Source organism: Sphaeramia orbicularis, chromosome 17 (genome assembly GCF_902148855.1).
Source record: "Sphaeramia orbicularis chromosome 17, fSphaOr1.1, whole genome shotgun sequence".
Taxonomy (NCBI): domain Eukaryota; kingdom Metazoa; phylum Chordata; class Actinopteri; order Kurtiformes; family Apogonidae; genus Sphaeramia; species Sphaeramia orbicularis.
Genome location: NC_043973.1, coordinates 16,931,099 through 17,003,187, shown reverse-complemented (window position 1 = coordinate 17,003,187; position 72,089 = coordinate 16,931,099). Strand labels below are relative to the sequence as shown.

General features: G+C 35.3%; 2 protein-coding genes and 1 long non-coding RNA gene across 3 annotated transcripts; 1 reads left to right on the top strand and 2 right to left on the bottom strand.

Moving 5' to 3' along the window:
• Positions 1–16,824: 16,824 nt before the first annotated feature.
• rpl5a (ribosomal protein L5a) lies at positions 16,825–24,693 on the top strand. The gene is made up of 8 exons (XM_030161341.1): positions 16,825–16,921; positions 17,204–17,273; positions 17,997–18,112; positions 18,194–18,328; positions 19,611–19,813; positions 22,158–22,335; positions 23,128–23,216; positions 24,516–24,693. Exons 1-8 carry the CDS (start codon positions 16,919–16,921, stop codon positions 24,616–24,618), a joined length of 897 nt encoding a protein of 298 aa, XP_030017201.1. The 5' UTR covers positions 16,825–16,918; the 3' UTR covers positions 24,619–24,693.
• Positions 24,694–28,642: 3,949 nt separating this feature from the next.
• Positions 28,643–31,711, bottom strand: LOC115438002 (uncharacterized). Its single transcript, XR_003938011.1, has 2 exons — positions 30,615–31,711; positions 28,643–29,685 (listed from the first exon to the last, which is right to left on the bottom strand). It is a non-coding gene; the product is annotated as an uncharacterized LOC115438002 (long non-coding RNA).
• A 4,281-nt stretch (positions 31,712–35,992) lies between these two features.
• dipk1aa (divergent protein kinase domain 1Aa) lies at positions 35,993–69,628 on the bottom strand. The gene is made up of 6 exons (XM_030161458.1): positions 69,258–69,628; positions 52,360–52,494; positions 49,202–49,309; positions 45,364–45,540; positions 40,097–40,228; positions 35,993–37,115 (listed from the first exon to the last, which is right to left on the bottom strand). The coding sequence occupies exons 1-6, from the start codon at positions 69,309–69,311 to the stop codon at positions 36,435–36,437; spliced, it is 1,287 nt and encodes a 428-aa protein (XP_030017318.1). The 5' UTR covers positions 69,312–69,628; the 3' UTR covers positions 35,993–36,434.
• Positions 69,629–72,089: the final 2,461 nt, after the last annotated feature.

The window sequence follows — 72,089 nt, the reverse complement described above, 5'->3', positions numbered from 1 at the left end:
AGGCATTTGAGTAAAAGATTTGAATAGAGATTCACTAATCACACAAAAAAACAAATAAATAGTAAGTTTATGTTTTGTCTTAACCCCTTAATACCTGACTTTATATCGGCTAAAATTTACTTAGGGGGTAAAATGAGTGGCCATTTTTGTCAAAAAAAAAAAAAAAAAAAAAGTTGTACGAAATGCATAGAACTGTGTTGAAATAATGCTAATACATGTGTGCACAGACTACTGATATTATTTGACAGTGGAAGCTATATTTTCAGAAATATTGGATTTTGAATAGCACGTGTATGTGAAAACTTTTGCTGGTGGATGGACGTGACATTACCCATGATGATCTGGTCAGTACCAGTACTTTATTAGTAATAAACTTATATACTTACTATTGTTAATTCTCCTCTTATTCATAAATGTTAGTATTGTGGATCTAAAACAATAACAGTTGACACAAAAACACAAAATGTGGCAGTGGACGGATGTGACATGGTTGTTACAGATCCCATCATACTGATGCTCGGCAGCCATGTCATCGTTTCCACAAATGATCCCTGTGCAAAAACTAGGATCATAATTATTTATCGTATAGTTTATCATCATAATAAAGAGTAAATAACAATATAGAATTGTTATTTCTGTACAAAAATGCTTATAATTAGAAAACTGTTGATTTAAAAAGTGACTTGTGACATTCTTAATGTATGTATTGGCGTAACATAAGCAGGATGGATCAGCACCATACTCCATATTGCAACCTGTAAAAATAAAACATGTGATATGTAGTATATAATCTTGTAAGAAAAATTGGGGAATCTAAAGAATAGAATATTTGTTTTTCAGGTAAATTCAATTAAAATATAACTTGGCCATTTGTGACATGAAAATATAGCATTAATTGTGATGAAATTGGACATTTTTGAGCTGAAAACATAGTTCATATGACCATCAACATGTTGCAACAGAACTGAAATCCTGTAAATTTGCAGAACTTGCATTTACCAACACAAAGTTCCTTTGGGGATTCACTTATATTGATTTATTATGCACAAAGACATAAATAAGACCTCTAAGCAAATTTTAGCCAATATACAAGTCGATTAAAGACTAAATTATTTATATTTTTTTATTCAAGCTGACACTAAACTAAGAGGAGATTATTAATTTGACTATCGTACATAAAATAGATAGAAATTTGGGTATTATGCAAATATATGGTCAATAATTCCTTTCCAAAGGTTTCTGGGTATATATTGATTATGCCCAAACTGGTGTTGGGGGAATACACATGCTATCTGGATACAAATTTGTGAAAGTCAACGTACAAGTATGGCATCGATAGCTGCTAGAAGTGTTCTCCTCATGATCAGGCATTATTGTTCGATTTAGATATGAGGTTTAGTCCAGTCACAGCTGATCAGTGACAGTTCCACTTGCACTGAAGCATTACTGGAGACATAGAGTGATGGAATGAGTGACGTTCAGCCTCTAGATCCAGCTCTGGCGCGCTGACTGACAGCCCTGCTCCATGTCAGTTCTGATACTTTTAAGGAAAGAAACCAGATGTTGCTCAACAAAGGATTCTCAGCTAAAATGACAGCTTCGAGCATCAGATATCAAACTGCATTTTGCATCGATCACAAAACCACTGAAGTGGAATGGACCCAAAAATTTGCCTTTCAAAGATATAGACCTGATCAGATTTGAGTACATATGGTCTAAGATTGTTGGATGGATTTTTACAGAGTATTCGTTACTGACTTTACGGGCCTTTTCATCGACATTCTACTGGAGGTGTTCATGAGGTTGTGAAAGAACAATACTTTTCTTATCCAGGATGTAACCTTATATGTTCACTATCATTAAACAGCTACAGTTGCAAATTCATTTTAACGGATTCTCTGAAATCAGTGGTTTTCACACAAGAAACCGTTTCTTCTTCTGCTTCTGGTGTAAAATACTGATCACATGAAACTTCACCCACACACCATCTCTGATGTTCTTGATATAGTTTTAAAGGTGTTAAAATGAGCAGAAATGTATTTAGTTTAAATGAACTGATTGGGTTTTGTTTCATACACTCAGTTTGTCAAATATGAAGAAATTGAACATGTTATTTCCAGGGAGTTCAAATAAAAAATGCAAACTTTTTAGTGTGATATATGAAGTGGTGCATATGTGATTGTCAACTTGCTCAAAACAAACTCAATGATCAGCAGTGAGAAAAACACCCAGAAAAGGAAAGAGTGCTTGTTAAGAGAGTGCAGTGTTCTTATCTGTGGTGTGGCCATAACACATTTGTTGATGTGTAACATTATGCAAGTCATTTAGAATCCGCTGTAACCTCAAACCCATCTTCTTTCAATTTTGCTTCCTGACTTAATATAATGATATTAACAATAATGCTTTGCAGTGAGCCTAATACATACTGATAAAACAGCAGCTGTGCATGAAAAATACAGATAGGTATCGAGACAAAAGCAGAGTAAACCTTAAAACAACACAATGAATAAATAAATGGTGCAACAGCAAGAAAAATACAGCAGTTCCAAGTAAGATAACCTATAACATTAAATGCTGAATTTATTTGGAAAGATGAAAATGTGAGTCTTCAGCAAATAAAGCTGACGAATCTGTTGCATCAGTACTGGAGACAAATGTGAGACATGTCTTGGGCCAGTGTTAGCCCTCTGTCTGCCCACCACACCCAACGCCCACACTTTATTTTATTCAGCGTTGACCACTGCTGCTGAGCGATGACTGGACTGTTGCTTCTCTTCATTGTGAAATCAGTTCTGCAGAAACAGAGCTTGAACGACTGTGAAAAGCTGTCCACAAGAGTGACTTTGACTTTTCTTATCTAACACTGCGAACATCTGCGCTGAGAGTGACAGCGAGGGATATTATCTATGTAGCTCGAACAGAAAAGCAGAACACCCTGGTTCCTTTTTTTCAGTAGTTGCTGATAGATTTAACAGATAGATTCTTTGTGAATGCTTGTTTGACTTAAGATAAAATAAGTCAAATTGTCCTTCAAAAAAATGAGCCTTAAAACACCGAACTCTAACAAATGTATCAATGAAATGTGCTGCTTAAACATTTAGTAAATCCTTTATGTGATGTTATCTGATATCAGTTTAACATTTATTTTAACATTCAACAACATCCCCATCCTCTGCGAAATGTTTACACTGTATTAGCTTTTAAATCACAAAGTGTTACTCCCCTCAGGCCTTTTTAATGGCATTAAATGTAGTTAAAATCATAAATCTGAGGAAAAGAGTGGGGAAACATAAAGAATTCAGATCCAACAATAGTGTACAGTGCAGCTGAGGAGTTAACGTCCCATCAGTCACCAGACATGTAAAAAAAGAAGTGATTAACACGTCTAGTTCATTCTGATTTTAGATCGCAATGACAAGCTGAATATATACAAATGGCTTAGAAAGAATGTTTATTGCTGGTGCATGATAAGATAGAGGTGTATTTTTGTCTGGCAAGAAAAAAAAAGGATCAATATTATATTTTAACATAAAAAGTTTATTGTTATGATGATGAAGATATTGATGTTAAAACAAGATACTTTCATGTTATAACAAGATATTTTCATTCATTCATTCATTCATTCATTCATTTTCTGAACCCGCTTTATCCTCACTAGGGTCACGGGGGTCGCTTGGAGCCTATCCCAGCTACATAGGGGCGAAGGCAGGGTACACCCTGGACAAGTCGCCAGTTCATCACAGGGCTAAGATATTTTCAGTTCATATCAATTTTCATTTGCAACCAAGATATATCTGAGTTTGAAAAAAAGATATTTGGATGTTATAAGATATTTTCACATTGTAACAACATACAAATGTAACTGTTCTTCTAATAATACACTATTAATTTCAATATAACATTAAACATTTCCCTTTATAAGTCTTTTAGTTGTTTTAACATAAAGCCTTTCATATTGTAATGGAATTTATGTTGTATAGTTGAATGTTTTATATTACAACAAACATGATCAATATATTGTTTTGTTATTACTTCAAAATATTTCTACAACATCTAGTGACAATAAACATGACTACATTTTGTTCAGAACATTATCAAATTCAGCATGAATCTTTTTTTTTTTTAATCCATATACGTAAAAAGACACAAATCTGTTTTCCTTGAATAGTGATTTGTGGTTACTTTTGGCGTCAGGTGTTGATTTCCTGGATTTTTCTGACTCTTATCAGTCTGGATACGTGCCTGTGACTGTCCATGAACTCTGGCTCTAATACTGAGTTCTTTAAAGACACTCAGTGTTCGGATTAATCACAAAGACTTTGACGGGTGGGTCGGCAGCAGCAACACCAGTAAAGTGTTCATGGGAATAGGTGGATCTACATTGTAAGAGGATTACTTTCACTGCTCTTGTAACTTAAAAACTGCTTCTCAATTTCAGCTCACTGAGGGTGTGCTGTTGGTGTGTTAGTCATCGTAGTATATCATGGCAGTTCTGCATATCGATACTATGACTGTACGATAAATAGAGAAGTTTGGACAAATGTGCAAATCATGGCTCCTGTTAGACTGAAATAGGTTTACTGTACATCCAAATGTATTACAAATTTAAATGCAAATTAATGTGTCTTCCATCCAAGCATGTTTTAAATGTTTGGTAGCTGTACTATTTTATAGAAATAGTACAGCAGTGCCCCCTCACCCCCTACCCCTCAAGGAGCCATTGCTCTTTGATCAGGCTGCATTTGTAAATAAGAATCTGTTCTTAATTGCTTGCCTGGGTAAATAAAGGTTAAATAAAAAAATAAAATAAAATAAAAATAACATGCTACCAGAACTGCTGATTGATGCTTGTTAGTCTTTGTCGAACATTTGTTTTCTTCACACACCTGTCTACCACCTGGAATCAGCTGACCCAGCCAGCATGTCCATGTAGGCCCCAGAAGGGTTACAACTGGGCTGCAAATAAGTGTCCCATGCATGGTTATTATCGTTAACGAAAACTAACGAAATGACGAAAACTAGAATTGAAAAAACATTTTCGTTAACTGAAATAAATAAAAACTATAATTAAAAGAAAAAAATGATAACTAACTGAAACTGTATTGTGTGTTTACAAAACTAACTAAAACTTATTAAAATTATGGATAAAATTCCCTTAGTTTTCGTCTTTGTCAGTGTCAGATTGATATGAAATCGATTTATTTCCCTCAAGCAATTTTAGCTGCTGGCACCATATGATATTTAACGGTCCGTCACTTCTCGTCGCTTGTGGTTTCCAGTCGTCTTCTGGTCTCCACTCTACCTGGAAACATGGAGACTAAAGTTGGGAGAAAGCAGCAGAGTCCTGTCTGGGATTCATGTGAATATGACGGCGAAGAAGATAAAAGATACAAAAAAAACTAAAACTAAACTAAAACTAAGCATTTACAAAATAACAAAAACTAATAAAAACTAGCAAACTTGGTCTAAAAACTAATTAAAACTAACTGAATTAGAGAAAAAAAAGTCAAAACTAAACTATAATGAAAAATCCAAAACTATTATAACCTTGGTCCCATGTAGGTTTGTCTGCAGTTTCCATGGTGGCCCCACAAGTGTTTGTCCATATCAGAATCAAAATCAGAATCAGAATCAGCATCTCTTTATTGTCATTGTACCAAGTACAACGAAACTGAGGTAAAGCTCTCTGGTTCAGTGCAAGGATTTACAGACAGACAACAAATATCAGTAAAACAACCGCAAATATCAGTAAAAGGCACAATTATTTACATTAAAAAATAAAATGTATTGCAAACTAAGATATTTGTAAAACATAGAATTTAAGTAGTGCAAATGACATGAAAGATAAATATGGTGGGAAAAAATAGTGTGAAGAATAAATAATATGAGATATTCAGATCTCTGATTCTGATTCTGATATGGGCAAACACATGTGGGGCCACCATGGAAACTGCAGACAAACCCACATGGGACCCTTACATGCTGCCCAATTGTAACCCTTCTGGGGCCCACATGGACATACTGGCTGGGGACTGGCTAAGACTAGCTAGTGAACCAGCTGTTAAATGTCAAAGTAACAGCAGATACAGTAGATAGTGAGCTAACAGCAGCCCACTATTCACTAGAGCACAATTTTCATATTGAAGTATTTTCAGTTACTACAAAGGTATTACTGTGTTAAATCAGTGTACTCTCATGTTATAATAAAATATTTTCATGTTATATCAATAAATGTAAATAACAAGAAACTTTTTCTAAATTTTGATATGACATGACACATTTCGCTATATAATTTGATAAGTTGCTCAGATGCCCTTGACCACAGTATAGTACCACATGCTAATGCTAATGTGCTAATTGCTAATAGGAAGGTGCTGTGTACATGTATCAGGATGAGTAAAATGCAGAAACCGAATTTCCCTACAGGATAATACAAGTGAGCTGACCTTTAACCCTTTCAACATTTCATTGGCTACCAAGCCAACAGCAGCAGGCTAATGTCTGCTAACAAAGAAACAATTGCTAACTTTACTTAGCTGACACTAACTAGTTGGCTAATACAAGCTAGTGATGCTGTAACATCCAATACAGGGTATGCACATACGTCACTTCCCCTCCTGGGCCACTGAGTGGCAAAAACCAACCTGCTCAACATGACGGAGTATAGCAGTAAACACAGCCAGACTGGGAAAAATGTGAAATATGAAATTAAATTAAGGACAACTGGACTGGACATGGATCTGTACGAGCTACCAAAGAACAAGTGATTCATGAACATCGACATGTGGCCCGAAATCTCATATCTGGACATCCAGGGTGTAGGGGATCATCGCTATTTTTACCTGAAACAAATATACATGGTTTCATCATCACTGACAACCAGGGGCTAAAACTAGGGCCCAGAACCAGATGATCCAAAGTGCATTTCCAGTAGACTGTGGACTGACCCCAGTGAATACCGGTATATGCATGATCTACTGGTACTGAGGAGATTTATGTTTAGTTAATATCAAGTACTTTGTACAACACAGATACTACTGCTGTGGACCAGCAGGGGACCACTGGATTCTGGGAAATTAGGAGATTTTTACCACCTGTTTTTAAATTATGACATTATTCTTGTAATATGGCTTTGTTGTCAGAATATGACGACTTTAATCTCAAAAACAAATGACATTTTTGTTAAATTATGAGTTTTTTTTTATAACTACGAGTTTATTCTCATAACATTATGATTCTTTTGTATTTGACTTTATTATCATAAAATGATGGGTTTTATATCGATATTTTATGACTTTATGCTCGCAGTGACAAGTGTTTTTATTTTCTTATGTGGCCCTAATACGCTGTCGTAGCTTTATTCTCCAGTTCCCCCGTATTTGAAAAACTAGGTTAGGCTCAGTTTAAGTTAGTTCACTAATCATGTAGGATCACAAGGTTTATAATCACAAAATGAAGACAAAAACCATGAAAGATCTGATCATGAAACCAAGAGCTTTACTAAGAAGTAACGTTACCCAAAACAATACGTAATTCAAGGTATGATTTTACCCAAAAATACAGCATAAATTAATGTTAGCTGACACCAAACAGGATCCACAAATCTAGGTTTGGTTTCCTGGATTTGTGGATCCATCTACTTCTCTTTTCTTTGTCTTTCGGCGTCTGTAAAATGATAGCTCCAACTGCTTTTCAAACCTGTTCATACAATCAATCACACAACAGCTCTTCCCCATTTTTTTTTTAAATTAAATATTGTTCTAAAGTTTAGACGGTATTGAAGCCAACACTGCCACTCATCTCCCTCTTTCTGCCACTCAGTGGGCGTAACCATGGTGACTTCCGCTAGCGGTGACATCAAGTGCATACCCTCTATTATGAGCCAGCAAAGTAACAGACCAGTTTGAGGGCTAACAGGAGCTAGCATTAACAAGCAAGCCAACAGCAACTAGTTTATGTACATTAGCTATTACCTTCCTAGCAGACATTAGCTAACTAAAGTTAGCTTCACCTTGCAGCTAAAAAAATATATTCTGCCCTGCATTAAATATCCTTGTCACTTCCTGCTCCCCTTCAGTACCACTACCCCCTCACCTCACTTGTGCTTCTCACATCTGCCCCCATGACCATGCACTGACCCTGAAAGACCTAAAAAATATAGGTCACCATTGCCATCCAAATTTGATGCATCAACCCCAATTTGACCTTAAAAATGCAGGTCAAGGCCAATACCCAAAGTCCAAGAGTGTCCCAGGTTAAACCTAAATACCAAACACAACGGAGAGTGGATGATTTGGTTAAGAGTAATCGCACTGACACTGATGGACAGACACACAGACAAATAGTAAAAACCTAAAAGACGCCATTAATTCATAAATAAATAAAATGAAATAATATTTTATGTTCTTCTGATATAACTGACGCTAAACAAAAGAGAAGCATGTATTTATTTCATGAGAAATAATTTAAATGTAGTATTTCATCATCTCACTGAAATCTAAAACACATTTTATTTCAAAATACAGTTAACAAGAATTTGGACATGGATATAACAAACCAAGCGAAAAGCACTGGGCTGTTCATTATTCAACATACAACACACTATTCCTCTGTAAAGATGATCTGTAAATGATGGCCCTGTTCATGTCACTGCCACTGGAGGTCAAAGGTCAGTACTGTGAGAATGTCTGTATATCAGGATAGACATGGACACAAACTGACACTTGACCAGTTTACTGAGGTAAACAACATTCTGGAGGATGTAAATTAAGTTAAATCCTGTATCGTACATATAGACATGGATTACATTGTTAAAAGAGGATATGGTTGTACAAAAACCAGATTCTCACATTGTAATGTTAATAAGCTGCTAAACTTTTGCCTCAGATTCTGATTAAAGGCTTAAATATTGTGACCTGTTTTTGGATTACAAATCCACCCTTCAGATTTAATCATTTTTCCTTCTCCAGAGCAAATCCTCATAATTTTGTAGCTCGATACCACAACCAATATGTGCTAAATGATACTCCAAGCCCTGGTGTCTTTATAATTGCACGCTAAGTGTCAGGTTGTTTGAAAACCATCTGTGTAACATGACATGTGTAAAACATCTTCACCACAACACTCATTCTACCTGACGGTTACTTAACTGTCTTATATTGGAAATAAGTAGCAGGTAAATAAAGTATGCAAACCACCTTAATGAAGGACATTAAACCATCATGGGAGGAGCAACTATGGGAGGGGGCTCTCAAATCAGATCTCATTCAATGCAAAGGACTGATTGGACTCAAGCAAGATCATCAGAAATGTACAAGGATGAAGAGGACTTAGAATAATTTAACATGTAATCATGTTCTCGTATTTCATTAGATGTTATCCATAACTTCTTGGTTTCTGAAAAGACATTTTAAACACTGTCAAAAATAAGTTGCACACAGAACACACCAGACATAGTTATTGCCTAATTTGACCTTTCTCCACCCATGTTACATGTTACAACTGATTAAAATGAAAAAGGAAGTAATTTCGCCCGCGCTTTTAGGCGAGATGAGTAACTTTGGTTATATGGAAATCCTCCGGCATAGGGTTAACATAGTTTTCCATTGCATAACATCATTAAAACTTAAAGATGCATTTTGTGCAATGTTAAGCAACTAAATGTCTCTGCTGTTCTGGAGCGATGCATGTTTTATTGTACATATAATTTACACATGACAAAGAGTGCTGACACGTAAAGAATTACATCTATAATACTGTGTGTCCAATTTTTAAAAAAATTTGTTATATTCCTATCTCACACCTTGTTGTGTTGTCTTTTTATGCACACAGCAATAATTTGCAGACACTGAAAATCCAAAAAAGTGCAGCCAAAACATTAACAAAGTACATCTCAAATAGAAAAAAAAACTGCTGACAAGACCTGGTTGTTGTCATGTAGATGAAACTACCTTCATTTCATTATGACACTTATCACAAAATAACAGGGTTTAAGAATAGGTAAAAAATGTGCACACAACAACGTCTTGAGTTTTAACCTTTAAGTCTCAAACAAGACCTAGGTTTCTGTTGTGAAAGTAAAGTAAGTCAAGTCGAGTCCCTTCTCAAAGTCACGCAAGGCAAGTCATCGTTCAGGTCAAGCAAGTGATAAGGGAAGTCGTATGAACTTCTGATAATCTATCCTACATGGAAAGTTTAGACATCACATATAAGTGTTCCTTGAACTACAATGGTGAGAAGAGCTCTGAAATTAGAATACAGATCTATATATAGGTGTAAATGACTTCAAAGTGAAAAGAAATCTTACATCAAAGCTGAACAGTTGCCTAAAACACTGATATTACTGACAGTAGTGGAATATAATTAACTAGTTTTACAATAAAATATTATTTCAGCACTAATTTCAAATGTTAATCCTTTATTTGATGTTATTTTTCTTATTGTATACCACTGCTGTCATTACTTACATTACAATATGCTTCCACAATTCATGTTAATATACTGACTGTTTGCATTAATGATAAAAAGCATATCAACAATAGACCAACTCCATTCGTCTTTGCTCCTTATATGTTTTATTTTCAGTTGAAGGTTGCGTTACAGTGATGACACCCCTTGCATTGGAAATCATTACCTTAAGAACATCTAGTGACCTCTCAGTATCTTTATGAGCAGGATGACTTGTCAAGTCGTTGCCACAAGTCAAAGTCATGCACAGCCGTTCATCAGTGTTTGACTTAGACAGACTTTATTTGTCATTCCAGATTTTACATCAAAAATGAAATTTCGATGCAGTCGGCTCAGCAGGCAACGTCAAGAAATACAAACGGGCCCTATATACACAGGATAATATATACAAGATAGAATAAAAATGCATATAAAAACTATAGAATATAGAAAATATAATAAATATGTATATAAAAAGAATGGTTGTCTGATAAAAACAAAACAATTTTCAGGAGTGAATATTGCAGTTACATTGCACATTGGGTCAGTCCTGTGTAGGTGAAGGTGGGTGCGTGAGGGATGGGGGGGGGGGTATTTGTTATTATGTTGAGTTCAGCAGTCTTATGGCATGTGGAATGAAACTGTTTCTGAACCTAACTGTTCTGCTGTGAAGGCTATGGAACCTCCTTAGTTAGTGAAGTAAGTCTCAAGTCCCGTAAATGTGGTCAGTGTGTCCTGTAATCAAAATGAAACAACATGCTTGGGATTTTTTTTTTTGGTCAGGCAGTGTATGTATGGACAAAGTTTATCCATATAGTTATGATAGTGTTTATTATATAGTTCCATAGATAGTAGAGGTTTCTATTATTTGTACTAAGTGTTGTAATAATAGTATATCCACTGTTAGTACTTGTATTTGTAGTAGTAGTATTAACAGTCATGGACTTTTGTTCTGGTTTTCAGTAATTATACTAACACCAGCTGATCTACTTTTGACAGTTCTAGTTCAGTTATCTGTGCATCAACTGCATCCATGTGTCTCCCCCTACTTCTCCCCCTCTCCCCCAGTCTCTCTCTCTTTCTTTTTTTTTTCTCCTCCTTTACCCTCTCTCTTTCACCCCAACTGGTCAAGGCAGACGTCCATCCTCCAGGAGTCAGGGTCTGCTCCAGGTTTCTGTCTATTAAAGGAACTTTTTCCTTCCACTGTCACCAGTCACTAGTGTGGAGGATTCTGGTGGGTTTCTGTAAATTGGCTTAGAGTCTGGTTTTGACCAACTCGATATGTAAAGTGTCATGAGATAACTTTTGTTATGATTTGGCGCTATATAAGTAAAATTTGATTGATTGATTGAAAGGGATAGCCCTCTAAAGCAGGGGTGTCAAACATGCAGCCTACCAAAGGGTCCAATCCGGCCCGTGGGATGAAGTTGAATAGTGTAAAAATTACACTGAAGATATAATCGACCAAGAGTGTTGAACTAGTTTTAGTTCAGGTTCCACATACAGACTATTGTGATCTCAAGTAAAATAATAACATAATAACCTATAAATAATGACTCCAAATTTTCTTCTTGGTTTAATGTGTCATGTTATGCCTATGAATAATGACAATTTCAAAATTTTCTCCTTGTTATAGTGCAAAAAATAACATTAAATTATGAAAATGTTTACATGAAAAAATTATCCTTTAACAATAAAATGAGAATAACCCAAAATGTCACAAGAAAATTATGTGCAATTTTAACCCTTTCATGCACGAATTATGAGAACCTTAATCAAAATTTTTTCCTGAGCGTTTTTATTCCTCTTTAGGCATGAAAAAAAACAATGTGATTGAAAATTTTCTTCTGAAAAATAATAAATAAATAGATAAAAATTATTTAAAATTTAAAAAAAAAAAACATACAAAAAATAATCATGAAAAAAAAATTTCATATGAACCTATTTTTCATGAAGTTGCAAACAAGTCCACTCAGCTGGACACCACACATTTAATTTTTGATGCACAGAAACATGTATTTACTGATAAATTGTGTGAAAACTATGGAGAGGGCTTGTGATTTTGGGGGTTTATGGTCAGGAGAGATCTACATAATGTTACCAATTCATATCAGAAAAGATATGTAGTGTCTTAAAACTTTAATAAAGATATGTGTAAGAAAAAAACAAAACAAAAAAACAATGAAAAGAACAACAAAACCCATGAATATACAAGAGAGCAGCTGTAGAAGAGCTGTCCACTGGAGTGACCACTGTGCATGAAAGGGTTAACAATATTCTGCCTGTTATTAAATGTTTGGTGCCTTTGTAGAACTGATCCATAATGCATATGTATAAATGATAAGTTGAGGCATAATATTGTTAAAATTGCACTTAATATTCTTAAGAAATTTCAGTTTTTCAGGTTATTCACATCTTTTTTGTTTGGAAAGTTTGTAAATGTAAATATTTTCATAATTTAATATGTTTGATTTTTTTGTTTTGTTTTGTTTCTTTTGCACTAAAACAAAGAGAAAAAATAGGAATTGTCATTATTTATATGTTATTATGCTGTTATTTTTTTGGTCTGGCCCACTTGAGGTTAAGTTGGGCTGAATGTAGCCCCTGAACTACAATGAGTTTGACACCCCTGCTCTACAGTGAATCTAAAACATCTCATTCTCCCCCTGGTGGTTGTCTGTGGTAGTTGCAGTTTTCAGTAACATGATCATACAGACCACACTGATCCCACATAACAGGAGCACAACCCCGACAATTTAACATCTGTTTACTTAGATCTCCGCTCAGAATGATGAAAACCAACATATGTGGGTAAGTTATGGACACCTGTGATTCATACACAGCTATAACAACACTATTAAATCACCACAACACCCCAGCCCCTGCAGAGCTCCACTGAAGCGTGATGTAACAGGTTATAAACCACCTGTGGAGGAGAATCCTTTATTTAACACTACTGCAGATGACTCATAGAAAACAGACATATCTGAGTATATATTTTACATCTGGATGGATTACTGCTGCTGCTCTGCGGGACATGAATAACAAGTAATTCTTCATTGTCAAAGGTGAGGCTTGTTATTTATTCCCAGCTGCAGATGTATTGGGTTGAGGCTGACACAGCATTTTATGGCATGAATGTAACCTGAACGTGTTTCCATTGTCAGGTCAGTGGTTTGGACTAAACCTCTATTGACGGTCTGCTGTTGTGGATGAGAGACTGATGTGGTTTGTATTCTCTCGTACGACAATGTGAGGAGGATTATAAACAAATTAGAATGTGTCTGAGTTTTCTTTCACAGGTCAGATTCTATAAAATTATACCCACACTTGTCTCTTCATCACATCAGCTGAACAACAACCATGTGACAATTTAACCTTGTAAAATAACTGTAAAATAAGGTTCAGTGTTTATCAGGGTCTACAAAAATATAATGGTGTTAATTCATTTTTTAAATCAAAATGGGAATCAGAATTGAATATTAGTCTGCCTGAAAGTGAGTGGCATTCTATGTGTAAAATGCAACTAACATCCACCAGCTCTAAAGGTTGGTGAGAATTTGGCTGGAAAAACCTCATTGGCTTTTTTATTACGCCAAATATTAAAAGCAAACAATTGGGAAAACAGCAGCAATGCTGGAGAGGATGTGGTCACATGAATACCAACCACTCGCATATCTTTTGGACACGTGTAAAAATGCAAATGTTTTGGAACCATGTTGTTCAGACAATGGAGAACATTTTAAATTATAAAATTCCAATGAACCCCAGACTATCTACCTTGGTCTGATACCTGATGACGTAATTAAAAGAGAAGACACTTACTTATTAAAAATTTTAATTCTTGCCTGCAAAAAGGTAGTCACAAGGAACTGGTTAAAAAGTGACCCTCTTCAACCACAACAATGGCTGGACATTATAGAGGAAATACATACCATGGAAAAATTAACATTTCAACTGAGGATTAAGATGGTAACTTTTTTTTTTTTTTTAACTCTCTTTATTGAGTTTTTTCACAAAGTAACAAAAACGTGTTCATGTACATTCATTGTGCTCAATGCAAAGAAAATGAGAACACGCAGTAAAACAAAAAGCACACAAACAACAGTAAACAATGAACATCAAAAACCAAACTGAGGACATCATAAATCCTAAGTTGTTTACACATTTGCATTATTAAAATAATCAATGACAGGTTGCCATGTTAAGTGGAATGCATTTAATTTCCCTTTTAATGAAAATTTAATTTTTTCCAGTTGTAAGTGTTTCATTACTTCTCTCATTAAGGCTGAATGGGCAGGGGGAGTTTTTTGTTTCCAATTTAATAGCATTAATCTTCGCGCTAGCAACACCACAAAACATATATTGTTTTGGTTGTTGGAAAGTTCTACAGCAGCCGGCTTCACACCAAACAAGGCAAAAACTGGATCTGGTTTAAGTTGTTTTTTTAAGATTTCGGATAAAGTCTGAAATATCTTGGTCCAGTATATTTTGACACAAGGACAGTTCCAAAACATATGTGCAAGTGAGGCCGGCCCCTGTTTACATCTGTCACAGGAGGGGTTTACCGAGGGAAACATCTTTGATAGTTTCAGCTTTGTTAAATGAAGTCTGTGCAGAATCTTGAATTGCAAAAGACCGTGTTTGATACATACAGAGGAGGAGTGAACACGTTCTTGGCCTTTTAACCATTGATTATATTCAATGTCTACACCCAAATCCTCTTGCCAAGCCCTCTTTAAATGATCTAGTGTGGTAGTACAGTCCAACTGTGACAGCATGTTGTGGATTTTAGCTATTGCACCTTTTTTAAAGGGATCAGTTAAGATGGGAACTTTTAAGCGAAGATGGGAGAAAAGAATCATATTCAAGGACACTAATTCTTGATATCAGATCAAGTATGGAAAAGCAGTCGAATGCATAAGGAACAACATCCTCCCCTTGTTATTTTTTTTTGTTTTGTTTTGTGACTGCACTGTAAAAGTGATTTAAAACATTAAAATAAAAAGTTAAATAAATAAATAAATTAAAGGTTCAGTGTTACTTTATTTATACTCATGGGTAGATTTGTTTTTGCAGAAGAAATGATTGCATTTGGCATTCCATTCCAAAACACACACTGAACCTGACAGGCAGGTACTTGACTTGGCTAGCTGGTGATCCATGTAATTCAGTATGACTTAACACTAACAGTGAGTTGAACTATGGAGACCAAACTGTTTTTGTCTGAGGCTGTAAACATGGTAATTTCATCTGTAAAGTTGGTTCACTTAACATGGGATCTAAAGGGATTGACTCTCTTTCGGAGCGAGGCTCCAGTGGACATACAGGTTACTGCAGATTTCAGCTTCACTTGTCAGTCCTGGAGGTTCCAGCCTGTTATAATATTGATGATTATTGATGGATCCAAGGGCTGAAATACACTGAGATTTGAAACAGACATCAGCTTGTTTTAATCTAGTTAGAATTTGTTTTATTTTTCCATTGATGTTACACATTTATAGTTTATTAGGTTTTAGCTCAGCTGATTTTAGTCTGAACATAATTTATAGCACTTATTGTCAGGACAGGTGCAGTAATTTAGTTTACTTAAAAGAAAAAAATAAAGAAGGAAGTATCTGAAAAAAACTGTTGCATCATACTGTTTCCAATCAAGGCAATTATTTAATGGAAAAAGGTCAAAACTTATATAGTTATTTTTATCTTCTGTGTTGCATGTCTTCTTTTTTCATTTACTTTTATGCTTTTTATACTTTTATGTGATGTCTGTCCCTTTTTAATTTTTAATTTTAATCTTTTAAATTAGATTTTTATCCTGTTTGATTATTAATTTATATTCTCATACATGATGTTGTTTTTATCTCATTTCTTCATTTCTGCATTGATTTAACAGCATCATATTACATTGTCCCTGCCCTCTTTACTCCGATTCACTTAATTTATTCGAAGTGCCATATTTTTTGCATTTGTTGTACACAACTCTCTTATTGTGTTGCTTCTGTTTTAGTGTTTTTACTTGCTTCTTGTATCCTGCTGTTGTGCCCTCTGTCAAAGCACTTTGCAAACTTTGTTTTTAAGGTGCTATACAAATAAATAAAAAGCTAAAGCTATTTCTACTATTGGCTGCAGGTACAAAAACACATTTCACTGTGCATTGTACTATGTATAACTGTGCATGTGACAAATTAACTTATCAAATAAAATCTTATCTTGTCTTGAAAACATTACAAGTCCATATATATATATATGTGTGTGGCTCAGTGAAATCCCAGTGGGACCAGTAGAACCAGAGTGAAGCTACTGTGCGTCTGTGTGGATGCTGCCCCCTGTTGGTTGACAGGCTGTTTTCCTCCAGGCCTGCAGGGGGCGCTGTGGTAAGTCTGCTTCAGGAAATACAAGTTCCAGCGCCCGGCTTCAGTTAGATAGTATCAGAGTCTGAAATTAGGAGAAAGAGAAGCGAAAATCCCCCAAAATGGTGAGTAACTATGTCACTTTTTTGTGCACTTACATAGTCTGTGTTTGTGCATTCATGTGCTCGGTGTTGTATGAGTTTTTGGAGTAGTTTGGGGGTCGGATGGAGCTGGATATTTGACTGAACCGGGCCTCCAGCCGGTCTCCTCCAGCGTGGCGTTTTAATGGCTGATGAAACCACCGACCACCCCCAAAAACTACAACTACACACGCATTCACAGCAGCTATAAACACGAGAAAACACATTTATATGATGGTGACAATGTGACTCTGATTTCATTGTCAGGGCTTTGTGAAAGTGGTGAAAAACAAGGCCTACTTCAAGAGATATGAAGTGAAATTCAGGAGAAGAAGAGGTAAGTTTATTTAACCACACCTTTGACCTGTGAAAATGACTTAAATGTAATAAATATTAATAACACAATAACAGAATGAAATGTCATGACTGGCACCAAAGCACAGTCTGTTAAAGCTCCATGAAATGTTAGGTTTTATCAGAACAAAGTGTATTTTTTGCCTAATTGTATAAAATGTGTCCTCTAAATAATTTTTAAATAGATCTTTAAATTATGGCACAGTATTATAAAAATATTTAGAATATATGCTAAATAAACACAAAAACTGGAATATCAGTGCAGTCCACTTGCCTCAGTGTCAGCTCTTCTTGAAAAAGCAGACTTCAGCTCAATGTGACTTTGTTTTTTGTTTTTTTTTTTGGTGTCCACTGAAGTCTTGGTTGGAAAATTTGTGCATTTTTTTTATCTTTCACCCTAATGCATTCATTCAAATTATGATGGATTCCATTTTTTTTTTTTTTTTTTTTTTTTGTAGCTTTAAAAGCGAAGCTGAGTAGAGCCCGAGAAATAATTGTTGTAAGGTTTTGTTCAATTTTAAAAGAAACTTTTGCGTTAAACTATGGTGAAGCTGTTACTGCCATTAATTTGGGATTAACTTCATTTTTGTGGTTCTTAAATGGAAATGTAACTACTTTAAGGAATTATTACATTGTTGACTGCTTCAAGTTAAATTTTATTTTCATCAAACAGTGCGCCAATAATCATCTAATCTTAACTTTTCAGAGGGAAAAACCGACTTCTTTGCCCGGAAGCGCCTGGTTGTGCAGGACAAGAACAAGTACAACACACCAAAGTACCGGATGATTGTCAGGTTCTCCAACAGGGACATCTGCTGTCAGGTTAGTGACTGAAAGAGTGAAACTCATGTGGTTGTATTTTGGAAAGATCTGACTCAGCACTTCTTTGTGTGTCCTGTATAGATTGCCTATGCAAAGATCGAAGGTGACCAGATCGTATGTGCCGCATACTCCCACGAGCTGCCCAAATATGGCATCACTGTCGGCCTCACAAACTACGCTGCAGCCTACTGCACTGGACTGCTGCTGGCCCGCAGGGTATGAGGACACTCACACATCAGTCAGTGGGTTTCAGACTCAGATTTGTGCTCAACAGGAGTTACTTGCTCCCAATATTTCAAAACTTCTCACCATAAATGTTACCTGGACCTACAAGACACTTTTGATTCTATCTTTAGTTGTTTTTTGTGAGGTCTGTTTGCACAAGTGTTTAAGTTCTACTTTACCAAACTCTCAAAAGCCCAGACTTTTTGCTTGTTTCTTTAGCATGAAGGGCAGCTATTAAACTGCTGAATCACATAAGTAAAAGGAAGAACTTCTTATCACATCTTTAAAACTTTGCTGAGAAATAGGTTGATGATAAGACAACAAATTAAGTAATATCACTAATGAAATGGTAAGATAACACTATTAGTCTTAAGCTGCCAGTAACATACAATTAATGTGGTGACAGAAATGCAACAATACAGACAAAGATCTTTATAAAACTAAGCTTTGTGACTGATAAACAGGGTTATAATTACAATGCTTGATAGTTTTTGTTGTTATTGCACAACAATTCTGTCCACAGCTTTGGTCTCTGCATCCAGGCTGTAGTAAATCTACCCCATGATGCAGACTTTAGCTAAACACAGGTATTTTCACACAGTTTAAATACATGACTGACACACTTAGGTTTATCAGAATCAGTCGGATGTTTCTCAACTGCTATACTTTCTGCTTAAAATTTTCATTTGACCTGCGAGGAGGGTGTGTGTCTTCATGTTCTGGCCTTGTTTTCTGATTCAGATCCACCTGATGACCACAGATAATTACAAAAAAAATGGTTTAATTATAAGTTAAGTACCCTGCATTCTTTTCTTATTTCTGGGCCTTGTGAAATAATCATTGGCAAATAATGGCTGTTTGTCACTAATGTTCACAGTAGGTTAATGGACTGTCACAAACGTTGACCTTCTGTTAAATCACTGATGTGACTGATGGAGTGAACATTTTCAGAAAGACCACAGAAACATAAAAGTTGCTCTGCTGAAATATACACACAGAGATCATACATTTAATATAATAGGCCTGATTACAACATGATAATAGAATGGTAAGTTAGGATCATGCTTATTTATATTTGGGTCATTGATATTGTATTGAAACTCTGAACTTCATACCAATTTTTAGACTAAGGCATTTGTATTTTTATTTTTTCTTATAGTGAAAAACACTGGTTACAGATTAAAGGTCTGTAAAATACACTTTTGTCTATACTTGAGAAAAATCTAAGTAATCTCTCACCTCTTGAATGAATGTTGTTTGTTCCTCTTCACAGCTGCTGCACAAGTTTGGCATGGACCAGGTGTACGAGGGCCAGGTGGAGGTGACGGGAGATGAGTTCAATGTGGAAAGTGTTGACGGTCAGCCTAGTGCCTTCACCTGTTACCTGGATGCAGGTCTGGCCAGAACCACTACAGGGAACAAGGTGTTTGGAGCGCTGAAGGGGGCAGTCGATGGAGGCCTGGCCATTCCTCACAGGTAAGTTGGGAAGGAATGGTCCACAGGTTTTGTTTTTCAATATATTAAACAGAGCTTTGCAGGATTTATTTGATCAAAAGAAGAATTCTGTAAGTTGCAGATAGTGATGATAGATGGTTGCCATACAGATAATAGCAAGTTTCTGTTACTTTTACTCATTAAGTGTAGTATATAGTTTTATACACCATGAACTAGAGCTGCAACCGATTAATCGACTAGGTGCTTGAAGTCACTGCAAAAAGTCCCGATTCGATTAATCAACTCGAATTAATTGAAGGGAGATATTCTATTGCAGTTTTCCTGAATTGAAGCTTCTTTGTGCGTCACAATAAGTGTCCGTGTGAAACACAACAGTGGAACCAATGTTTAACAGCGGAGAAATGAAGGAAACAAAGCTTTGATTCAGAAGAATTGTGGTTGAATCATTTTTTTGGATCACTTTGAGTTGATTAATCGGTTGCAGCTCTACCATGAACCATGTTTTGGCATTTTTAGGAATAATTAAGAATTGCACTTTTTCTCCTTGAGACTTTTTTCCTAAATTACATACATTTTAGAAACTAACACATGTACTAAGAAATTACTGGTGAATGGTGGGTACATTTTTTTCCCCCAACTTTATTGAAAATATTTGTGTATGTAAAATACTGAGAAATTTTGAACAAACATCAAGATGTCAAAAGGAAAAATCATTCAAACAAATAAATTAACATAGTGCAAAGGCTTACAGCAGGGGTGTCCAAACTTTTTTTCAAGAGGGCCAGATCTGATGATGTGGAGATTGCCAGGGGCCAGTGGTCCCTTCAGACAATTTTTAAACAGTATAAATTACATATAAATGCGCTGTTCCACAACCATTTTATTTTCATTGTCACAATATCATTTTTTTAAATGGCAATGTAACCAAATCTAAGCCACTCAGGTGTGAACAAATTAAAAAAAAAAAAAAAAAAAATTCTGCCTTCCTTTCACATCTGGAGTCGGATAACAGAACAAACTGTGTGGAGTATCTTAAACTTCCAAGCTGATAAAAATCTTAACCCCACATTCATTTTAAACATGACTTATATGAGTAATCATTACTCATATATTACTCAGTAATGCAAAGTCTGTTAACGTTTAAGATGAAAACATATGACTCTTACTCTTGTCTTTCACAAAATCATTCAGAAAGTAATATTTTGTGTCACATCTACAAGTATATAACACCAGCAGTTATAGGCAACTAACCTGGCAACGTGGTAGCCTGCCTTGGTGGTGAATTCATTGAACTCCCAGGTTCACATCAAGAGTCACTGTTGTGAGTTTAAAGTAGCTTGAATTTGCTTCACTTTTTCGGAGCGCTCACTCCCTGCTAGCTTGTCGTATGCGTTAGCATGTTTTATCTGCTGGTGTCTCTTTACATTGAATTCCTTAAACAAGGCAACAGTCTCTTGACAAATTAGGCAAACATAATTGCCTCAATTTTCAGTGAAAAAAAACTGTAATTCCCATCTTTCCTGGAAGCGGCGGCCCTCACTGTCAACTTTCGTTTTTTTATTTACAGGCGCCACGGTTAGAAATTAGCGAAAAAGGTTCACGGCAAAGTCACAGAGCCAGATAGAGTTAGAGTGGTGCTGCCACCATGAGGTGAAAGGAGAAACTGCATTTTGAACCTTTTATAATTCATGTACTCGGTTCAACAGTCCAAGCGGGCCATAAATAATATAATATAAAACCCAAGCTGTGGGCCGTATAAAATCTGACCACGGGCTGTGATTGGCCCTCGGGCCAGACTTTGGGCATGCCTGGCTTACAGACTCAAAGAAGAAAGGACTAATTGTAATAAATTAAAATATAAATATGTGAGAAAAAAAATGCATCAGAGAGTAAATTCAGTCCATGAATGATGGGTACATAGAGAAGTGAAGCACCTCAGTGATGTCATTAAAGCTTAAAATACTGTGTAGATACAGTGATAAACTATGGCATTTATGTTTTTTGTACAGAGGAATGGAAAAAGGTAGGATGACTTTGTAAAATAATTGTGATGATGATACTGAGGTGATTATCTAATGATTGTAACAGGTCTAGATGAAGCTTTTAAAGTTTGCATAAGTGTTGTAAAGTTAAAGAAATCTTGAATCAACACTATTTTACTGTGTGCTTCCTGGTTCTCTGCTTCTCGATGATGATACAAAGCACGCTGAGCAAAATGTAGTTGGTCCTTCATTTGCATTGGCTGATGTTTACTGTCCTTTTCAAGACGGGGCTGAGAGAAGCAATAGGAGAACCAAAGTGCACATTACTTGTTCCCCATAAGTGTAATTAAACCCTGTGTGATGTCTGCTCTTCCCGTTTCCAGTCTGAAACGCTTCCCCGGTTACGACGCTGAGAGTAAAGAGTTCAACGCCGAGGTGCATCGGAAACACATCATGGGCATGAATGTGGCAGACTACATGTCGTACCTGATGGAGGAGGACGAGGAGAGCTACAAGAAACAGTTTTCACGATTCATTAAGAACGGAGTCACACCAGACACAGTAAGATGAACGCTCATCATCATCATAAAGACAATTTGAACCAACACCTGGCTTTTATTTTAACCTCAAATTTAATTAAAACCACAGAAAATAAATTGAATGAGGATTTTTGTTTATGCTAAGGTAGATACAACAGGCTATATCAGGGATCACAATTAAGCCACTGTTAGAAAATACACTTTTTAAACCTTTTTTTTTGTTGGTTTTATTTATTTTTGTGGCGATGATTAGCTTCTCTTTGGTTGGCGTTTACATTGTTTTTTATGAGCCTGAAATAAAACCTACATTTATTCAAAGGCTGTATTGAATGAATCAGTTAATCTGATGTTAAAATAATGGTCTAACCTTTATGATCACTTATTTTTTTGAAACAGAACAATTTTTGTTTCCTCTTTAATGTGAGTAATTCCTATTGAGAAGCCTCATAATAGCCATCAGCCACTATTGGAGCTGAGTTCTGCAACTGCAAATAGATTGTTCAAGCTAAAGCGTTACTAAAGTTTAGGAATTGACAATAAGAATTAAAACAAAATTAGTAAAAGTTGAGGTAACCAGTAATGTTTGATGTAAATTAGAAACTGTCCACTGTTATGTCACTTTGCATGAACTGACCCACTGCTTCTTGATGATGATACAAAGAATGCTGAGCAAAATGTAGTTGGTCCTTCATTTGCATCGGCTGATGTTTATTGTCCTTTTCAAGACGGGGCTGAGAGAAGCACGGTGAATAAGTGAAATAAAATGCCTGTGGTCGATGCACATACAGTAAAGTGTCCCTTTCGTTCTTTTCAGGTGGAAGAAATGTACAAAAAAGCACACACAGCCATCAGAGCGAACCCCGTACACGAGAAGAAACCGAAAAAAGACGTCCAGAAGAAGAGGTGGGTTCTTAAGTTCCAAATGTTGTCGTTTGTTGCAGGATTTCAACAGATGCTTAAAGTCTAAGTGAATTTTAAGCCTGAAAATATCAAACCACAACTCAAGACAGTATTGAATGTTTTATCTGGAATTAAACTATATGTATTTCATGACTGTTGGACAAAAAAAAGCCCAATTTTATGTGCTTCCTGTTTGGTTTAAGTCTGTTGAAAATTTAGCCTTTGGCCGGGCATTATCTTCACGTAGAGTCAAGCAGATGCCCTCAAGGTCTATAACTCGTTGACTAAGATCTTTTGCAGCGAGTTTAAGGGACAAGACACGTTGGTCATGGTCCTCCACTGCAAGTCGCGTTTGGTCAAGTTTCGAGTCGAGCTGACTGAATGATGATTTGAAGTCATTGGCTAACGCCGCACGATGCTCCTCGAGCAGTGTAGTAATAGCCTCCAGGGTTAAGTTAGCATTAGTGTCTTCTTTTTTACCTGACTTTCCGCCTTTTGAAGCCATTTCAGCAACAACAGGGTTTGTTTAGGCGTAACAAAAGAAAAAAGAATAAAAGAAAGAAGGGGATTCATTTTGCCGTGATAGTTGGAGGGCTGAATGGTCTAAAAAGTTAAACGTTCACGGGAGCAGTCATACAACACGTCTGCTCCATCTCTTCGCCAGAAGAGGGGACAGTCTGTTGAAAAGTAAAAAGACTCTAAAATAAGTAAGTTAAGATATTAATTATTACAAATAAAATCTAAGCAAAAATGTCACTAACAAATGTGTTTAACTAAAAACAGTACTCATTTTCACATGGTATTAGACAAGTACAGTGTTTCTCAAACTTTGCTGAAGACTTCAGAAGTCCTCACAAAAAAAAAAAACCATAAATGTATAAAAAAACAAATATCACACACAAAACTTGCTGAAAAAGCCAACTGGGGACCAAGCACAAACATGTCTGGTTAAAGTTATTGGTAGTTTTAACACTGTCCACATTTTTTTTTGCTCATATATATATATGTCATGTAATTTGTATTTGTAATGTGGTGTAATTTTGCGGTGACATTTCAGACCAAGTCCAGGATGCATTTTCATCCGTTTTAGCCAGTTAGATCCAGTTTTACCAACGTATCTTTTATAACGACCTCATTTCGGACTTGTGTCCAAAACAGAATAACTGTTCTTATTTAAAGCCTAGTCACTGTCAAAGTATTGAATAGTTTGACTGGGAAGATCCCAGTGGTTGAACAGACAAACCTCTCCCCGTCTCGCTGTGCTGAATCTTAATCGAGTTGCTGTTGTCTCTTTTCCGGCAGGTGGAATCGCGCCAAGTTAACTCTGGCACAGAGGAAGGACCGCGTCGCCCAGAAAAAGGCCAGCTTTTTACGAGCACAAGAACAAGAAGCAGGGGACGGTTAGGCCCTCGGCTCAATGCAGCACAGAGCTGCAAACGCACAACACATCACAGACAAATAAATTTTATTTCAAACTCAACCTTTTGTCTGTTTTCAGTTTGTTAAATGAGCTGGAAGTACATTAATTACATGGACCAAAATATCAGGCACAGTACACCTACAGCTTTAAGGAGCTTACATTTCTATTTATTGGAAATATAATAAACAGGGTTCATATGGGTGCTTGAATTTCAGTATTGTGTTTTCAAGGTCTGAAAAGTGCTTGAATTTTAATTTTAAGGGCTTGAAAGTACCTGCAATTATAAGTCTGATGTGATTTATTTATTTTTATTATTAACTCAAGTTAGATGTTAAGCCAAAGCAACTTGCAGAGAGGTGATAATAAATTAAACAGTCAAAAGAAAACTAGTGAGTGCTCTCAGGTCGACTCCAGGTACATTCTTATCTTAATCCAGTGTTTTTCAGCCTTGGGGTCAGGATCCCACATGGGGTCGCCTGAAATTTCTAGTAATTGATTAAAAAAAAGACAAAAAAACAACGTACTAAAGTGGCAAGGTTTCACTGTAAAAGGATCGACGTTATTCTAATGTAAACTTTGGTGCTGCTGGTGGATATCCACCCCAGGTGAGCCTCTAAATAAGACCCTCTTTCCTCGTCATTTCAGTTTAACCCCTTGAACACTGGTTTCAGATGTTTGTGGTGCAAGATTTTATCATGTGGAGAAAGAACACACTGTACCACACAACTTAAAAAGGGGATTGGAAACAGTTAATGCAGTTTTTCAACCTTAGGGTCAGGACCCATGTAGGATCACCTGGAATTCAAATGGGATAGCCTGAGATTTCTAGTAATTGATAAAAAAAAAATTAAAAATTAAAACCTACTAATAAAAATTTACATCATATAACCTAAATGTCATGTAAAATTAACGTTTATTTGCAACATATTATAGCAAACTTACATGATCGAAAACAAATTAATTTTAGTGAAAAAAAAGAGTCTGTTTTGAATGTCTGGGGTCGCCAGAAATTTGTGATGTTAAAATGGGGTCATGAGACAAAAAAGGTTGGGAACCACTGTCTTAATCTTTGGCTTGGTGGGAGTGTGTCTGAAGAACGCCAAATGATTTCCCTTTTTTTTTTGGATAAAACTTTGTGTTCTTTAATTTCTAAGTTTTTTCTATTAGGAAACAATTTTTGATGGTTATAGCATAATACAATGTACATCGTTGTGATTAAAAAATGAAAAAAAAAAAAAAAGCATGAGTGAATGTATTCCTGTAGATATGTATTTTACTCCAGCAATAAGATGCTGTGCTGGAAAAACTTAAATCACCCTTGAAAGTACTTAAAGTGCTTTAATTTGACCTTGGAAAAAAGTGTACAAACCCTGAATAAAAATGTTCATGTCAGTTAGCAATAATTACCTCCGCCAAGGAGGTTATGTTTTTGCCAGGGTTTGTCTGTTTGTCTGTCCGTTAGTGTGCAACATAACTCAAAAAGTTATGGACAGATTTGGATGAAATTTTCAGGGTTTGTTGGAAATGGGATAAGGAAGAAATGATTAAATTTTGGTGGTGATCGGGAGTGGGGGGGCCCACGGGGGGGGGGGGGGCACTGATCAGCCTTGGCGGAGGTCTGCGCTCTCCGAGTGCTTCTAGTTAGAACTGAAATGGCTGCTTTTTCTGGATGGTTACATGAGATTTAAAACAATTATGGTCAGAACATGAAATACGTTACAAATCCACAGGCAGAGCATAAAAACTGAGATTTTTGTATAAAAAATAAGTTTGAACGATGAGCAAAATGAAGTAAAAGTAAGCTGATGCATTTTCTAAGTATGGATAACAATGTAAAGAAAATTAACCTTAAAGATAAAATAATTGATAAAAACTTGTGTCAGTGATATCAATACAAAATTATATTAAAGTAGCCATTTTGTTGCCCATGTTAGTGATGAAACACATGGATTCAATGTGTGTCAATACTTCTGATATAATTGAACCCTTGAGTTTTCAAACTACACCTGAGAAACTGTTGGGGTATACATTTAAGATTATCTTTTTTTTGTTATTGTAGGAACTCATAATCCAGCTTTTAAAATATTTAATCAACTATCAGCTAGAATAAGGATCTCTGCACACCCTTCAGTGGACAAAAGCACACATCAGGGCCCGTATTCCTAAAGATGCTGAGAATCCTCTCACAGAGCTCCTAATGTAACCTAAAAATTCTTAGCAAGGAGTCTTAGCTTAGGAGTGATTCCAGAACACTCAGAGAACTCTGAGCAAGGAATGGACAGAAATTCCCATCTTAGTGAGGAGGTGTGGTCGACCCCGTTGCTAGGTATGAGTCATCATTTCAAAAGCTGTGATTGGTTGATCCTAAAAGCTAGAGAAAAAATATACTTTTGGTGATAATGGGCAAGGGATGGACCCTCAAATCGATAAACTTAATCATAGAATATAATCTTATGAAGAATATTCTTCATTTTAAGGGGAAATTCTAAGAAAACCATGATTCTAAGAATTTTCTTAGAATTTTCCAGTAGGAGCAACTCTTTGCACTAAGAATCTTTAGGAATACGGGTCCAGGTTCTTAGTTTGGACCACAGACTTCAAGCAGAAAGTAAAGAAAACAAAGCCAAAGCGTTTTGACAGTTTCACTATATTGTAATGGTAGTACCTGACTAACATTTTTATTCTGCATTCATCAGAGTAAAGCACAGAAGCAACATGTGATTGGCAGTCAACCTGAATGTTTTAAGTTTTCATTAGATAAGAGGTTTACACAAGATTAGTATCAGTCAATACACTTTGTCATGTCAATCTGTTTTTCAGTAAGAACTTGTGAAAAATTCAGGTTGATTGCAAATAAGATATCAGTGTTGATAAAATATATTGAAACTGTTCGTGTACTCCATCTTTTTTTCCCTTTTTCCCTCCAACTATTTGTTATTTTCTTCAATAATTCACTTATTTTTGATATAAAATGGGAAAATACCACATAGCTATCAATGTTTTTAACGTTTGAAACAAGTTTATTTTTGTTCTATTTTGTGTGACTTGTTTTTAACCCTTTCATGCATACTGGTCATAACAGTGGGCAGCTATTCCACAGCTGTTCTCTTGTATATTCATGGGTTTTGTTGTTTTAGTTTCATATCAGCCAACACAGTGGATGCTTATTCACCATCCCATACACTGACATTCATTCCATTACTGTAACTTTATGTTCTAGATAAACCTGATCTGCAGTAACACGATTGAGTGTAAATCAATTGCTAATTGTTATTAGACTGTAATTAACAGTTTTCTTAAACAAAAATGTTTTTTTTATATTATCTCCATGAAGTGAGTAAGAACTAGTATTGGAGTGTGATAAAATGTGAGAAAACATCAGATTAGCTGCATCAAAAAATGCTTTTGTTTCATAGTTTTCACACAGTATATCACTTTCTGATACTGCATTTTAAATACACGTTTCTTCACTTCAAAAATTAAACACATGGTGTCCAAATGAGTGGACATTTTTGTAACTCCATGAAAAATAGGTAATTTTTAAAAAAAATTCAATCTCATTGTTTTTTCATGCCTAATGAGGAATAAAAACACTCAGGAAAAAAAAAATCTTGACTAAGGCTCTCATAATTCATGCATCAAAGGGTTAAGATTGAACTATAGAAACTGCTGGATTTCTATAAAAAAAAAAAACAAAAAAAAAAACTGGTGAATTAATCCTAAAATACACACCCAAGAATAAAATAAGGAACACTAATCATTACAACTGAATATGACTGATCTGTAGAGGGTTTTTTTTTTACCCCAAAACCAAAGTTTAGAATATGTAAGCTACTGAAGTATGAGCTGGAAGCAACACCAACGCCTTATTTGTTTTTGATAAATGTTCATATAACACCCAGATTTAATGTTTAACTAATCCACATATTGATTAATGAGTAACTGATTCACATATTGACTGAGGGTGACAATAGTTTGTTTCCTCCTGAAAGGACTGGACCAGTCATAGTGAAGTGGTATGTAGTTTAATTGTGCAAAGTCATGCTGGTTTCTTCAATACGTAAACATTTGTACATTTTCAAACAGCAGCATCGACCACAACCATGATCAGTGTCTTGGAAATGATATGATGTACAGGTCACGTCTGTTTTTAAAAGTCACAGTTACTTCATATCAGCGATATCTGGGAGCGGGGATCATGAAAAATAAAGGTCTGTACAGCATTCAGATGTGACCACGATATAAAAACCTCCGACTTGTTCTGTGGTAAACATTCATAAAGTGATTTTCAGCTCGACATCTATGGCACTGTGACAGCTAAGATCCAAAAATACTGTGATACAGTACATCACAAATGCTCTTTTAAGTGAAAAATACAAGTAGTTAACATTCACAAACCAAATTAAATACACACAAATGCTCCTTTTGTGTCACTTGATGCAACGTCGACAACACTGGGTTACAGGTGGTTAATGTACAGCATTCTGAACTAATGTCAACGTACAGCCGACAAATACCATCGAATATCCATTTTAACAAACATCCACTCTGGTTCTGTAAGAGCACGGAATAAATGGCATCACAGCAGTGCCATAAAAAAGAATTCATCTGTAAAAAAAATAAGAAAGTACATGTGGAAATATAACAAAACAAGATAGTTTTTTTTTTGGCTTGTTTTCACATTTACTTGTTCATATATTTCCGTATTTACACTTTTTATTTCATTTTTACCATGTTTTTTCATTGTATTTACTTTCATTTAATGCCATTTCTTTGCTTTTCCTGTTGCTTTAAGAGCTAAACTGCAATAATTACAATAAATAAATCAAGAATCTTGATAAATGATAAAGAAACGGTATTGTATAGAATGAATGTAATTAGAATGTACAGAATTTATAAGTGAAAAATACATACTATTGTTTTAAAATGCATAAATAATTATAGAAATACATGTAAAAAATAAATTAATATGCTCTTTCTATTTCCACATTTATCTATTTTTCCTCTTTATATCCTCCATTGACTCTGTAAAGTAAAAGCTTCTGCTTTTTCCTATTAAGGGTCAAAACACAGTAATGTCCCGTCAGAGAGTGAACTTTAACTGATTACCACTCCAACATTTATTTCAATATAAAGTAGCTCCTTGTCTTGGATAATCCCTTATGGTCCAGCTAAAGCAAAAATGAATTTAAACGTAAAAATGTGAGTCATTTAGCAACACTAATCTGTCAAATTGTCTCTAAAACTGGGATGTCAAACTCATTTTAGTTCAGGGGTCACATTAAGCCAAATTTGATCTGAAGTGGGCCGGACCAGTGAAATAATAAAATAATCATAAATAAATAATGTCATCTCCAAACTTTCCTCTATGTTTTAGAGCCAAAAAAGTAAAATTATGCGATGAAAATGTTTACATCTACCAACTATCCTTTAAAACAATGTGAATAACATAAACAAAGTGAAATTTCTTAAGAAAACTAGGTGCAATTTTAACAATATTATGTCTCAGTTTATCATTTAAACGTGTAAATTACAACTTACAGATCACAGTGGATCAATAAATACACAAAAGATTTAATAAAAGGCAGAATATTGTTAAAATTACACTTCAGACATTTTAAAATATTCATATTTGTTGAGGTTATTTGTGTTTTTGTGAAATGATAGTTTGCTTTAGTGTAAATACAGTAAAATGACATGAAAATGTTGACATTTACAAGGACAAAAATTTGGAGTTGTGATCATTTATAGGTTATTATGATAGTATTTTACTGATCTGACCCACTTGAGATTAAATTGGTCTGTATATGGAACCTGAACTAAAATGATTAATATCTTCAGTGTAATTTTTGCATTTCACAGATTCATTCCAGGGACCAGACTGGACCCTTTGGCGGGCCGGATTTGGCCCCTGGGCCACATGTTTGACACCTGTGCTCTAAAATATCCCATCAGAGAAATTTCGAATACCATATTTTGACCCTTAAATAATTGTCTTGGATGAAAACAGCATGTGATTTTTCTTCTTCTTGCAGTGGACAATGTTATTTTTTTTATTTGTGAAACTATTGTCCACAACAGAGGACAAAAATGCATTGCATGGGTCTCAGGAGGATATTTCTTGTTTTTCTTTCTCCGTTACAGTTTAATTCTTTATTATGGCGCTGCTATGTGTCCATAAACAACCCCCAAACCCCCAAAATGTCCTCTTAGTGCACTTGTTTTATAACTTAAACTCTACTAAACGTGTTGTTTTCTAGGGAGCTGACCTACAGTTCAGACTAAACTAAAAGTCTGTTTTCTTAATCTTTCTTTCCCTCAGTGGAATTAACTCTTCTGTGTTAACATACAAACATAACGTCATGAACGTGTCAGAAAATCTAACCCCATAGTACTAAGACAAACAGTAAAATCATTTTTTTCCAGCACATTCCACATTTTAGATTAAAACAACACATCTGACCTCTGAAGTGTGACTGGTGGCGACATGCGGTCATTCACTTCACTACATAATGCAACGGTCTGACATGTTTTCTAGATCCAGAACCTAAACTGAAAACAAACTCAAGATATTTGAGCAAAGGAGGTAGTGTCTCCATTAATTCTCGATTCAGAAATGTTAGCATTGACTTCATTTTATGGTTCAGTGTGTAGGATTTACACACTTTGCTTGTGTGCTTACATGGAGTTTGAGTTGGAGTCTGTTTTAATGGATGTGTAAACGTCTTATTGAACACAGGGAACAGGATCTGACAGTGATAGTTCCTCCTGCTATAGTAAACACATTTAGTCATACAAGGTGAGAACTCTCATGTAGAAACTATGTAAAAGTACAAATAATGCATTGGGTTAATAAAGATGTAAAAAAAAAAAAAAAAAAGGTTCTTTTTCATCCACTTCTTGTCTCCCAAATAGGACAGATAAAGTATAAAACATAATACACTAATGCTCTTATGTGAATCTACCATTAATGTATTGAAATTAGGATTCACTTTTGATTTTGGTAACACTTTATAAGAAGTATACACTATGAAGCATTTGTTAAGCATTAACAAATACTGAATTCATCATTTATAAAGCATATATCTGACATGAATACTCATTAGTATATGGTTTATAAATACAATTATAAAGATTTTACTTATCATTAATAATCATAATCATTCATCATTAAATTATGCAGTTTGTTTTAATAATCTCATGCTGTGTCTTTTCTTTGTTAGAATAACTCAGACTTTTGTGAGTCTTTAGGCATTGCCAACCTTTAAATCTCATTTGTAAATGCTTTATATGGCATAGATAGTGCACACTTTAGATGAGCTCACACCATATACTTAATTAATGAGTAGTAAGTGCTTCATAACTACCTGAAATAATGAATTCCTGTATTAATAACTGTTTATAGGACATGTATTGGAAAATAAATGTGAGTTAGTATAAAATACCCACTAATATATATTAGTACATGTCTGAATAGTGTATGTGCAAGCATAAATGTACATCCTAACTGGTTTGCAAGTGATGTAATACTAAATTTTTAAAATACTAAATCCATAATTTATAAAGCATGAAAATACAACCATTAAGCACATTGTAGATGAGCTTATGAATGATGAGTAAAACCATTATAACTGTGCTTATAAACCATATATTAATGAGTATTCATGTCAGAAATATGCTTTATAAATGATGAATTCAGTATTTGTTAATCCATAACTAATATTGTTATTAATGATGAGTAAAACATTTATAACTGTGTTTTTAAACCATATATTAATGAGTATTCATGTCAGAAATATCCTTTATAAATGATGAATTCAGTATTTATTAATGCTTAACTAATGCTTCATAGTGTGTACTTATTATAAAGTGTTACCTTGATTTTCAGTTCCCGTTTAGAAATTTTTGTTCCCACACACTTGATCTGTGTGTCTCATAAATGTTATTTTAATGCCAGACTGTTCATTAGATCCATGATTAGTGAAAAATGGGTCCAAATATTTACTTATACAGCCATGGAAAAAATTATTAGACCATCAAAAGTCATCAAAAACAATGGTTATGCAATCAAGTACTAACTCCTGTGTGTATCATGTGACTAAAACAGACAGAAAAGAAAACATGGAATGCCTAAAAGCACTGGTTTTGGCAGTACAATGCTGATGTAAGAACTTAAGTGATTTTAGTTATTATCACAAAAACATGGAAAATTTTTAGATATCAGCTCTGAAATTAAACTCTTATGATCTATTTTTGTTGTTATCATTATATTTCTCAAAACAAATGTACCTTTAGCTGTACCAGGCATCAAAATGAACAAGAAATTAAAGAAAACAAGGGTGGTCGCATAATTTTTCCACAACTGTATTTATCTGACTTCATAATCAAGTGTAAGAATCAAGTTTTAATCTGTGATCGTGGTCGCTTCTAACATTGAAATGAAGGATACAAGACCTGGTGCTGGTCTCCTAAAGCCCAGTTTGGACCAAAGCATTTCAATATATAAATTATACAATCTTCAGTGTTGTGAATAGATCTGTTTCAGCTCGACTCTCCTGGTTTTTAGTGTCTTATCTTGTGTGTTTTTCTTAGTGTTTATGGTTCAGCCACTTCAGGATACAGCCTTATTATCAGCTACTCCCTGCTGTGACCATCCATGTTTGTTTCCTTATTAGAGCTGACACCAACTCCTCTTAAGAACAGAACTACTCCAGGAATACACTGGAGAAACTCACAATTATCTCTGTTTTACTTAATGTTTTCACTATTCAATCAAATCCAGAAATGCAGATGTATTAAGTGACTCACTATTTTTGTCTTCCTTCATATTTTAAGATACTACAAATATTATCCTGCTACAAAAAAGCCTGGAGAGTCATTACTAAGGGGATGATATGCTGTCTTGTCTCAACACATTGGTCTGATAAGGTTTCAGAACGCTATAGACGGAACTTCTCATTGCAAATTTTTAGTCTGAAAAACCTATATGTGGTATTTGTATTTCAACCCATACAGACCCAAACAGCCACTGGTGACCAAAAGCATCTACTGAACTAAAATGTTTATACCTGTTGATCCACCAGTCCTATCAATACATGTAAATAATTGGTCTAAAATGCAGTTTGTCATCTTTTTATGGTCATCCAATATGATCCATTTGGACGTTCAGAGGCTCCGTAGTGAACGTGAAAACACCGTCATCTTCTACAACATTGATTCACCACTAAAACCCATGGAGTTAGATCAATGACCGTGGATGGAGCCCCTTGTTTTTGTGTTCAGTTATTCATATTTTTGCTGAAAAAGTCACTTTTTCTTCAGTTTTCTCTGTTTCTGATATAATAACCCTCAACTTTAATCTGAGCTTTTATGAACATCTACATGATCAGTGAATTAAATATAGGGAAATGCCTGATTTACACCTAAAAACAGGAACAGAGGATAATATGATAATAAATGGAGATAAATCACTTAACCCTTTCATGCATGATGTCCACATTTGTGGACACATAGTTTAAGCTCACTTTCCAAAGGGTTATAAAGGCAATATTCTCCAAACCACATAGGTTTCCCCTCTATAGAGCCTACGCAGTATAATGAAAAGAAGTGTCATCTTAGTTTTAGAATTTTGACTGCTCTGTGATCTCATAAAGTTATTCTCTTAAGACCCATCTATGGGTTTTCTGTCCACGTTTGTAGGCAGGAGTCATATCTTTATACAAAAAAACCTAAAAAACAAACAAAATACAACTGTCCACTGCAAAGGACATTCCATAAAAATTTTTAAAAATGTGTCTGAAAAAAATATTGCATCTTGATGTTTCCAATATAGGCAATTATTTAATAAAAAAAAAAGGCCAAAACTCAAATATTAAATATTTTCTTAATAAAGCCATATTTCAAAAAAAAAAAAAAAAAGGTCAAAATGCATTTCAACTTTAGCCTAATTCTGAATAATAAAATCAATCTAAAAAAAATCTAGATTTTTTTTTCATAATTCATGCGTGAAAGGGTTAAGAAAAGTTAAATACAGAGAAAAATTAATTTGGGAACTGACACAAAAGCAGCACTGGGTCTTTATGGGTAAAATATTAAAAACTGAAAAATAGAGACTTCTGACGTTATGTTAAAGAAGTTAATGTATTGTGCTGCAGACATATCAACTGAATTAACTCCTTGCCACAGGCCAATGTGTCATTGTCAATGTCTGTGACCACTAGAGGGAGTAGTGAGTCATTCTGTTGGTCTCTCATAGTGATGAAAACTACTGCCACAACAAATTCAGGATGAGAACTGATAGGAACTGTAAGAGTCGATGAAAGCTACAAAGTGTTTTCAAGAATTGCTGTTCTTTTTTTCAACAAAAAGAAAGGAATTTGATGCTGAAATTACGGCGTTTCTTCTACACTGCCAAGTCTGACTGCGAAGCTTATGAAAGTATAAACTTATCATATTTTGTTTAACTTTGCTAAATAGTGATATCCACGGTTCAGACTAAACTGTGACAGTTCTGACCTAGTTTGAATGATTCCAAACAGATCTTTAGTGCAGCTACTGACAACACAAACCGAACAGAAAACAGGTGATTTGTTGTTTTACTGTGGCTGTTTTCTGTCCAAAAACAGAGCTAATCTTACTGAGCTGTAATGTAAACTATCAGCATGTGAAGATTATAAGTGTTTTAACTGTTATTTAGACCGAATGAGGTTTTGATTGCGGGAGCAAACTGGATGATACCATAATACAGATGTGTGTAATGAACTTCACCCTTTATAAACTGAGTGATACAGTCTGTGGAGATGTTAATTTATTGGTAGTTTTGGTATTCTAGTGCATTCTGGTTCCTAACGCCCCCTGCTGTTGATAGTGTGGAACAGGGGTCTCAAACTCATTTTCTTTCAGGGGCCACATTCAGCCCCATTTGATGTAAAGTGGGCCAGACCAGTCAAATAATAACATAATAACCTATAAATAATGACAACTGCAAATTTTTGTCTTGTTTTAGTGCAAAAAGAAAAAAACATTAAATTATGAAAATACTTACTTTTATAAACTATCCAAACAAAAAAGACATGAATAACCTGAAAAAGTTCAAATTTCTTAAGAAAAATAAGTGCAATTTTAACAATATTCTGCCTAAACTTATCATTTATACATGCGCATTATGGATCGGATCTACAAAGACACTAAACACTGAGGAACAGGCAGAAAATAGTCAGAATTACGCTTAATTTTCTTTAAACATTTCAGGTTGTTCGTATTTGTTCAGGTTATTCACATTTTATTGTTACAGCATAGTTAGTTAATGTTAACATTTTTTGCACTAAAACAAAGATAAAAATTTGAAGTTGTCATTATTTATAGGCATAGTGTAATATTATTTTTTTCACATCTACCAAGAAGAACATAGTCTTTTTTTGTACGTTATTCTGCTGTTATTATTTGACTGTAGATCATATTGGTCTGTATGTGGAACCCGAACTAAAATGAGTTCGACAGCCTGGACTGTGGAATTTTTGCACTTTGCAAATTCATCCCACAGGCTGGATTGGAACCTTTGGCGGGCTGCATGTTTGAGACCCCTGGTGTGGAATGTCAGTACTCCATAGAACCCTTTTACAGGGGACTTGTTTCTGAATTGTCTCATCAGACTCCAACACAAACCTGACGTAAGCCCATGAGCACACTTAAGCCTTGTACATTGAACCTTTAAGTTGCTATTCTTGTTTCCTATCACAGCGTTTAACTCTCAGTTCAATGTAAAGAAGTGAATGCCTCGAATTCAGGAGCTCCTCTCCTCGTCACGAGTCCTTGGTGTGCGAAATCTGCTTCCACAGCAGAGCTTTCAGGTTGTTGAGAATGAGCGAGTGCTCCATATTCATTTGTCCAGCATTTCCTTTGAGAGCCATACAGGCGTACAGCTGCCTCTCCAGCTCCTCTCTAAGTGCCGACGGCGCCCCACGCAGGAGGTAGTCCTTCAGTGTGCTGCACGCCTTCGCCAAATTCGGCTGGAGCGGCTCCTCCCTGCACCGTCTTCCAGACACATCGCAGGACGTCTGGCAGTCCACCCCGTACACACAATCAGCATCCGTCTCACACTTCAGCGCCCGCATGCTGCGTCGAAACTCCTCCTCAGGAACGACGGCGCGAGTGTTAGTAAGACGCAGCTCGTAGCGGTCGGTGTAACCGAAGTGTGCTGCGGCGACGTCGCAGATCAGAAAACTCCCGTAGGTGCCATGGAAGATGTCCTCCACCAGCTCCAGCAGGCCCATGGAGATCTTGGCTTTGCGGGGCCAAGACGGGGTGAACCACTGGTCCATAGTGCGCTGAACACCATTAGGCACCCAGGACACCAGGGGCCAGGGAAGGGACAGACCATACAGGGGCCCGTAGGGGACTCGCTCTGTCATGTAGAGGTCCCCACAGTAGCCGAGGAGGCGAGGAGTGTGTCCACGGTCCTGGAGCAGCAAACCCAGAAGCACCTCCGAAAACACAACAGAAATATGTCAACTCCTCTCACCACAAAACAGATGTTAGACACAATCAGAAAAATCAATAATCAAGAGTGGAAATAACTGCCTTTAACCCTTTGATGCATGAATTATAAAAACCTTATTCAAGATTTTTTTTTCTTTCCCCTGAGTGTTTTTATTCCTCTTTAGGCATTAAAAAAACACAATGTGACTAATTTTTTATTTTTTTTAACCCTTTCATGCACGAATTATGAGAACCTTGATCAAAATTTATTTTCTTGAGTGTTTTCATTCCTCTTTAGGCATGAAAAAAAAAATGCGATTGAAAATTTTGTTATGAATCTAATTTTCATGGAGTTCAAAAAATGTCCACTCAGTTTGACACCATGGATTTAATTTTTGAAGCAAAGAAGCATGTATTTACTGATAGATCATGTGAAAACTATGAAATAACAACACTTTTAATGCAGCTAATCTGATGTTTTCTCACATTTTAACGTACTCTAATACTAGTCATTCATGGAGATAATATGCAAAAAAAACCTTTATGTAAAAAAACCCCAAAACTGTTTAATAATAATGACAAGCAATTGATTTACACTCAAACATGTTACTGCAGATCAGGTTTATCAAGAACAGCAAAGTTACTGTAATAGTGTGAATTGCAGTGTATGGGATGGTGCATAAGTGTCCACTGTGTTGGTTGATATGAAACTAAAACAACAAACCCCATGAATATATAAGACAACAGCTGTAGAATAGCTGTCCACTGTAGTGATCACTATGCATGAAAGGGTTAATGAACCTATTTTTTTTATGGAGGTCCAAAAATGTCCACTCAGCTGGACATCATGTGTTTAATTTTTGAAGCAAAGAAACGTATTTAAAATGCAGTAACAGAAAGTGATAAACTGTGAAAACTAAGACATTTTTAATGCAGCTAATCTGATATTTTCTCATATGTCATCATACTCTAATACTAGTTATTACTCACTTCATGGAGATAATTTTCAAAAAAACCTTTTTTGTTTAAGAAAACTGTTAATTACAGTCTAATTACAATCACACTCAAACATGTTACTGCAGATCTGGTTTATCAAATACAGCAAAATTACAGTAATGGTGTAAATGTCAGTGTATGAGATGATACATGAGCGTCCACTGTGGCTGATATAGAACTAAAACAACAAAACCCATGAATATACAAGAGAACAGCTGGAGAATAACTGTCCACTGGAGTGACCAGTGCGCATGAAAGGGTTAAGATTCAAAGCATTACACTGCAAAAATCAAAATCTTACCAAGTGGATTTTTTTCATTTCTTATCCCACTTAAAATAAGACATAATCACCTAAAGAGTAACTTGTAAGTGAGACATAAGAACTTATTTTCAGACAATAGATCTTGAAAATCTTATTTCAAGAAATCTTACCAAGATCATTTTCACTTTTTCCATTGGCAGATTTTTTTGCTTGAATTAAGCAAAAAAGTCTTGAATTAAGCAAAAAAAATCTCCCAATGGAACAATTATCTTGGTAAAAATGTATCTTGCAAGAATCTATTGTCTGAAAATAAGTTCTTATGTCTCACTTACAAGTTCCTCTTTAGGTGATTATGTCTTATTTTAAGTGTGATGAGATATTTTGACTAGAAATGAGAAAAATACACTTGGTAAGATTTTGATTTTTGCAGTGTTTATTATCACATCCCCCTGAGACCCAATAAGTAAAAGTTTTGGCGTTTTCACATTAAATAAGTGCCTTGATTGGAAACCGCATGATGTTACAGTTTGTTCAGAAACATTTTTACCTCTGCCAAGTGTAATGGCGGAGGTTATGTTTTCATTGTGGTTTGTCTGTATGTTTGTCTGTTAGCAAGATAACTCAAAAAGTTATGGATAGATTTGGATGAAATTTTCAGGAAATGTTGATACTGGCACAAAGAACAAATGATTGAATTTTGGTGGTGATCGGGGGGAAATGATCTGCCTTGGCAGAGGTCTGCGCTCTCCGAGTGCTTTTCTAGTTCTTTTTTTTTTTTTTTTTTTTTTTTTTTTTTAATGGTATGTCCTTTGCAGGGAGTGGACAGCATTTTTTTTTTTTTTTTTTTTTTTTTTTTTTAATTTCATTATTTTTTTAAAGGATGGCTATGAAACTCATCCACTGTAGAGGACAAAAATGCTATACACTGTGAGGAAAAATGTTCCCTGTACAATGAAATTCTTGCTTTGTTCTCCACAGAATGCCAAATATATGAAAACAAATATGATAAGATAAAGTAAACACTGAAGGTGCTTTGCTACAAGCAAAGACTGGAGTAGCAACTAAGGATGTTGTGGTTCGAGCTGGCAGTGTGTAGCGGTGTTCCAAGGGACCCCTTCTGCATCCTCAGCAGGTATCTCAGGGTCACAGGTGTTTCGCCCCTTAACCTGTACACCTCTCCTGAGTGGGGCAGCAAAGGCTGAGTTAGCCTTCACCTGCAGAAGGGGTCCAGCTACGATCCCTTGACAGCCACAGCCACCTAGAACTGGTTTCGGCTACTGTGGCTATCTCCCTGATGGCCTTGTGCAGTTGCTTGGGATTAAGCCCAATCTTCTGCAGAAAACTGCGCATAGATGTGGCGGGAAAACCCCGAGCGCCGACCTTGATTGGGTAGAGGGTGGCATGCCACCCCGCGAGGGTCACCTCTTCCACTATGTCCTGGTACTTAGCCTTCTTTGCCTGGTGAGATATGGCTAGCCTGTCTTCCCAGGGAACAGTGAGTTCGGCTAGAATGATGGACTTTGAGCGCTTAAAAAGAAGGATCATATCCGGTCGGATATGATCCTACATAATATAAATACATAATTTAAAAAAAAAACAGTGCAAATGTCAATGGTGTAATTCTGTTTGTGCAAGTGAAAATGTAACAGGTAGTACAGTTACATGAGGTGGTGAAAAGGGCGAAATAATCACTGAGCGGTAAAATGGGCCACAGGTTCCATGTTGTACCTCGTCCATCTGGAGGAGGGCCCACATCGAGCGGGCCTCTGGCAGTGACACCCGTCCATCTTTGTTGCCATCGGCAACAGAGAGGATCTGGTTGACAAGGCTGGCGAGGTTCGCCTGCTCTCCGAGTTTAGACTGGAGGACGGAGAAAGACAGAAAGATGGTCATGTCACAGAATACTCACTGCCATCTAAACCTATTCAACTAAAGCAGATCAGACACTAGAAGACTTTGAAAAGATACTGAAAACAATTTATTCGATTTATTCTTTAATAGAGATGTTATCTCTGGAGTTCTCTGATGCCAAAATAAATGGAGCAGGCTGGCGAGTGCTCAAAGCTAGGAAGCAGGAACTTGATGTAGCTCGAGTTATGATTTAATTCTTTATTATTATTTTGTATTTTTAAGTATTTATTTGAAATCTCCAACATGTCACGAAATGTAGCGAAAGATCTGTGGGATGGGGTTGGTTTGGGTTAAGGGAATATAAATTATGCAGGTGTTTTGTGTTATTATTTTTTTTATCCTTTATTGTTTAAGGCAGGGGTGTCAAACTCATTTTAGTTCAGGGGCCACATTCAGCTAAATTTGATCTGAAGTGGACCGAACCAGTAAAATAATAACATAATAATCTATAAACAATGACAACTGCAAATTTTTCTCTGTTTTAGAGCAAAAAAAGTAAATTTACATTATGAAAAGGTTTACATCTACAAACTATCCTTTCAAAAGATGTGAATAACATGAACAAACTGAAAAAAATAAGTGTAAATTTAACAATATTATGCCTCAATTTATCATTTACACATGTACATTATAACTTACAGACCACAGTGGATCTACAAACACACAAAACATTTAATAACAGACAGAAAATTGTTAAAATTATACTTCCTTCTCTTAAGACATTTCAGGTTGTTCATATTTGTTCAGGTTATTCACATTTTTTGTGACATAATACTTTGTTTTAGTGTAAATACATGAAAATATTTACATTTACAAAGAGAAAAATTTGGAGTTGTCATTATTTATATGTTATTATGATAGTATTTTAATGGTCCTGCCCACTTGAGATTGAATTGGTCTGAATGTGGAACCTAACTAAAAGGATTGTTAACATCTTAGTGTAATTTTTGCATTTCACAAATTCATCCCAGGGGCCAGACTGGACCCTTTGGCGGGCCAGATTTGGCCCCGGGCCGCATGTTTGACACCTGTGGTTTAAGGTATGACTGCCAATTGTAATGATGCACTTATGTATGTATATATGTGTGTACATGTGTTTATATGTATATCTATTATTGTTTATTTATTTATTTTTGTGAGTTATATCATGTCTTGGCACAATATGTGTGTGTGTTTAAATTTCTTGTCTGCAGTGACAGACATACACTACAAACAAAAAGTTAAGGATGTTTCTTCCTTTTTTTTTTGTCATTTTTGCCATTTGTAAATAAAACTATGTCTGGCCATTAAAAAAATGTGTTTCAGTTCACACACACACACACACACACACACAAAGCACTGTGCAAGAATCCCAACTGAAAAAAAAAGCCCAAAAATTAAAAATATCCTTAACTTTTTGTTTGTAGTATATATTGGTTTGCACCTGCTTCCCAGTAAAAAAAAAAAAAAAATACTGAAAACAATTGTAAAAGACTGGAAGTGGGATCCCTCTCACATGTAAAGGCCACGAGTCACCACATTTTAAGCCACAGACTAGAACATTTTGCAGAAAAAGGGGATCTTTTTATAGCTGCAATCTATAAGACAACAACTAGATTCCTTCTGGGTTTTCTTTATTTAGTTATTTTATTTATTTATCATCAGGGATTTCGAGGGATGGATTTTTCCTTCAACTATTCACTGATGTAAGTAGGAGGACATGTCATCAGGACACTGTTTCACTCCATAAATCCTCCAGTTTCTCCTCCCTCAGGTTCAGGTTACTATATTCGTACCCGTAGGTAGAATGGATTTGCAGTTAAGAAAAGCTGTCCCTTTTGACACAGATTTCACCCACAAGCAGACTAACAATAGACTTTTCCACAGTCATTCTATGTTCCCATTTGACGCTAAAGAGAACACACCACTGAAAATGTTCATGTCGATGTCGAGATTTGAGTGAAGTCCTAATGAGAAAAAAAGACTCACAAGTGTAAAATAATATTCATAATCATGCTTAAATTACTTCAGAATCTACTGAAAATAAAAATGATTTGGTTTTATTTACCTTAGAATGAGTTGTTTATATCCTTACAGTTGGAATGGGTCCACTTATTCTACAACACAACAAACTTCTGCATTTTGCACTTTATAATAGATGTTATTATCACCTTAATGAGAAAGCCTTAGACCAGGGGTGTCAAACTCATTTTCTTCCGGGGGCAACATTCAGCCTAATTTAATCTGAAGTGGGCCGAACCAGTACAATAATAACATGACAGCCAATAAATAATGTCAACTGCAAATTGTTTTAGCGCAAAAATCCAAATCCAATTATGGCAATATTTACATTTACAAACTATCCAAACAAAAAAGGATGTGAATAACTTGAAAAAAATGAAATTTGTTAAGAAATATAAGTACAATTTTGTCAATATTCTGCCTCGACTTATCATTTATACATATGCATTACAGATCAGATCTACAAAGGCACAAAACTTTCAGTAACAGGCAGAAAATTGTTAAAATTGCACTTAATTTACTTCAGACATTTCAGGTTATTCACATTTTATTGTTAAAGGATAGTTTGTTAATGTAAACATTTTCATAATTTAATGTTTTTTGCACTAAATCAAAGAGAAAAAATTGGTGTTGTCATTATTTATAGGTTATTATGATATTATTTTTGAGTTTGATGCCCTAACTTGCACTTTGCAAATTCACCCCACGGGCCGGATTGGAACCTTTGGAGGGCCGGTTTTGGCCCCCGGGCCACATGTTTGACACCTGTGCCTTAGACGGACAAACCAAGCACTGGATCTATGGAAATCCTTTTTTTTTTTTTTTTTTTTGACACACTGGACTGCAATCAGGATCTTCACCAATAGAGGGCACTAAATATTACACATTAAACCTTAAAGGTGGTTTGACCTGAGTTGGTGACCCCTGCACACTGCAAAAAGGAATTTAACCCATAAAGACCCTGTGCTAATTTTAAGAAAGTTGCCAAATTAATTTTTCTCTGGATTTAACCTTTCTTAAGTAATTCATCATAATATTATCCTCTCTATTTTGTATTTTTTCAGTGAAAATCTGCTATTTTCTGACATTTAATTCACTGATTATGTATTTTAATCATACTGAGATTACTTTTGAGGGTTAATATACCAAAAACAGAGAAAACTTAAGAGAAAGCGACTTTTTCAATAATTTTAAACAAAACAAAATGTTTCCATCCACTGTCATTGATCCAACTCCATGGGTTTTACAGGTAAATCAATGTTGTAGAAGATGACGGTGTTTCCACGTCCACTACAGAGCCTCTGAACATCCAAATGGGTCATATCTGATGACCATGAAAAGATGACAAACTGTATTTTACACCAATTATTTACATGTATTGATAGAATTAATGGATCCAAAGTTATTAAACATTTTAGATCAGTAGATGCTTTTGGACGCTGCTGGATAATTGGGTCTTTATTGGTTAAGGTAAAAAAAAAAAGCCTTGTCACTGAACATAAATCTTATTAAGGTAGGACAAGTTTTGTTATGTAGAATATTTTGGAAACTCAACCAGTGGTTTGCAAAATATCCCAAAAATATTCACTTGATAATCCTAAAAAAACTACCTTTCAGCATATTTTAATTCAAGAGAGGACATGTGACTTCAGTATCTACTCCTTATCTGTGTTTTCAGGATGTAGAAAATCTACTCCATGACACAGACATTTGTGGATTCACAGGTGTTTTCACGCAGGTATTGGATAAAATACATGACTGACAGCTTTACTTACTGATCGATGGTTAGACTTAGATGAAATCTGGATGTGATTCCACTGCTCTAACCTGCATCTCAACACGAAACTGACCAAAGTTGTTTAATTTTTTCCCTGTAACAGCATGAAATGATGTCAGTTTAATCTATATTTATATTTAGTCTTTTGATTTGGACAGAGATAGAACAAAGGAAGGATGTTGTGTATTTTCAGATGCTGTTTAGCACTAATTTTGGCTCCTGAAGCTTTAATCTTAACAGTATTTTTATTGGCTGAATTAACCACAGTTATCTTTCATTTGGGCTATTTTTCTATTTTTTAGTCTAGACCAGGGGTGTCAAACTCATTTTGGTTCACAGGCCATATTTAGTCCAATTTGATCTCAAGCGGGTCAGACCAGTAAAATAATGACTTAATAACCTATAAATAATGACAAATCTAAGTTTTTCTTTTTGTTTTAGTACAAGAAACCCTTAATTAAATTATGAAAATATTTACATTTTACAAAAGAGATGTGAATAACCTGAAAAAAAAAAAAGAAATTTCATTTGAAAAATTAGTGCAATTTTAACAATATTATACCTCAATTTATTATTTATACATGTAGATTACACACAATGTTACATAAACATTTGGTAACAGGCAGAATATTGTTAAAATTTTGGATTTTGGAACTAAAATTTGAACAATTTCTTCAATATTCCATCTCTTATTATTAACACAACTACAGATCACAGTGGATCCATAAATGCACAAAACATTTAGTAACAGGCAGAATATTGTTCAAATTGCACATTTTGGGTTATTCATCTTGTTTATATTTATGTATTTATTTGCATTTTATTGTGAAAGAATAGTTTTGTAAATGTAAATGTTTTCACAGTATAATGTTATTTTTTTCACTTAAATTTTTTCCACATAATTTTTCACAAAGAAAATTTGTCGTTGTCATTATTTATGGGTTATTGTGTTGTTATTTTTACTGGAGATCACATTGGTCTGTATGTGGAACCTGAACCAAAATGATTTTTGACAGCCTTGATTGTTCAGGTAAATTTTTGCACTTTCATCCCATGGGCCGGAATGGAACCTCTGGTGGGCCAGATTTGGCCCCCGGGCCGCATGTTTGACACCTGTGTTCTAGACCAACCAAAATATCCTTTAACCAGTGGTAATTTCTGTTACTTAATAAAAGAGAAATTTGTCATATTTATGCTTGAGCTTTTAGCAGTTGAGATGACTGCAGCTTTAATGATTTCATCGCACCACTTGTTGTAAATTGTTTTGTGGACTGCTGATGGAAAGTGACCTATTTATTCTCTGTACCTTGAGGTGATTGAAGACCATCTCTCTGAACTTCTCCACCGATGTTCCTCTGGTGGGTTTGTCGAACACGGGGGCCTCCCTCCGTGGTTCAGGCTCCTCTCCCAGCTCATAGTGCATGACTTCCCCCAACTTACACCGGATGATGCCATCGTGGTCCCCCCAGCTTCCTGTGTAAACCTGGACAACAAGAACAAGTAAAGTAACCATCACGTTCAATAATAAGACATGAGATCCCCTGAAAACACAAGCCATTACTGATGATTCACACTAAGGGAATAATAAATACACAGATCAGCCATAACATCCAGACCCCTGACTGGAGAAGTGATAAGAAGATTCATTATTTCATTACAATAACCCCTTTCACTGGTTTGGATACGTGAGGCAGCAGGTGAATATTTACTCCTTGATGGTTGCTGTTCTTCGGCTAAAATTTACTTAGGGGGTCAAATGAGTGGCCATTTTTGTCAAAAAAAAAAAGCTGTAAGAAATGCATAGAACTGTGTTGAAATAATGCTAATACATTTGTGCACAGACTACTGATATTATTTGACAGTGGAAGCTATATTTTCAGAAATATTGGATTTTGAATAGCACGTGAATGAGAAAACTTTTGCCGGTGGACGGACGTGACATTACCCATGATGATCTGGTCAGTACCAGTACTTTATTAGTAATAAACTTATATACTTACTATTGTTAAGTCTCCTCTTATTCATAAATGTTAGTATTGTGGATCTAAAACAATAACAGCTGACACAAAAACACAAAATGTGGCAGTGGACGGCTGTGACATGGTTGTTATAGATCCCATCATACTGATGCTCGGCAGCCATGTCACCGTTTCCACAAATGATCCCTGTGCAAAAACTAGCATCATAATTATTTATTGCACAGTTTATCATCATACTAAAGAGTAAATAACAATATAGAATTGTTATTTCTTTATAAAAATGCTTATTATTAGAAAACTGTTGATTTAAAAAGTGACGTGTGACATTCTTAATGTATGTATTGGCGTAACATAAGGAGGATGGATCAGCACCATACTCCATATTGTAACCTGTAAAAATAAAACATGTGATATGTAGTATATAATCTTGTAAGAAAAATTGGGGAATCTAAAAGAATAGAATATTTGTTTTTCAGGAAAATTCAGTTAAAATATAACTTGTCCATTTGTGACATGAAAATATAGCATTAATTGTGATGAAATTGGACATTTTTGAGCTGAAAACATAGTTCACATGACCATCAACATGTTGAACAGAACTGAAATCCTGTAAATTTGCAGAACTTGCATTTACCAACACAAAGTTCCTTTGGGGATTCACTTATATTGATTTCTTATGCACAAAGACATAAATCAGACTTCTAAGCAAATTTTAGCCGATAAACATGTTGTATTTGTTTAGCTAAGTCCACCCTATAAATATTTTAACAGACTTTTTTTGTGACTTCAGTACTTGTAGCACCAGGGTCTTCAGTTGTACATTTTTTTATGATTGCATTCAAATTAAAATTAGGCAACAAGGAAAATTAAGTCCTTTACAAATCTTCCATTTCTGATGATAAAAAAATGAAGTCCATGCATGGGGTTTCACTGTACATATACCTATCAGCCATAACATTTAGACCACTGATGAATAAAATGGTATTAGTTTTGAATGATTGGTTTATTTTTGGTTTACACAATACAACAACCACAATAAACACAAAAACCAAAACAAGGAATAGACTAGAAATAAAAGCTTTTTTTTGTCTATTCTTTTCACCTGACACACCACTTACATTAAATTAAATGTGTACATCATCAAGGATTCGCATTATAGCAAAAGAATCAATAACAACAAAAACACATCTACCATCTCCACTTAATATTCCTGAATGATCTTATACTTACGACAAATTTTAAACTTTGTCAAAGAAGTGAACAACTTAAATTCACTATCAAGTCCGTTCTATAATTTCACACCCACAACTGAAATACATCTGGACTTCACATTTGTCCTCACTTTCATACATTCAAAAATATAAAGACTTCTTAAATAATAGTTACTCTCTTAATTTAAAGAACTCTTGAATGGTATTTGAAATAATAATATTTTTTACTTTATAAATCATCTCTCATATTTTAATATATACAATATCCTGCAATTTTACGGTATTAAATTGAATAAATAAATTATTAGTTGCGTCCAAAATTCCTACTTTATTAATTATTCTAATAGCTCTTTTTTGATTATCTTTTCATTCCAATGGCAGCTGTCAGTGGGTGGTTTATATTAGGCAGCAAGTGAACATTTAACCCTTGAAGTTGATGTGTTGGCAACAGCAAAATGTACAAGAATATTAATATGAGGAACTTTGACAAGGGAAAAATTGTGATGGTCAAATCCCTGGATCAGAGCATCTCCAGATCCTGTTGTTCATTCCCAGTGTAAAGTGGTTAGGACCTGCCAAAAGGATCTAAAGACGGCTAAAATTTGCTTAGAAGTCTGATTTATGTCTTTGTGCAGAAGAAATCAATATAAGTGAATCCCCAAAGGAACTTTGTGTTGGTAAACGCAAGTCCTGCAAATTTACAGGATTTCAGTTCTGTTGCAACATGTTGATGGTCATATGAACTATGTTTTCAGCTCAAAAATGTCCAATTTCATCACAATTAATGCTATATTTTCATGTCACAAATGGACAAGTTATATTTTAACTGAATTTTCCTAAAAAACAAATATTCTATTCTTTTAGATTCCCCAATTTTTCTTACCAGATTATATCCTACATATCACATGTTTTATTTTTACAGGTTGTAATATGGAGTATGGTGCTGATCCATCCTGCTTATGTTACGCCAATACATACATTAAGAATGTCACACGTCACTTTTTAAATCAACAGTTTTCTAATAATAAGCATTTTTATATAGAAATAACAATTCTATATTGTTATTTACTCTTTAGGATGATGATAAACTATACAATAAATAATTATGATCCAGTTTTTGCACAGGGATCATTAGTGTAAACGGTGACATGGCTGCCGAGCATCAGTATGATGGGATCTGTAACAACCATGTCACATCCGTCCACTGCCACATTTTGTGTTTTTGTGTCAGCTGTTATTGTTTTAGATCCACAATACTAACATTTATGAATAAGAGGAGAATTAGCAATAGTAAGTCTATAAGTTTATTACTAATAAAGTACTGGTACTGACCAGATCATCATGGGTAATGTCACGTCTGTCCACCAGCAAAAGTTTTCACATACACGTGCTATTCAAAATCCAATATTTCTGAAAATATAGCTTCCACTGTCAAATAATATCAGTAGTCTGTGCACAAATGTATTAGCATTATTTCAACACAGTTCTATGCATTTCTTACAACTTTTTTTTTTGACAAAAATGGCCACTCATTTGACCCCCTAAGTAAATTTTAGCTGTTATATGTTCAACTTGAATTGCCCAAATGTGACTTTAGTACTTTTAGCACCAGGGTGTTCATTTTTACTTGCAGAAACAAACATCTCTTTTTCTCTATGACTCTCGAGCAGCCACTACTTTTCATTTTCTGTTATTCATGCTCTTATAATAGATAGATCGATAGATCGATAGATAGACGCTAAATTAAGCACTTTATAAATATTGTATCTGTTGTTTCTGACCATGAAAAAGTGACAAAATGTCTGTTCTCCCAAAAGTCATGGTGTATTTCAGCAACCGATTCAAATCCCAGATCACATTACAGCCTTTCAGAGCTGCCTTAATCATTCAGGTCACCATTTCAATACATGTTCTTCTTTTACAGGATATTGGAACATCTCCGGTTTTCTTTTACCTGGTTGTTGGGCAGGGTTGACAGACACCGTCCCATGTAGAGTGTTTGTTTGTCACACAGACCACTGCAGGCAGAGCCGTCGATGATCCCCCTCCGGTATTTATCACACTGTGCAACAAGAGGGGACAGTGCAGAGAGGTAAACCCATAGAAATGTCATTATTTCATTATTTTAGCTCCAAAGCAGCTTGTATACATGAGTATATTCATGTTGCCACACATGACAAACCAGATCTGCCAGATTTTAGTGTCTCTTAACCACAGAAGATTCTTTTTGTGTTAAGGCACTTCAGGTGTCCTAATATCAGTGCAGTGTTGGCTAACTAAGTACTCCTACTCTGGGATTAAAGCTAAATAAATCTTCACAGATAAAAAGAAGCAGGTGAGAAACTATATACAGTTAGTCCTCGATGCCTCTAAAATTATGGGACTCCAGCTCCACATGTGTGACAACTGCTGTAAACACTTTAACCTGCATTTTATTTTAACAGAGATTATGGGGGCACAATTAATCAAAACATAACTGTAACTGCAAAATCAGCCCGTGCAATTGTATAATAATTATTGAATATTAGTATTTTTTCTCATTACATGTTGTAGGTTTGTAATGTTACAGCAAAAAATTTTACTTGATATGTGTTCTACCAGTGCTGTTTACCAGCTGTCAAAGTTGATATGATATATTTCTCTCTGAAATGTCTCTGTGACTATTAAAAGAGTTGGCTAGTATTAACCAGTAGCTAATTCATAGTAGTTCTTGTGCGACTGGTTTTGAACCATTTGTTTCCACTGCTGAGGGTGGAACCATAGGTGTAACTACCTACTATTAAACAATTGTTACAGCTTTTATTTTGGTATAATCCTGACTGTTTCTAACTTCCAGGTAGACACAGAACCAAGCAAAAAATATTTTTTTAACACTATGCCACCTGTTAAATTGGCGTTTTTTACAGATATGGAGTCCCAGTACTGTGTATGAGGTTGTATAAGGTTCAATGTATTCTTCTATGTACACTTCATTAAGCTCAAAGCATCAGTGAACTTTACTTTATTTCCAGGATAACAAAGCAGTTAAATCAATCATTATAGCTTGCCCCCAAATACAGAGCTCACTGCTCCTGTTCCAAAAGGCTGTATCCTCCCTGCCTGATGACATTAGACCTGGGCCAGACCTGTATGGGGTGCCATGGGAGCCAGTCATTGTCTCTGGTCATTGTCTCTATTTTGACAGAGATTATGGGGGCACAATTAATCAAAACATAACTGTAACTGCAAAATCAGCCTGTGCAATCATATAATAATAAAAGGCTACTATTTAATATCCTTATTTATGAGGATTTAGGGTAGTCTATTGAAACAAATGGGAAAAATTAAATAAAACAAAACCTCTCTTATATGGTGACACTTTGGATATATTGACATTAAGCAAATAGAGGTACTGTAGAAAACATGCAAAATAAAAGTCACATTTTCTGTATTTCTAATTAATTCATTGGATTTTTATGTTAGTTGAAGTTTGTATGTTTGACTTTACATTTCTTCACAATATTTGCATTAAAAACAAGCTTATTTTGGCAAAAATTCAGCTGATACCATCATGCCTATACTGTATGTGTGCTGATGTCAGCATATCAATTGCCGTGTTTAAAGTAAATTGAAACAAAATTGATGTTTTTATAGACATGTGAAATCTCACCCATTATAAGTAAATGGGGAAAAAAAAGATTCATTAAAAATCTTTTAAAAAATTCATAAAAATCTGAACTTTGACCTACTTTTTACCTCTGCCAGGAGGTATTGTGGTCACTTTGCTTTGTGTGTTTGTTTGTTTGTTAGCAACTTTATGGGAAAACTATTCTAACCATCTTTACCAAATTGTACCCACAGATAGGCCTAGGCCCTGGGACCAACCCATTACATTTTGGGCCAAGTAGGCCAAAGTTCAAGGTCACAGCAAGGTCACAAAATCTACAATTTTCCTATCTCTCATCATTGAGCAATTTTCGAAAATTCATAAAAAATTCAAAACGACTCCGATTAGCCTCCAATTTGATCCACCCGTAGCTTATAACAGTATCTTGTATCTGGCACAAAATTGTCCACATCCACTGTGGAATGTGGACTCTGTGGACATTTCAATTCAACACTGAAAATCCATTTACGACACATTTTTCATTATAACTCAACAAATACTGATTGGAATTTAATATAATTTGATATACACATGACTGGTACCAAGCTTAAACTTTTTCTGCTGTATGGAACAACCTTGAAACTGTTTAATTTAAAAAGAAATAGTCGATCCACACATGCACACCATTTGAGGTGCTTGGCGGAGATTTGCGTTCTTTGAACATTTGTCCCAAAATGTAATCACATCTATTCTGGGTCACTGGCAATCTATAACCCAATTTGGTATGAATTCAAGCAATAGTATTGCTGCTACAGACATTTGAAATTTCACCCATTATAAGAAAATGGGGGAAAGGAACAGATTTGAAAAATTCATAAAAAATTTAAACTTTGACCTATTTTTCCCAACATGTCATGAGATTTATTCTGGGCCACTGGCAATATATAAACCACATTTGGTATGAATTCAAGCAATAGTTTTGCTGCTACAGACATTTGAAATTTTGCCTATTATTAGTAAATGGGGGGGGGGGGAGCTTTGAAAATTTAATAAAAAATTTGAACTTTGAACTACTGTTCCCAAAATGTAATGAGATCTATTCTGGGTCACTGGCAATCTATAAACCAAATTTGGCATGAATTCTAGTTTTGCTGCTAGAGTGTTAAAGAAACCAACAAACAAAGAAACAAACCGAACCAACAAAAATGATACTCCTTGCCTTCCCCTTTGGGGGGGCGGGGTAAAAATCCTCAAATCATGCAGCCCTACAGGAGAATTTTAGGCAAAAAATAGTTTTGATCAGCTTTGCTATTACACAATTTCAGTTATATTTTATTCACTATAATTATGTATATAAGGTAATGTAAAGGAAGGTAAATCATAAACTATGCATTTAAAACAAACATGGCTGTCTGGAGGATCTGTTTGACTCTTTAACTTATTCATTCATAACATACGTGCACGTGTACACTGCAGCACTGACCACTGTTCTAGCTTTGGCTTTTCCTCAGTGATTCATGACTTACAATGGCATTTTTGCATTCGTGTCCTCTGCACAGCTCTGTGTAGGCCGAGTATTGAACATAAAGCACCCAGCTCCCCACCAGCACAGTCAGCCACGTGAGGAACAGGTACTTCACCCGAACGAAGGAGATCCGAGCCTGAGAACGAGTAAAACAGACAGAAACAGCTCATTATTAGAGATAAAAGTGCAGACCTCCGACAAGGACTATGATCAATGTTCCTCTCCTTTTTGCCAGTTGAAAACACAGACTTGGACGGGAATAAGAGGGTTTTTGATTGTACTTTTATGTGAACTATAAGGTTTTTTTTACTCCATAGGGATTTACTTTTCTTTGATGGAAACATGAAGCTTGAACTTTAATAAATCATAACAGTGCAACAGATCTAAGCTTTCCTTTGCATGTAATAATAGAATCAATATGTCCACTTGCCTGCTAGGTTTTTGGACTTGTTTTGGAGTTTTTAACGACACAGGGAACGATTACAATTTTGAAAATGTTTCAATGTCCAATCAAAAACATCCAAAAACAATATTCATGGAAATAACACAGACAATAGTTCACACAGAGTAATAAAACAATATTAATTGCATCAGTCTGTGAAACTGTATCAAAGGACCCCATTTTTGGACATGTTTGTAATTTTTCATTTGCTGTGTTACAGCTAATGAATTTCTGCAAGACTGTTTCTTTTTTGACAATTCATTTTAATCTAATGCCATTTACTCAACAGGTCTGTTATACAGAACTGACAGTTTTTGCACCCACTGAGGACACTCAAGCCAAAAATCTACACAGTATAAAATCATCATATATCAATTTTTTTTTTTTTTTTGCTGTTTTTTTTTTTTTTTTTTAAAAGGGTTGCATTCTGAAAATGATTGGATTTTTAGTAGTTTTGAGCAGAGCTGAAATGGAAAAAAAAATATTGATCTAAGCTGATTTTTTAGCAGTTTTTTGGGCATTTTCGTTTATGGCTCGAGGGTCCTCAGAGGGTAGTAAATTAGAGGCATCCAGGTCTGTGTGTGTTTTTTTTTTTTTTTTGCTTAACAGAAGCATTGTAATCAATCTTCAGGCATTTAACAAAGCTTTTGAAACTCAGGTCTTATGTGTATGTTGGTATGTTCTTGTTTTTAAACACACATATACATTTATATATCGGCTAAAATTTGCTTAGAGGTCTTATTTATGTCTTTGTGCATAAGAAATCAATATAAGTGAATCCCCAAAGGAAGTTGGTGTTGGTAAATGAAAGTTATGCAAATTTACAGGATTTCAGCTCTGTTGCAACATGTTGATGGTCATATGAACTATGTTTTCAGCTCAAAAATGTCCAATTTCATCACAATTAATGCTATATTTTCATGTCACAAATGGACAAGTTATATTTTAACTGAATTTTCCTGAAAAACAAATATTCTATTCTTTTACATTCCCAATTTTTCTTTTTACATATCACATGTTTTATTTTTACAGGTTGCAATATGGGGTATGGTGCTGATCCATCCTGCTTATGTTGCGCAAATACATACATTAAGAATGTCACACGTCACTTTTTAAATCAACAGTTTTCTAATAATAAGCATTTTTATAAAGAAATAACAATTCTATATTGTTATTTACTCTTTAGTATGATGATAAACTGTGCAATAAATAATTATGATGCTAGTTTTTGCACAGGGATCCTTAGTGTAAACGGTGACATGGCTGCCGAGCATCAGTATGATGGGATCTGTAACAACCATGTCACATCCGTCCACTGCCACATTTTGTGTTTTTGTGTCAGCTGTTATTGTTTTAGATCCACAATACTAACATTTATGAATAAGAGGAGAATTAGCAATAGTAAGTATATAAGTTTATTACTAATAAAGTACTGGTACTGACCAGATCATCATGGGTAATGTCACGTCTGTCCACCAGCAAAAGTTTTCACATACACGTGCTATTCCAAATCCAATATTTCTGAAAATATAGCTTCCACTGTCAAATAATATCAGTAGTCTGTGCACAAATGTATTAGCATTATTTCAACACAGTTCTATACATTACTTACAACTTTTTTTTTGACAAAAATGGCCACTCATTTGACCCCCTAAGCAAATTTTAGCTGATATACATATTTTATGGTGTATTTATTAGGAAATTCTCTTTATTAATCTTTGCACATAAAAAAAGTTGAGTTTCTTTCTGGATTTCTTTGCGCTGTGTGGGATTGCACTCGATTTTGTTGTACTTGGTGTCAATAAAGCAACAATAAAGTTTCTGACTCTGCTGTTCACCAAACTAAAATATTTAACATACCTAACCTTGCTTACAGAATCATAACCTGTTCCATGACACACCTAATTAACCCTAACCACATAATAGGGTTACCATGGCGACAGCGTGGGGGTGTCCCATAACAAGCTGCCAAAATTAGTGCCCATGTACAACAGTGGCTCATTTCACTGGATAATAGTTCACTGTTGCAGATCCAATTGTTGTAATGTTGACATTCTACTCCAGTTACAGCTTGTTAACGACAATCTAATAACTGTGTCACAGGACGCACACGTCACATGACAGACAGTGTGTGTGTGATTTGTAAGTTAGTGACAAACCACACACACGTTTAGAGACACAGTCAATAAGTCCATAAAGTATTCACAAAACTTAGCAAGAGAATAAAGATGAAAAGAATCAAATTGAGCTGCTCTGGGGTAGTTTTTCCTCCAAGTCCTCTAAGTGGACTTGGATAAAGTGATTTTGATTCCCACTCTGATCACATGGCAGGAGCAGCTTATGCTGTGTATTCTGGCAAAGAGTTGTGCTTCTCAATTCAGCTCCAGCACGGTTTCTAAATCCCAACATAATATGCACCCGGTGAGGCTGGACCCGAGTGGAGAGCCCCTTATCTTTGATGTGTGCTGTGATTACTGCTCTATGTAAACAGCCCCGGTCTGCACAGAGGATCTTTTTGTTTTCAGTCCATACAAACAGCAAGAATTAGATCCTCAAAACCACCTTCACATGCAACCAGAAACTCACATTGAGATTTTTTTTTTTTTTTTTTTTTTTAGGCACATGACCTCCTTGTGGTTAAAGACCTAATGAGGTTCAGGGTTTTTTCAACGGTTCACACAAAACATGTAACACATCCACGTTAAACAGTTTATCAGCAGCTCCAGCAGTTTTACTCCACATAACAGCCTCATTTGAGTCCCACAGTGATAGATCCTCCAGAGAGGGAGCAGGAGGCACCAGCAGATTACAAACTAACTACACAACTTTATCACATCTGACCCTTTTAGCATGCAACGTCTGAGGGAAATGGAAGCTGTGTATGTCCTGAAAAACCCCCAGACAACATGAGATAAAAAAAGAAAAAAAAACACTGTAAAGGTCGACTGCCTTTGTGTCATGTGCACAGACTGTGTGTCTGGTTGTGTGTTTGAGCATCTTCATGCAGCACATAATGAACCCACTAAGTTACAGAAGTGAAACCCGAACAGAAAGAGCTTAATCCTCCACTTACTTTCCTTCTTCTTCTTTGAAATCTAATATGTAGTGTTTGTCTTAGCCAAGACAGCATTAGAACAACTTAGCTGGTCACTTTAGGTACCAACTATTAAAAATGACAAACCACTTTACCCAGTTCACAAAAAACCATGAGAAGAATAAATATGTGCATAAATGATCATTTCATTTTTATTGCCATTTTGTCTCATAATATTGTTTTGAAAAGTTAAGTGACACATTTTAATGAGACTAACCCATAAAGACCCAGTGCTACTTTTGTATCAGTTCCCAAATGAATTTTTCTCTGGGTTTAACCTTCCTTGTGCAATTTATCACCATTTATTCTAATATTATCCTCTGTATTTTTACATTTGTCGGCGAAAATCATGTATTTTCCATTTCCCCCATAAAAGCTCAGATTAAAGTTGAGGGTTATTAAATCAGGAACAGAGAAAACTGGAGAAAAAGTGACTTTTTAAAAATATATCATTAACTGAACATAAACCGTGTGTCTCCATCCACTGTCATTCATCAAACTCTATGGGTTTTACTGGTGAATTTGTAGTCGATGATGGTGTTTCCACAGTAACTACGGAGCCTCTGAATATCGAAATGGGTCATATCTGATGACCATGAAAAGATGACAAACTGTATTTTACACCAATTATTTACATGTATTGATAGGATTAGTGAATCAACAGGTATTAAACTGTTTACATCAGTAGATGGTACTGCTCGCCAGTGGCTGTTTGGGTCTTTATAGGTTAATACAGGTTTCCAACCCTTTTTGGCTCGTGACCCCATTTTAACATCACAAATATCTGGCGACCCCAGACATTCAAAACGGAGACCTTTTTTTTTTACTAAAATTAATTTGTTTTTGATCATGTAATAGTTTGCTATACTATGTTGCAAATAATCGTTCATTTTAGATGACATTTAGTCTATATAATGTATATTATTATGGACGGAGGCAGAAAAGCCAGGTGTAGATTACTGCACAAAGTGAGGATTTTATTTTCCTTGGTCAGGATATGTACAGTCAGTCCAGCTTGGATTTACAAGGCTGACAATTAATACTGAACAAACAATAACTCAAACTATGAATTATGAAAGAGCTGCAGCATCTGAAACTGACCACAATGAACATTTGACAGATAAACAGTACCACAGTGCTTCAGTTTCAGCTTCGGTTTTTCATGTCTCAACTCACCATATATGTTTTTATTAGTAAGTTTTTATTTTTTTTTATTAATTACTATAAAGTTCAGGTGACCCCATTTGAATTCCAGGCGATCCCACGTGGGGTCCCGACCCCACAGTTGAAAAACACTTGGATAATACGATACATTGCAGCTTGGTTTTATGCAAATCATAGAACAATACAAGTTTTCATGGTTATTAACAGAACCAAAGGGCTTATGTCAACATTCTGTCTTTTGTTTACCAACAATAAATTGCAGTAAATAAGATCTATTCTACATCAGATCTAATCGGGAACATTATAGGCTCATGTGACTCTAAAGTGACCTGCAGATAAATATTAAATAAAGCCTTTGAGGAAATGTTTTTATGTTTGTTGATAACATTCTGGGCTATGATATATCTATGGAATGAATCGCTTTGGAAATATGACAGGACAGATCGTGTAAAGTGAGGGCAGATACTTGATGGAAATCTTGTGGGCAGGCTGTAAACATGCTGACATGAGGAAACAGTACAACGCAGAACTGTCAACAATGTATGAACGGCTGAAAATAGTGACTGGAACATATGATATGGAGCAACTAACTCATTGGATAAGAGCTGCAGTGGAACAATGTGGAGAGAAATTGATGATGTTTACATATCAGCAACAAGATGAAGCAATGACAGGAAGAAAATGCAATAAAAATAAGCAGGGATCTGTTTGTGTGTGCCTGTTTTGTAAAGGAAAAAAAAAAAAAATTGTACTCTTCTGCACATAACTCCAAGATCAACATTAGGTTTTTTGGTTTAGTAGAGTTCTGATGACCACACATATGCATTTGTAAATCTCCGTATTAAGATCCAATCGGTGACGTATGTACAGCAGGAAAAACTAAAGTTGAAGGAGGAAAAAAACCCCAAAAAACTCTTATTTAATGTGGCCTCCCTTTGCACTTAACATGTCATTTTTGAGATTTATTGCATTCATTTTCTTTTGTTTTATACCAGGTTTCATTCATACATGTCAGATGTTTCTGTTTGTGTCTTGTCATGGGGTCAGGGCTCACAATAAATAGTGACTTCAACTCGAGTCCTCACTAAGACCAAGGGAGTGGACCACATCAGTCCAGTTCTGAGGTCTCTACACTGGCTCCCTGTCTCTCAGAGAATAGACTTTAAAATTCTCTTACTAGCATATAAAGCACTGAATGATTTCGGCCCAAAATACATCAGAGACCTTCTAGTCCAGTATGAACCCTCCAGACCACTCAGGTCATCTGGTGCAGGTCTGCTCTGTGTTCCAAAAGTCAGAACTAAACATGGAGAATCAGCGTTCAGTTTCTATGCTCCGTATATCTGGAACAAACTACCAGAAAATATCAGGTCTGCTGAGAGTCTGAGTTCTTTCAAGTCAAGGTTAAAGACTCACCTGTTCACTGCTGCCTTTGACTGAAAGGCTTTAGACTTTTTAAATTTTATATTCTCTTTCGAAACTCTGCACTGCAACTCTTACTTTAATATGTGTGTGTTTTTATATTTACCTCCGCCAAGGAGGTTATGTTTTTGCCAGGGTTTGTTTGTTTGTTTGTTTGTTTGTTTGTTTGTCTGTCCGTTAGTGTGCAACATAACTCAAAAAGTTATGAACAGATTTGGATGAAATTTTCAGGGTTTGTTGGAAATGGGATAAGGAAGAAATGATTAAATTTTGGTGGTGATCGGGGGTGGAGGGGCCCACGGGGGGGGGCCACTGATCAGCCTTGGCGGAGGTCTGCGCTCTCCGAGTGCTTCTAGTTTTAGGTTTTATAATGTTTTAAATGTGTTTCTTTTTCCCTTGTCGTTGTATTTCAATGTCCTGTGTGAAGCACCTTGAATTGCCTTGTTGCTGAAATGTGCTATACAAATAAACTTGCCTTGCCTTGCCTTTAGAACCCATTTAGTTTAATTTTTTGTGCATCTATAAAGGCTGTCCACATATTTCCTGTATTTTGTTGCATCTGAAAAAAAGTGTAAGCGAGAAATAAATATGTATGCTCATTACAATCCTGCAAAAAACAAACCTAGAGGTGGACTTTTGCCAAGTACTAGCAATACATTTATCTGGCAACCTAAATAAAATCTGCAGTGACCCAGTCTTTGTGAAAGGATACTGTACATAATACCAAAAGATTAAAATCAACAAGGAGGCAATGATACTGAAACTGTAAAGTGAACTATAAAACTGCTAGCTATGGGTAAAGTAAAACCACAAACAGAATCAAGCAAGGTAAGTAGATACAGAGCATCAGGGACTGAGGATAAGTGACAAGCTAGATAATATTGCATAAAATGAAAGAGGTAAATAACTTAATTGCTCATAAAGGTAACACATGATTGAACTGGCAGCGACATCTTCAAGATACTTATGATAACGGTAATGGATAAGTGTGAAAACTACCAGAGCAACAGAGTGGAACACGTGTGTGATGGAAACTGCCAGATCACCATCTGTCAGCAGTTAGATTCAGTTACTCTTCATGAGCTCTAATGAACTACTGTCTAGTCGCTGAGAAGGCAAAACCTGCAGACTCACGTCTTCCTGCTCTGTACGTGGATCAAACGGTTTATTTCTGCAGGAGCTGCTCTCAAGGGATGGGAGTTGTTTTCCATGTGGGCGAGGGGTTTGTCTATGATTCTTTTCTCTTCCACTTCCTTTGAGGCTGTGGTTCTCAACCTTTTTTGTCAGATGGACCCAAACAGCTCCATCTGATAAACTCTAGTAGCTCCTTATTCGCCCCCTTACTCTGTTCATAGACTCTAAATTAAACAAGGAATCATGTTTCTGTGTCTGTTATAATAGTTTTCAGACGATTCAAGTATTATTCATATTATTCATACAGCTTACTTTCAACCATGTGCTGTAGTAGTTTAACCCATTTTAACATGTATCTTACTTTTCTCTTGCTATTAACATTTATCATGAATAGGGCTGTGTATTGGCAAGAATCTGGCGATATGATACAAACCATAATACTAGAATCACGATACAATATATCACGATACTGTTAGAAAGGCAATTTTTTTATTGTTTTTTTTTTTTTTTAAGATTTTTTTTATTATTTTTATTATCATTTATTCATTTTACATTCATTTATTCATATATATTTTTAAGATTTTTATATATTTAAAAGATTTCTTCCTGAAAGAACTGAATTACAACACAAATCTGCACAAATACTAAACACATTTTTATTTGATCAAAACAGGATTTAATGCTATATCACAAAATCTTCCTGTGTTAAAATTTAAATTATGTTCTACAGACATTACAATTTAAGATTCTGCTCAAATGTTCATATTCTATTCGTTCAGAACTAACATCTGAACATTATTTTTGTGCAATCCCAAAAAAGGAACTAACATCTGCTTTTCTCAGACAGTAAAAAGTGCTTTTAGGATGCTTCAAATAACCATTATTTAATAAAACAGTGTTAAATTCTAATAAATAAGATAAAAATAATAAAGAAAACCAAAAAACAAAAATAAACCTCCACCAATATCTGCATTTGAATAAATACCTAAAAAAATCAATACAGTACTTTTAAATATCAATACAGTATCATGAAATGAAATATCGCGATATATTGCAGAACCGATATTTTCTAACACCCCTAATCATAAACATACAAAATAATAATCATTCAAAATTTAAATTCCTTTTTGTGTTTATTTGATGCCTCCAGTATAGTATACACCTAACAGCAGTTTATCTATACACACTCAGTACCTCTGATGAAGAAGAAGAGCAATTCACTGGCACTGAACACTGAAATACAGTTGTGAAAAAAATTATTAGACCATCCTTGTTTTCTTCAGTTTCTTGATTATTTTAATGCCTGGTGCAACTAAAGGTACATTTGTTTGGACAAATATAACGATAACAACAAAAATAGCTCATTAGAGTTTAATTTCAGAGCTGATATCTATCCATTTTCCATGTTTTCTTGATAATAACCAAAATCCCTTCAGTTCTTACACCAACTGCCAAAAACAGTGCTTTTAGACATTCCATGTTTTCTTTTCTGTCTGTTTTAGTCACATGATACACACAGGAGTTAGTACTTGATTGCATAACCGTTGTTTCTGATGACTTTTGATGGTCTAATCATTTTTTCCACAACTGTATATAGTAAAAATGTATTTGTTTGCCTTTTGGGCTTTGTAAATAAAGACTACACTAGGATTTGATGTATGTAATTTATATGCACACAGACATTACTCAAAGGTAGTTAAAGAGGTCATATTTTCCTAAACCCACTTTTATTAGTCTTTGGTTCATTTATTTGTGTATTTGGACCCTAATAGTTCAAAAAGTTTGAATTTGAACCCTCCAGGTGCTGTAAAGCTATCTTTATATACATTTTGGCAAAAATTGAGTGGATTTCTACAACCTGTTTTAATTCCTGCATAATTTGTTACGTCTATAACTAGTTACGTCACGACATTTACACATATAAGGTCAAGACTTCTGGTGAACATTTCTCAGAGTACGCCATAACTGTTTGTCAGCAGCAGCGGTTGTAGTCCGTACTGAAAATATGTCCAAACTTCGAGTCAATTACCTAAAATGTTCGGTTGATGGTTGAACGGGAAAGAGCAGCACAGTCAACAACCTGGAGGGGGAGGGGCCTGAAGTGGCTCATTTGCATTTAACCCTTTCATGCATAGTGGTCACTACAGTGGACAGTTATTCTCCAGCTGTTCTCTTGTATATTCATGGGTTTTGTAGTTTTAGTTCCATATCAGCTAACACAGTGGACACTTGTGCATCATCCCATACACTGCAATTCACACCATTACTGTAACTTTGCTGTTCTTAATAAACCTGATCTGGAGTAATATGTTTTAGTGTAAATCAGTTGTTATTTGTTTGACAAAAAGTTTTTTTTTTTTGCATATTATCTCTATGACATGAGTTATAAATAGCATTAGAATATGTTAAAATGTGAGAAAACATCAGATTAGCAGCATTAAAATGTTTGTATTTCATTGTTTTCATCTCACTTTCTGATATTGGGTTTTAAACACATTTCTTTACTTCAAAAATTAAATGCATGAACATTTTCATAATTCCATGAGGGAAAAAAAAACTCAATCGCAACTTTTTTTTCATGCCTAAGGAGGAATATAAACACTCAATAAAAAAATCTTGACTAAGGTTCTCATAATTTATGCATGAAAGGGTTAAAGGGCCAGGATACAAAATGACCTTTCTGGTGTCATTACTCAGAAATAGGGTTGAAGATGGACCTATGGAGTTGAATTAATGAAGAATTCAGATCCAAGCATAGCATTTACAGTTTATGTAGACCACAGGGAAATGTTTGAAAATGCATAATTCCATTTAAAAAAGCAAAATATCACACTCCTTTAAATGCCTCAAGATAAAGGTAAAGGAGTAGAAATAATCTTGAAATTATGACTTTTTTTGATGATCAAGATCAGGGAAAATACCTGTATTAAGTTCAAGTACCTGTATAAGGTGAATATGTAATACACATATACATTACACAAAGTATTTCTATATATAGTGTTTGCATTGAGATCATTTCTTCTTGCCTACAAACTGCTTTTTAAGAGCTGCAACATTCGGTCAGCTCTTTAATGTACTGTGCATTTACGAAGGATCAGCATTACAATCGTTTATAATCCTCTTTGATGAGGCCTTCTTAAATATTCAATATGGAGGATTTGCATGTGCTTATATGAAGTTTGTCTTGGAGTCTGTTTTGTGCTGGAAGCGTGGTTTGTTGACATTAGTTAACTCCATATCTATGCTAATAAAGTCTTGGTTGCCGACATCCATGATAACAGCAAATACACTGAGTTCTATGGAGAGGATTCAGCTCAGATTTTCTGTGAAAATTCCTTCTAATCTCTTCTGAGTTCTTCGTGGCCTCTATTCTGTGTTTCGACAACAGTGTGCTACAATGGCTCCTGCTATCTTACAAATGCAGTCAGTAATGTAAAAAACACTCCAACAAAAACTTCTAAGGGACACACAAAGTGGGCTGTGGAATGGTTGGCTCAAAGTGTGTGGTAAAATGTATATATTTTAGTTTGTTGCTTTTAAAATGGTACCTTATGTCTGGGTTATATGTTGACAGACATGCTTCAAATATGTGTAGACAGCATTGATTGAAAGATAACAGAGTTTACATTGTCCTTTGTAGGCAACATGTACTGCAAATATGACCATGGATTATGTCACAAATGGATTTACCTTTGTTCCCAAAAGAAATGGACTTAAATGCCAGTGTGTGATACATCAGAACTGAATTATCAAAACTTAAATGCCACTTAGAACTAGGGGTGTTGGAAAATATAGGTTCTGCAATATATCGCGATATTTCATTTCACAATACTGTATTGATATTAAAAAGTACTGTATAGATACATTTAGGTATTTATTCAAATGCAGATATAGCAGAGGTTCATTTTTATTTTGTTTTTCTTTATAATTTATATTTTATTTATTATTAAGCATCCTTAAAGCATGTTTTACTGTCTGAGAGGCAGATGGTAGTTCCTTTGTTGGGACTGCACAAAAATAATGTTCTGATGTTAGTTCTGAATGAATAGAATGTGAACATTTAAACAGGATCTTAAACTGTAATGTCTGTAAAACATAATTTAAGTTTGAACACAGGAACATTTTGTGATATAGCATTAGATCCTGTTGTGATCAAATAAAAATGTGTTTAGTATTTGTGCAGATTTCTGCTGTAATTCAATTCTTCAAAGAAAAAAATCATTTAAAAAACAAAACAAAAAAAAAAATGCCTTTTTAACAGTATCCTGGTATATTGTGATATATCGTATTGTGATCCTAGCATTGTAGTTTGTATTGTATCACCAGATTCTTGCCAATGCACAGCCCTACTTAGAACCCAGACACACACTATTTTCACTTGTTAATGTGTGTTAAGTGAATGACATTGTGCGCATGTTTACTTCCCTGCATTATAAAATAACTGTGTTTGGTGTAAATTCTAAAAAGAGTGGGTCATGACTTGATGACATTTGGAAAATATGTGTCCCAAAGTAAGATCCACTGCTTTATAGACCCATTTTAACATCCATTAGTGGTCAGTTTACAACTCAAATGTTAATGCTGAAACAAACTCCTACATCACAGGTGTCAAACATGTGGCCCAGGGGCCAAATCCAGCCCGTCAAAGGGTCCAACCCAGCCCGCAGGATGAAATTTGTGAAAAGCAAAAATTACACTGAAGATATTAATTAAAGTACAAAATAATAATGTGGAGAAAAAAAAAGCAAAACATTTACATAAAATAAAGTAAAAGAATAAAATAAACAACAAAATGAGCAAAAACAGCTAAACGAATGAATAACTAAAACAACAAGAATTAATAATAAATCAACATGAACAAAATAAGACACAAACTGAACAAAAGTGAAGAAAAACTAATAAGTTAGTGTCAAAATCATTTTAATTCAGGTTCCACATACAGACACATACAGTCCAATTAGATTTCAAGTGGGTCAGACCAGTAAAATGTTATCATAATAACCTATAAATAATGGACAACCCCAAATTCTCTCTTTGTTTTTTTGGTGTAAAAAAGTAAAAGTACATGAAAATGTTTACATTACCAAACTATACTTTTATAAAAAATGGGAATAACTTGAACAAATATGAACAAACAGAAAGGTCTTAAGAAAAGTAAATGCAATTTTACCAATATTCTGCTTGTTACTAAATGTTTTATGTGATTGTAATGCACATGTGTAAATGATAAACTGATAAACCGAGATATAGTATTGTTAAAATCACACTTTTTTTTTCTTAACATAATTCAAATTGTTCATGTTATTCAGATTTTTACAGGAACTTTATAGATGTAAACCTGATAATAATATAATTTTACTTTTGTTGTTATTTTACTGGTCCGGCCCACTGGAGATCAAATTTGGCTGAAAGTGGCCCCTGAACTAAAATGAGTTTGAAACCCCTGCCCTACATTGATAGTAAAATATATCAAAAAGATGCAGAACTGGCCTAAAGTAGAAAGGAATAAAGATAAAACACACACATTTTCTCTGTTTGACATTAACTGGCTGTATTTTAAGTTATCTACTATAATCTCAGTAACACTACTGAACAAAATGCAGACTAACCCGGTCCTGTTCTTACACTGCAAAACCTACCCAGATAACCCTGTAAACCTGTTCTTTGGACAAACCCTGTGGACCTTTGTGAAAACAACACTATGTCCTGTTACTGACCTGGAAACCCTGGCCCCAACTACACACTTTTGTCTCGCTAAACCACCGCAGCTTTTCTGACACTTTTGCATCATGATGGTGTGTCGACCAAAATATTTATGTACATCAGATTTATAAACTTAACAACATTACATAACCTACGTTGTTTTCTTCCACTTTTAAATGGGCACTGTGCCAATACAGAAAGACAAAACATCGACTTAAAAACCAACAAGATCATGTGGCCAAATGTTCAAGTCATCTTTAAATTCATAGAAGAGTAAAAAAAAAAAAAAAAAAGAAATAAAAGTTTGTATGTACAGATGGTGGCAAATTTGCTTGATATTTTTGACAGACATGTTGAACCAAACAACCAGACAGACAGGATCCAAATCTCACTCAGTCACTCATCCTCCACAAACTGTTTTTAGTCTCACCACATTATCTGGGTGTGTTTCACCACATACTTCTATGCAAATGTTTAATGAGAAAACAGACACCAAAAACAACAACATTACTTCCTACTTTTATCACTTTGTCCCTTTCTTTGACACTAAAAATACTTTGTCATCACTTCTCATCCCATGTTGCCACTTTCTGATGCTTTTGGTGTTATTTTTTCTTCATCGTTGGACACACATATATCACATAACTCCCTCAGCCTGTCAGTGTAAACAAATTCAGCTCATATCTCTACAGTCCAATACACTGCCATCTTTGCCATAACTTCATATCTATTTATTCTAAGCTCTGTAAAGATAAGCTGCAGTACAAATACTGCATGTGGCCCCTAGGATTAGTGCAAGTTAGATGGTTAAACACAAAAAAATACATTTTAAGCCGAAAATAATCAATCCCAGTCAAAGATAATCTAATGAAAGCATATGATTCCAAACTCTGGGGGTAAATTCATTACCGAATGGACACTAGAGGATGTTCCGTTTTAATGAATCTAATGGGAGAAGTGGTTCAGATCTATGTTTCATGAAAAAAACACAGGTTATACAAAAATCAGATGACCTCTGTGATGATCTTTAACACGTCATCTAGCAGATAGAGAGGTGAAGTACCCCAATGGACCTTATTTCAGAAAAAAAAACATGAATATGGGCTGAATGGCAAGAGACATATCACATATTTATCCTGTGTGAATGGAACCATTAACTACACATAGGCTCAAAACACAGTAATGAACGTCAGACAGCAAATTTTAATTGATTACCATTCCAACATTTATTTCAATATAAAGTAGCTCCTTGTTTTGGATAATCCCTTATGGTCCAACTAAAGCAAAAATGAATTTAAAAGTAAAAATGTGGGTCATTTAGCAACACTAATCTGTCAAACTGTCTCTAAAATGTGCCGTCAGAGATTTCGAATACCGAGTTTTGACCCCATATGAGGTTTAGAAGTTTAGAAGACAATTTTTCTTTTTTTTTTTTAGATAGTGAAGTACCATCTAGTTTTGTTTGAAATGGCTGAAGGGGCTGTCTCTTTTGTCTTATGTAACAGACTTTTTCAAGTTTCAGGTGTGTGGGTTTTCTATTTACATACATTTACAGTCTGATACTTAAATAGTTTTACCGCAAACTGTGATTTCCTTTATCTTCCTTCCTTTGTAGAAAATTAGCTTTGAAATAAACAGCTAACATATAGATAATAATAAAAGCAGGATCAAAGAATTATTTGTCTCTTATGATTGACTCTAATATGTTTTTTTTTTTATCTGAAGTAATGTCTCATGGGCCATTTGATAAGATCTAAAGCTAAATTTTCATTTTTTTTTCAAGAAAACATGGATAATGTCTCTATAGTCTGTCAGGAAGCCGAACACACATGTACTGTTATCCCTCTTTTTCCTATAAATCTCCAAAACCAGACTAAAAAAATATCAAAACTCAAAAAGCACATCCAATATTTCTAAACATTAAAAGAACAGTTAACACAGTGACACCTGTGACTAAAGTTTAACCCAGTGAGCTGCAGGTTGGAATTGTATGTTTATATGTAGTTATACAAGTTAGAAATCTTTCCATCTGCAGTTCAACTAAGCTGAAAATGCTGGAGGAAATGACAAATCACCATTTGCGGTTTGTTTGTGGTTTCATAAGTTTGTGGACCAAGAAAAGAGAAGAGAGAATGTTTTTAAGACCACATTAACCTGTTGGAAATATAAAGTCCTTCCACAATATTCTACTGATTTTTTTTGCCTGGTAAAATATCTTGTAAGTGTTAAAATAGTTCCTAAATGTAAAAGTTTTAGCCGGAGTGAACTGAGCCGAGTGGTCTGAAGTGGTAAGTTGTTTTATAGCTGGAAAAAAAGACTTAATTTACCCATAATCCAAAGCAGATCAGTCCTACTAAAGACAGTCCAGAGCTATGGAGGTTTGTTCAACGGATGCATGTAGGCATTTCTGTGAGATCTGATTAGATTTAAGCCTTAGTCATAGTTTATCTTTATGAACCCTGCCCCTGGAGGATTTCAGCTGCTGTAAAGGCTGCCGCTGGGTTTTCCTTCAATTTTTCATCCATCTGTATGAGCATGTTTCGCCTCCTGTGCTGGAACACGTCTCAGCTTTCAGAGGATTTTAGCTGTCAGACTGTTTCAGTGCGTTTACCGCATGTTGTAACAGAAATACGTTTACTCCTCCTCACTACTGGTATCCACTTCTTACATAAGCTCCTTAAGGCACAAGGAGAAGTTCCAACCTTATTATCTGATCAGAAGAGTTACTGCTGAGCTGCAACTGATAATTACTGATCTGTGGAGTCTTTTCTCTATTAATCGATTAGTTATTTTGCCTATAAAATACCACAACCCAAAGATACTCAGATTACTGTCATAGAGGAGGAAAAAAGCAAAAAAAAAATTCACATTTAACATCTGATCAGAAGAGCTACTGCTGAGCTGCAACTGATAATTACTGATCTGTGGAGTCTTTTCTCTATTAATCGATTAGTAATTTTGCCTATAAAATACCTCAACCCAAAGATACTCAGATTATTATCATAGAGGAGGAAAAATGCAAAAAAAAAATTCACATTTAACAGGCTGAAATGAGAGTGAATCCATTGTAAATTAATACTTACTGCATCTCCGTACCTAATTTATATTATGGCAGTTATTGCCATCAGGGTTTTCTTTTTATATTTTAGTTTTTATTCTCTTTTATATACATTATTTATACTTTTTTTATGGCACCTAGGATGATTGCACTTTTTAATTCCATTGTACCTGTACAATGACAATAAAGACATTCTATTCTACTCTATTCTATTCTTCTATTATTCTGGTTATTTGTGTTTATTCTAGTTGCATTGCCAGGTAAAACACAACAAAATATTTCAGTGTTTTGTTGTGTTGGTTAATTTTACCCATGCATACTTCATCTTTTCAGTGTACTTGTAGATTTCTGAATTTTTTTTATTTTTTTTTTAATGTTTTTCAATTATTTATCATGTTTTGTCTGTAAAGTTTCAAACCCAAATCATCACCTCTGACTTTTATTCAGAACCAAAAATCAGGTTTTGCATTAAAATAATTAATAACTGGGCATGTATTGTGATAATTACAGATACTGACTGATGTTAAAATGTTCATCCTGATAATATTTTTGGCCCAGTCTTTATCCTGAATGGATCACCACAGCTGTTTTTCTCTTATACAGTGATATATTAGTGCAGACCCAGGCCTGTACAGTCTGAACAGTGTTAATGCATGTGGATGAGTCTGTCTGGGTTTAATCTACTGTTTAATGTTTGACCACAGACACATTCTTCAGGTATTTGGACTCATATTATGATGCAGATCAGTCTGTGGATGAGGCTGGATGTTTACTGCCAGCTGTCAGTCTGATGTGAACCCACGGACACCACATTATTACCGAATCAAACGCATCCCACAGCACACTGACGCTCATTTTAACGCACAGATTCAATGATATTACCTGGAAGTAGAATGACTTTTTCACCCAGGCCCGTGGAAACAGACCCTTCGCCATCACAGAAATAGATCATCTCAATACGTGGACCTGGCTGTGGGAGATCATCCAAAATACACGAGAGAAATCCTCCGTGGGAAGCGGCTCGTTCACGAAACACGCACAGAAAGGCGCATATCGTCCGATTTCAGTGACACTTCGATCCACGGCCCGTGACTGTCAGTTCGTCGTGTAGATCGCTCTCGGAGTCCACTTTGCGTCTCCGCTCTTTGCAGCAGCTGCTCGTTTTCAAGCTGAGCAACATACCTCAAGCAGAAAAAAAAGGTCCAGTGCGCAGGCGCAATTTGTCCCGCTAACATTTACTGATTTGAAGTTTGCATACAGTCAGTCAAACGGGGGGGATATTGTTGTTCAAGATGTACTTAAGTGTCTCATGTGTCCTCATATCAACGCGCCGGTTTGACAGGGTTTTTTTTTTTTTTTTTTTTTTTTTTTTTTGTGATGCTGAAATAAAACATGGGAGGTGTTACGTCGAACTCTGCTGCCTGCCGAGAGCTGCTCGGACGCGTGAACGCGCACAGTTTAAGACAGAAACCACACATGAACACAGCACCGCCTAAGAAAACAAGACTCCACCTGGATTTAACTAAACAAATAGTTCAAATCCTTCCATTGGATAACCGCTGCAGTGATTATTATGTTTTAGCTACAACAAACTGATGCAGTGAGTAGCTTCTCATTTCTTAAATAACGATCAGTTTGTTAGAGATAATAAAAATTGGACTTTGTTTCAATGGAAAAAGGTCATCGGGTTTGAGGAGTCCAGACTGACCCTGTTCCAGAGTCATGGAAGCATCAGCCCAGATAGCAAATATTTTGGCAGTATTATGGTATACATTGGGCATTTTTGGCTTTCTTTTGGCATTATGGAAACCTTTAGGCTTAACTGTGGTATGATTAAGGTTATCCATAATAGATATGGAGGCACCAGCAATATATGGCTGAGTAGGTCTGGTTAACCAAAAGACTGGGCAAAGAGCAGGATCAAGTATAGGGATGGTATGGCATGTTTATGGCAAGCCAGAAGATTGACTAAAGAGCAGAAACCTCTTATTCCATATATGGATGTTTTTTGGTTGTGTTTTGGCATATTTCTGTAAAGCCAAAACACTGCGCAAAGAGCAGGAATTTCTACCCAGAAGAAAACCCCACTTCATTTTAAAAGCATGATCAACAGACATTTTGGGTGAATTTTGGCCTCCTTTTGGCCTCTCTTTGGGTCAGTTTGGCTACTTTTTGGCTGGATTATGGGTATTTGGGGCTTTTCTGGGACAGTTATGGCTATATTTTGGAAGTCCGCAATTAGTTTTGGGTAAATTTTGGCTTCCTTCTGGTTTCATTTTGGCTTGCCTATTTTGAGCCCATACATCCGCCCAGAACTTTGCCAAAATGGCATGCCAGTTTTGGGCCAGATTTAAGCCATAATGATTTTGCTATCTGGGAGGGTGAGAAGAGAGGCAGATGAAGTGATTACCCATCATGCCTAGTGCCTACAGTACAAGACTGTGGGGACAGTGTGATGTCTAGGTTTAACATTATGAGTCCAAAAATATTTTTGTTTTAGGTCTATGTCTGAAAGTAGCTTTATGGTTCCCCTGTGGAAAACTACCAGCAGATATGCATTAAAGCCCAAAATATATGCATATTAGGATTGATGTTATTATTTCATTATTGGGAAATATTGCAGTAAAACATCAAGGACATGATCATGCATATTTTACAAAATGTAGCAAAGTCCATGAAAATTTTGTGTTATAAGGCTGATAAGTCCTGTTCTTGATAGGAACCAGCATTTTATTCTGCCATCCCAAAGACTAAAGTAAACATCAATTTACTCTGACACTCTGATGTTATGGGACTTTTCTGATTTCAGCAGAAAAGTCTTGTTGGTTTTATACTCATTTGGCCTGCTGTCTCATTAAATCAAAATACAATTAGCATCATGTGAATTCCTATTAAACTGTAATATGTTTTTTATTTTCAGCCTCAGGAGCAGAAAATATCATTTGTGTGAATTAGATCTGAGGAACCACCATCATAATTTATTAACATTCATAAATACAGCTTGCAGCAGTACTTGGCTCTAGAAATTGCTGTGTCCTGTGGCTTCCGCTTTAGCTGTGCGCGCTCCCGCGACGCGCATGCAGTCGTAGGCGGGCATAAAGAATTCAGTGCAACACCTGGATAAGCAGCAGTCGTGTGTTAAGTAAACTTCCGCTCAGGCTTTCATAATAAGCCCCCCATTTAAAATTCTACTTAAAATCTTCTATTTGCACTAGTTGGTAGTGTCTTATTTACTAAAGACTACAATTGCAAAAAGAATTTGTGATTGCCCCTGCCAACCTCAGGCCAGAACCCGTTTTTACTACTGAACAGTACCCTGTATACTTCATGGTGGGTTTTTTTGGAAGTGCCACCCGTGAAAACAAATTTCAGTCCGTTTTCATTAACTTGGCGGAAAGGTAGGGGATTTATCATAAAGTTTAAACCCTGGCATTTTTGGAGCATATCCATAAAAAATCATCTTAGACTGGAGAGACCCAGGCTCAATTAGAAAGGCAGCAGTAAAGCTATTTAGACTAAAAATTAATGAATCAGTGTTGGAGGTAAAGTTAACCTGTGGCTAATTAGCTTAATCTTTGATCATTTGTATCACTATAAACCAATCGTTTTAGTTCCCTAACGTCAATGACTCTTTACGACAGATAGCCTTGTGGTTCAGCAGAATGAATTTCTTCTGTCTGGTGGGAAAGATTTGTGACATTTTAGATTAGTTTG

What these genes read in the sequence shown, in the direction of transcription:
- rpl5a (XM_030161341.1), top strand. An exon ending in ACAGGGACATCTGCTGTCAG is followed by an intron (nt 18,113 to 18,193) that starts GTTAGTGACTGA and finishes TGTCCTGTATAG; the next exon opens with ATTGCCTATGCAAAGATCGA. An exon ending in ACGGAGTCACACCAGACACA is followed by an intron (nt 22,336 to 23,127) that starts GTAAGATGAACG and finishes CGTTCTTTTCAG; the next exon opens with GTGGAAGAAATGTACAAAAA.
- dipk1aa (XM_030161458.1), bottom strand. Translation starts at nt 69,311, where the DNA reads ATGGCGAAGGGTCTGTTTCCACGGGCCTGGGTGAAAAAGTCATTCTAC. An exon ending in AAAAGTCATTCTACTTCCAG is followed by an intron (nt 52,495 to 69,257) that starts GTAATATCATTG and finishes ACTCGTTCTCAG; the next exon opens with GCTCGGATCTCCTTCGTTCG. An exon ending in ACGAATGCAAAAATGCCATT is followed by an intron (nt 49,310 to 52,359) that starts GTAAGTCATGAA and finishes CTTGTTGCACAG; the next exon opens with TGTGATAAATACCGGAGGGG.